Source organism: Pinus tabuliformis, chromosome 4_2 (assembly GCF_031772625.1).
Source record: "Pinus tabuliformis cultivar Carrire ecotype Pingquan chromosome 4_2, CPIR1, whole genome shotgun sequence".
NCBI lineage: Eukaryota > Viridiplantae > Streptophyta > Pinopsida > Pinales > Pinaceae > Pinus > Pinus tabuliformis.
Window position 1 is genome coordinate 705378301 of NC_142304.1, and position 72089 is coordinate 705450389.

Genomic DNA, 72089 nt, shown 5'->3' on the forward strand with positions numbered 1-72089 from the left:
TTTTTTTTCCTAATTTTGTAATCCAAGATCAAAATATGGCTCTCATAAGCGAGATGACAGTGACTAAGTTGGAGGGATTCATCAAAACTTTTCAAAAATATAAAATCCTTGGTTGTATTGGATGGTATGTGGAATTGTATGGAAGCTTCTTTAACTCGATTTCGAATGTTTTATTGTAGGTTGTTGAGGAGTCGAGATCAATTTGAAAGGTTAGTAAGACAATTAATTAAAAAGTTTGAGTTATGATTCAAAAGAAATATGTCCTTGAATATTTTGATGATGTTGGACCTATATCTTATTGTAATGCAATGTATAAGATCGTTTTTATGGCACTACTAATACTCAAGCTGGTGCTTTCTATTGGGTCCCTATAATACTAGTGATTACCCCATTACTATTGTAGTTATACCCCTTATTTATATTGTTGTGCCCCTATTGCCCCCATGTTGTTATTTCTGTGCCCCATAGAATCCCTCTATTGTTATTTTTGTGGCTTTATATTATTATTGTTAGGTCGGCTGGATTATATTGTGACTCCTTAGACTCCTATATATAGAAAGGAGGTTTTGTCATTTGTATCATCGAAGAATTGTTCATTTAAGTAATGTAAAGGAGGTTGCCCCTCAAAGAGGCTGAATTCTAAGACGTGGATCTTTCTTTTCTATCTTTTTGTGAGCTGGTTTCATAACATTTGGTATCAGAGCTTTGGATTCTAGGGTTTCGCTGGTCCAAACAGGTCATCGTGGCATTTTAGCTATAACTTTGTTCTGTGACGTTTCAGAAGTCGCAGAAAAAACCCATTTGAGAATAAATCGCGCTGAACCTTGGGTCCAAATTTTAGAGCTTTTCGTGCGATATTTGCAGAGATATGATCTGATGAAGCCGGTCTTTTTGCAGACTCCTGAATTACATTCAAAACAGGTGACTTGGGGAAAATCGTCATAACTTTCTCTCTGGGGATCGGATTGAAATTTCGTAAGAATGTACAGAAAGAGGACAAACTGTAGTTTCTTGTATGTGTGTTTTAGATTCAAAGGTTGAAATAGTGACTCGTGGCACGTCGTACAAGTTCGCTCTACTGAATTAGTCTAAAAGCAAGTCACTGTGCGAGATTTCACATAACTCTTCCTTGGAGAATCCAATTTGGGTCAGACTTGTGGCATTGGGAAGAGGACATAGAAGGCTACTACAGGTCGCAATTTCAGAATTGGATGATCTGAAATTACAGAGATACATCAGATTCAATATCAGGCTTATATAAAGTGAAAAAAGGTGTGTAGTTTTTTTTAAATTTTTGTGTAAGCTTGGTTTAACGGAATTCAAAGGGCATAGTAAAGCATTATTATCGGTAACTGATGCCCCGAGGAAAGAAAATGTAAACACCTAGTAAGGAACCTGAAAGCTCTAGCATGACTCATGAAGAAGAGGAAGAAATGCTACATGATATATCAAAATTACAAGAACAAGTGCAACAAATGTCACGCTCACAAAAGCTAACAGAAGCTAAGATAAGTGGCGTGGAATCTAAGATAAATGGCGTGGAATCTAAGATAAATGGCGTGGAATCTAAGATAAATGGCATGGAATCTAAGATAAAGGGCATGGAAGCTAAGATGGATGATTCGAAGACAGATTTGAAGAGAGACATGGCAGATTTGAAGACGGATTTGAAGACTGGCAGATTTGAAGACAGATTTGACAAATTTCCTACAAGAAATACTTACTAATGGTGAAAAGGTTGTAAAGGAAACTAATGATGTGAACAAAAGTAATGTTAATCATGATTCCATAGACGGTAATGTTGGATCGAAGACCCACCATATTCCAAAAATCAATATGAGGAAGTTTGATGGCAAGGATCCCGCCACATGGATATTACAGATGGAGCAGTTCTTCGATCTCAATAATGTGCAAAACACACAAAAGGTACGTATGGCAACTGTATATTTGGAACCAAATCAATTTGTATGGTATCAATGGCTTTTCTCTCGTAAAAAAATTATCACTTGGGAAATTTTTATGAAAGAATTGATAGCACATTATGAAGATACAAAAAGCAACACTTTTTTTAGCCAATTGATAAGTCTCAAACAAAAGGGTTCAGTAATGGAGCACATTGAGGAGTTCCAAAAATTGAACATAAGGGTAAAAGATATTTCAGAGGAGCATAGGATTGATGTGTTCATAGGGTCTTTAAAGGATAATATCCAACATGATGTTCGCCTTTGGGAACCTGATTCATTAGAAAAGGCATTCAGGTTAGCAAGAAAAATGGAAAGCAAAATTATGGCAACCAGGAAGCTTACCACTCACAACTATAAAGATGGAAGTGTTGTTGCCCCTAGTCTTCCACAACCTATAAGGTTGACACCACAACAATTGGAAGAAAAAAGAGCAAAAGGGCTTTGTTACAGTTGTGATAGCAAATACACTAAAGGTCATAAGTGTGTTGAGAAGAAATTATTCTACATAGATTGTGAAGAGGAAGAAGAAAAGGAGCAAGAAAGGTCAAAAGAAGAAGATATACTCCAGGAACAAAGCCTAGATGAAGAACAAATAAATCCGACCATATCTTGTAATGCATTGGCGGGAATTACCACTCCTCAAACCATCAAGATAGAAGGACAAATCAAGAAGAAAAAGGTAATAGTGTTGATTGATTCAGGAAGCACCCACAATTTTATTCATTGTAGGGTAGCAAAAGAATTGAATTGCTTCCTATATCCAGCACCAGAGTGTCAAGTGATGATTGCAAATGGAGGAACAATAAATTTCTCTGGAAGGTGCCATAATATCAAGCTATCCATGGGAGAATATGTATTGACTAGCCCAATGCTTTCCATTCCAATGGGAGGTGCTGATGTTGTACTAGGAGTCCAATGGCTACAATCCTTGGGTACAATAGCTTTTAATTTTCAAGAACTTTTCATCAAATTTTCTACGGAAGGAAAGGAAGTTGAATTAAGGGGTATTGTAGGGAAACCAGGAAAGATAATCAGCTCTAATGGTATGACAAAGCTTCTTAAAAAGGAGCAAAGAGGTGTAATTGCACAATTATGTTCACTAGATGTTTCCACATCAGAATCATCTATTTCTCCAGATCTCCAAAAAGTCCTGGACAATCATTCCAAGGTATTTGAGACTCCCAAAGGTCTCCCACCTATGCGTGATCATGATCATGCTATTCATCTGATTCCAGGAAGTGTTCCTCCAAACATCAGGCCGTACAGATATCCCTATGTCCAAAAAAGTGAAATTGAACGTATGGTTGCAGAAATGCTAGAGGCTGGTATAATTCAACCAAGTCAAAGTTCTTTCTCTGCTCCAGTAGTATTGGTGCACAAGAAGGATGGATCATGGCGCATGTGTCCGGATTATAGGGAGCTCAACAAGCTCACTATTAAAGATAAGTTCCCCATTCCTGTCATTGATGAATTACTCGATGAATTGCATGGATCAATTTACTTCACCAAGTTGGATCTTCATTTGGGATATCATCAAATCAGAATGAAGATTGAAGACATTCCGAAAACGGAATTTAGAACTCATGAGGGTCATTATGAATTTTTGGTCATGCCTTTTGGCCTTACCAATGCACCTTCAACATTTCAAGGTTTGATGAATTCAATTTTCAAACCATTCCTTAGAAAATTTGTGTTAGTATTTTTTGATGATATACTAATCTACAGCAAGTCTTGGAAGGATCATGTTGAACATGTTGACAGGGTGCTACAACTATTGGAGGAGAAACAATTATATGCAAAAAGATCCAAATGTTTCTTTGGAGTCCAGGAGGTGGAATATTTGGGTCATATTGTATCTCATGAAGGAGTTAAGGTAGACCCTAGCAAAATTAAAGCCATTAAGGAATGGAAAATCCCCACATCCTAAAGCATCTGCGAGGATTTCTTGGGTTGACAGGGTATTATCGCAAGTTTGTTAAGAATTATGGGAGAATAGCAGCACCTCTAACAACATTATTGAAGAAAGATGCATTTTCATGGACTCCGGAAGCAACAAAGGCCTTTGAACATCTTAAAGAGGCAATGTGCCAAGCACCGGTCTTAGCTACACCGGACTTCACAAAAACCTTTATTGTGGAATGTGATGCTTCAGGAAATGGAATTGGTGCTGTTCTAATGCAAGATGAAAGACCCATTGCTTTTGAAAGTCGTCCAATCAAGGGAAAGTTTTTAAGCAAAGCTATTTATGAGAAGGAAATGTTGGCAATACTCCATGCACTTAAGAAATGGCGACCCTACCTAATGGGAAGACACTTCAAGGTAAAAACGGATCATGATAGCCTTAAATACTTTTTAGAACAAAGATTATCCTCTGAAGAGCAACAAAAGTGGGTCACAAAGATGTTGGGTTATGACTTTGAAATCATCTACAAAAAAGGGAAGCAAAATGTGGTGGCAGATGCACTCTCAAGAAAGGATGAGGATGTGGAAGCATTGTTGTGCGCCATTTCTATTATCCAACCAAATTGGATAAACGAAGCAAGGGAGGAATGGAAGAATGATGAAGAAGTGTGGGCACTTATTCAAAAGCTACAACAAGATTCCAGTACGTCTGATACATTTAGCTGGCAAAATGATTCATTATGGTACAAAGATCGCTTATACCTCTATAAGAATTCCCAACTAAAACAAAAGATTCTTATGGAATTGCACACTTCTCCCTTAGGAGGGCACTCGGGATTTTTAAAAACTTACCACAGGGTTAAGAAGGAATTTTTTTGGGATGGCCTTAAATCAGATATTCAAAAGTTTGTGGCGGAATGTTTGGTTTTCCAACAAAATAAATTTGAAACAATTAAGACACTGGGTCTATTACAACCTTTATCCATTCCAAGCCAATGTTGGGAGGAGGTTTCAATGGATTTTATCACAGGTTTACCCAAGTCTGAGGGAAAGAGTGTCATCATGGTGGTAGTTGACAGACTTACCAAGTATGCACATTTTTGTGCATTATCACATCCATTTAAAACCAGTACAGTTTCTACTGCATTTATGGAAACAATTCAAAAGCTACATGGAAACCCAAAGATTATTGTAAGTGACAGAGATCCCATTTTCACTGGAAATTTTTGGACATAATTATTTTCTTGTCTTGGTACTCAGTTAGCTCATAGCTCATCTTATCATCCTCAATCTGATGGAAAAACTGAGATAGTAAACAAATGTTTGGAAGGATATCTTCGTTGCTTTGTATCTGATAAACAGACACAATGGGTCAAATGGTTGCCTTTGGCTGAATGGTGGTATACACTTCCTTCCATACAACAACAAAAATGACTCCATTTATGGCACTTTATGGGTATCAATAACCATCCATCACATCATATTTAAGAGAAAATTCTAAGGTTCAGGCAGTGGAACATCACATCGAACATCAACAACAAGTCCTCCAACTCTTAAAGGATAATCTGGTGTTGGCACAAAATAGAATGAAACAACAGGCAGATCAACATCGCAGTGAAAGAAGTTTTGATGTGGGTGATTGGGTATTCCTACGGCTACAACCATATAAGCAAATGTCCCTAAAGCAAGCTAAGAAGGATAATAAATTATCACCAAAGTATTATGGTCCGTACAAGGTGTTGCAAAAGATTGGTACTATGGCATACAAATTGGAGCTTCCTGCAGCTTCTCGATTGCACCCAGCTTTCCATGTTTCATGTTTAAAGAAGGTTATAGGCGACAAGCTCCCAGTGCAAACAATATTGCCAGAACTTGATTAGGAAGGAAAAATTATATTGGAACTGGAAGTGGTCACAGAAACAAGAACTCGACAGCTACGAAATCGATCAATTTCAGAGTATCTTATCAAGTGGAAGAACTTATCCGCTGAAGATTCCACATGGGAGGATGAGAATTTTATGCAGAAGTATCCAGAACTACTCAAGTGTTGAGGACAACACTTTTTTGAAGGAGAGGGGCATGTTGGGTCCCTATAATACTAGTGATTACCCCATTACTATTGTAGTTATACCCCTTATTTATATTTTTGTGCCCCTATTACCCCCATGTTGTTATTTCTGTGCCCCATAGAATCCCTCTATTGTTATTTTTGTGGCTTTATATTATTATTGTTAGGTCGGCTGGATTATATTGTGACTCCTTAGACTCCTATATATAGAAAGGAGGTTTTGTCATTTGTATCATCGAAGAATTGTTCATTTATGTAATGTAAAGGAGGTTGCCCCCTCGAAGAGGCTGAATTCTAAGGCATGGATCTTTCTTTTCTATCTTTTTGTGAGCTGGTTTCATAACACTTTCACCTATCATTTTAGGTGAGTAGTTTAATTTTCTTAAGAAAAAATCATAAGGCTATAGGTGTTTCTCCATAAGGCCTTCACACCACCAAGGTAAGGAATATAACCTCTTTTGTTATTAAACTAGACTTATCTAAGGCATATGATAAAATTGACTAGTCTTATCGTAGGTTGATGACGCTTCATGTTGGATTCCCTTCTAATTTTGCTAATTAGGTAGAAGGATGTTTCTTATCTATCTCCTTCTCCATCCTTACTAATGACTTTGACAATACTTTTGGATTGAGGGAGGGGTGTACCATATCACCTATTATTTTCCCTCTAATTATTGAGGGATTAAGTAGATGTATCATTCATGAATATAATAGCCATAGAGGTCTCAAAGGTCTAAGAATAGGAAATAATGTTTTTTCTAACTCATTTTCTTTTATGGAGAACGTCCTTGTATATGGTGATGATTTTTAGATGGATGTAATGACAATTTACTATATTTTGGTCTTGTACTACGAGGCTATAAGGATGGAGGTCAATGAAAAATGTTATCTTTAATGTTCCATAAAGTGTTGTAGGGTCATCTAAATGATATAAAACTTATGCTACCCTTCCAAGTGGTGGATTTTCAGTCATAGTTTAAATATTTGGGATTTTATATGAAACCAAATGAGTATTGATACAAGATTTGGTTACGATTATTGCACAAAATTGAGAAAATGATAACTTATTAGTACACAAGATGGTTTTATATTAGTGGTAGACTTACTATTGTAAGGCCATTTTAGAGGTGATCCATGTATGTTGGAAATCCTTAGCACACAATCCTAATGGGATCTTGCACAAAAGTAGAAGGAATAAATTTAGGTTTCATTGGTTTGGAAATATGAGAAAGGGAAGATGGACTTTGTTAGTTGGGAGAAACTTGCTAAGCAAAATATTGTGGAGGTTGGCATTTAAAGAGATTGTTTCATTTTATAAGGTCTTATTAGCTTAGAAATTATGTCAAGTATCAAGATTACATAAGGATGTTTTGATGTATAAATAGATCCACCAATTATTGATGTTAGAGTGGATAAGATTGCCAAGTATTTTTTTTAATGCATCCATTGTTTGGATTTTAGAAAGCTTTGGTCTAGTCTTTCCCACTGATTCGGAACTAGTTAGCATAGAACGGTGGAATGGAAGGCACATTTAACTAGGTGTTGATGATTGAATTATAGGTGTCGTTTAATTTATACTAATAGATGGCCTAAAAACTTCTCTTTGTAACTCCAATATTATATTTTTGGCTCATGCTAGCTTTATGGGTGAAAACTCTTTTTGGGATGGAGGATGGAAAAAGGTTGGAGAGTTGGGTTTGGTGGCTTTAGAAGTTGAGGAGTGGGATGGTTTTGTGCATGGAATGCTAGTAGTATATCTAATAGGGAGGAGGACTTCCTATTATGGAAAAAAATCTTATAGGTCAATTATATTTTCCAAGGCTTGATTATGAGGCTATGTTTTCAGATGTTCAACCTCACCCTATACAATGGTGGTGGTTAAAGGTGTGGAATATCAAGGCTCCATTAAACTTAGTAGTTTTCTATGAATAGTTCTGTAACACACACCCTTTACCACCTTAAACCAAAGGATGTGGTTACTATATTGACCCAAACTCCAAAGTCTTGTTATGGAGATGGGATCTAAAAATTTAGAACTTCTTCAAATCTTCAAAAGCGTAACATAAACAATGGAATTATGTTCATTTCTTCAATACCTTTCTAGTGATATAAATTTTGTTTCAAATGGGCTCTGGGATAAAAAGTTGCGGCTTCCCAAATTTTCATTAACAAACCCTGTTGACTCATCTTGGTCAACTTAACTCGATGACTGAATTTGTTGACTCACCCTGGTCTACTTCACTTGACGGATAAACCAATAACTCATCCTGGTCGACTTCACTTGACGATCGAACCACTAACTCATCCTAGTCGACTTCACTTGAAAATCGACTATGTTGAATCATCCTTGTTGACTTCACTTGACGACTGACCCACCAACTCATCCTAGTTAACTTTGCTCGATGACCAACTTTGGTGACTCATCATGTTCAAATTCACTCGACAAATGACCTACATACTACTCTTATCCTGCCATGTGGCACCCATGTGGTCCTCACATGGTGCTCACATGGCGACCCTGCCAATGGGATCCTCTCAGCACCTTGCCACCTTGGCTTATGCCATGTCACCGGGCCAAGGGCCTAATGTAAGAATCCATTTTTCCCTGTATTTTCAAACAAATATTCTCAATTGGAACAACCTGTCCTAGAATACTCTATTCTGGTAACAGAAAGTGCATTTTTATAATAGGAAGTGAACTGTGGTCATATGAAAACCACAAGAGAAACAAAACTTTTGTAGCCACCAATTTAATTAGTTTTATTGTTTAAACCCTCCCTTCTTGGTCCTCTATTGTTCGACTTCTACAAAGAATGCATTGTTTCAACTTTGATTACCAATTGATGTAACTCATGGGTTTTCCTAAATAACATCCTCACATCACCACCTATTTAATTAAGGAATTTTTATAGGGCCAATATTTTTTGGTGTTTTCTTATAGTCATTGCATCATGTCTACCTTTTAACTCATTCTATGGTACTTTGAATAAACAAAAGTTTGGATTAAATATCACATAGATGATGAATCCTTTCAACACTTGTCCTCCTTTAATCAAAATAGTTATCAAATACCACCTCTAAGTTCAGTTCACATTCCATTCGTGACGTGACTTCACACAGGATGATATGGGTTGATGCCATCCGATTTTAATCTTCCAAAAGTCAATGACAACTCATATTCACAACTTGTCTTCCTACATATAAATCCCCATTATTTTCAGAAACCAATTTTCCTCATAAACCCATTACAAAAACTACATACACACACTCCCATACTACATTCATGTATCCATTCAATAATTTACACAAATGCACAATAGTTTGAGATTTAAAATGCGCCATAAATTCTCCTTTGAATTCTCTAGTCAAGTTTGAGTAACATCTTTGTCTTACACAACGACCATTTCCCTTTTATACGTGTGTTTCTAACTCTCTTTTGAATCCTATTATGGAACCTCGTATTACTCTATGGATACATAGCCTCTTCCTCTGTATATCATGGTTATGGAGATTAACGTAGAAAAATGTAGGTTTCTCCTTTATAAACCCTTATTTTCTCAAATACTCTTCTATGACAAATTTTGAGTATCATTTAATTTAGTTATACATATAGAACCCTTTAAGTTATTCTTAAATTCATACAAAAACATGAGTTTCCATATTTGCACAAAGACAAGGCAATGACATGAAAAATTCCCATTTCATTCAACTAACAACTATACATACATTCTTACTGTGAATTTTCTTGGTTCAATCCATGGCCTGATTTTCCATTTATTTTGGCCAACCTCCTTTGTGCCTGTAGGCTTATGATGCTTATATAAAAAACATATAAATGATAACCTAACTAATTCAATTTACATCCTATTCCAAGATTCTTCTCCTACGATCTCTTATACTTTAACCTAAAAAGGCATATTAGATACTCAAATAATTCTTTAAAATCTAACTTAATAATTTAAATAATTACAAAATTAGGTACCTATTCCCTCAGTAAATGTCAAACGCATAGGTTTATCAACAAGATGGAAACTTGAGAGCAATGCTCTTGCAACAGACTCCCAACGTAGAAAAAATCATGACCTTCTATTCATGTGCAATTAATTCTTGAATCCTCTAGGATCCCACATTTTGTTCTATAGTTTCACATTCATCCTTGCATGTTGTTGTCCTACAACTGATGTTGCCTTCAATTCTCCAGGCTTACAAATCCTATGTTTCTCTTGTCCACTTGCCTTGTTGATGAAAATATCTTTAGTTAGTTGTACCTTATTGTTTACTATACTTTTCCTCTTGTTGTACCTTTTCTTGGAAATCTTGGTCATTAATATCCACAACTCATCAATTTCTTCATCTAACTTGGTCCTTTCCCATTGAAACTTGCTATTATTCTTTGACAAAAATTTGTTGTCGCTGTTTTTCTTTGACTACTATATTTCCTCTTCTTTCATGCCACTATTATATGGAATTCCAACATGCTTCTCTATGCTCGCAAACTCTTTGCAGTCCTCATTATTTATATCTTTTATCACCCAGTTCTCTAAAATTCTCATTTCTTCCTTTAAATTTTTGAATATTCATTTTGAATGTTGTATTTGAGCCTTAAATTCATTTCTAGGAAATATTTTAGATTCTATTTCTCTTATTATTGCTTCATGTTGATACTCTCTATAACCTTATAATCAATCTGAAAAATAAAATTTACCTATGTTTATTTAGATGTTGTAACCATCCTTTCATTTCCAAGTATTTGTGCACATGCCTAATCTTTGGTTGCAATATCTTCTCTTGGCTCAATTTCTCTCAACGACTTTTACAGTAGCTTTAACTCCTCATCATGCTCCTTGAGCATTCCATTTGAATGCTTCTCCTCATTTTTGTTCTCCCTTTGGTTATCTTTATGAGCCAATTTTGTCTTGTACACTATATTAACAGGTGCTTGCAACTGCATACCAACAACTTTATTTATGATTTGTTCATGATTTTCACTCTAATTGTCTTTAATAGAAAATTCCACTTCCTCTCCTTTTATAACAAAACTCTAATTTTGTTCTTCAGTTATGCTTTAGAAAAACATATTTTTGTCATCCTCATCAATTTTTGTGGTAGTCATACATGGCTATCCCTAATCATATCTTGTATAACCTACATGTATACACAAGTCATTAGTTGTAAAAGCATAAGACCCTAAGGTCTCCTTTTTTGTCTTTGACATCATATCTTCATGATGATCTGATTCTTCCAAGTAATATATGAGATTCTCATGAAGTCTCTTTTCGCCATCACCAAATCTTCTTCCCCAAGTAAGGGTCCTTGTTCTAGTTTGCAAATGCACACATTAATCTCCACTACTTTGAGCTATTCACTCCTCTATTAAATACTTAACCTATGCTTCAGCTTTACCTGCAACTTGTGTCACTTCACCTTTTTCTGAAGCACCCATCCACATATCTGCTCTTCAATATCTTGTTGTAGTATCTCCATAAGCACATTCACTTGTGCCTTCATCTCAAGGATTTCCTTATCAAACTCCTCATAACTCATCCCTTTGTTTCTTATCCCTGAATCTTTGATATGAATATTAATAGTCATTTCATTCCTCTCTTTGTGCACCTCCTCTTGCTCACTATGAGTTGTAGTCAAGCCCATGTAACAAGCTTCCTCCATTTACCTATTACCTAGTACCTCACCAAACTTCTTTCCCTGAACTTGGTATTTTGGTACTCCCATGGTCCTCTCATCTAGAACCTCTTTCTTATGAGCACTTCTTGCTCTCCTGGCTACTGCACTAACTTAACTCTTTTCTCTTAAAAATTCCCCTTGTCCTCTTGTATTCCTCCTCAAGGTTCTTTTCCACAATCAAGAACACTGCTTATTCTTGGTTACAACTCTCCTAGTTGTCGTTAGTGCCATAGTATCTTCCACTGATGTTGCTATCCAATCCTTCCTATTTGTTTCAACCTGAAAACGTAATTCTGATAACTAGATTTAGCATAAAATCATCAATACCTTCTAAGATCTTTTCATGAGTTTGTCTTCTAACAATCCTCTACACAATGTATATGTCTTTTCTTCATTCACTCATATGCACATATTCTCCCATCTAAATAGAAATTCAACGTGATCTAATATTTTCTCAAGTAAGATATTGTATATGCAGCCTTTGTTTGCAAATCTTCTCTGAGAGCATAATTACTCTCTCATTTCTTTATGGTACACTCTCTGATCTCCTCCAAGAGAAAATAACCTTTCTCTGCATCATAAATAACATTAATGTTATTTCTCTTACTTCCCTTCAGAGCTTATTCCTGGAGTCACCAATCCTCTATTTCAATACAAATTGCAAATTAAAAAAATTTACCTCATTAGATTCTCCAAACTGGATTTTTTGCAACCAATGTTTCTCTTTATTCAAAATATACTATGCATCTCCACTTCTCCAAAATCAACTCTCACTTTAGCATAAGTTAATTTCTGGTACAAAACTTTACTTCAATGGTTTCTTGGGAATTGATTCCTCAACTTCCAACATAGATCTTCAAAAAAATCCTTTCATGCTCCAACAACTCTTGTTAATGCCACAATTACAAGACTAGGAGTTTTACTTTACTCTCTCGGTACTAAATGTATCTTCACCACTCTCGCACACTCCTCTCATTCCAATTTCAAAAGAGAATTCTAGTTCTGATACCACTTAATGCAGGAATCCCCTTTTCCATGCATTTTCAAGAAAATGTCAACTTCTCAACTAGAACAACCTGTCCTAGCATGCTCTGTTCTGGTAACAAAATTTGTACTTATGTAATAGGAAGTGAACTGTGGCCATAGGAAAACCACAAGAGGACCAAAAATTCTATAGCCACCATTTTTTTTTGTAAGGGTTTAAATCCTCCCTTCTTGATCCTTTGTTGTTCCCCTCTTGCAAAGAATTTACTATTTCAACTCTGATTACCAGCTCATAAAACTCGTGAATTTTCCTTAATAACATCCTCAAATCACAACTATTTAATTAAGGAAGTTTCATAGGTCAATATTTTTTAAGTGTGTTCTTGTAGTCGTTGCACTGTGTCTACCTTTTAACTCATTCTCTGGTACTATAAATCAACAGAAACTTGGATGAAATAATACATGGCGATGAAGCCTTTCAACACTTAGCCTCCTTTAATCAAAACAGTTATTAAATACCACCTCTAAGTTTGGGTTCACATTCCATTCATGAGGTGACTTCACACAGGACAATATGGGTTCATCCCATTATATTTTAATCTTCCAAAATTCCTCATAAACTCATTATAGGACTACATACACACACTCTTGTACTACATTCATGTAACCATTCAATGGAGTAATTTACACACTGTTGGCATTATGGTTCAGGTGTTGTCCTTGATGGCAACCCATTCAGGTGGTAGATCGCTGTTCTTCATGTCAGCAGCAAAGATTGATGATCAGCTCTTAATTTATTGAAAAATTTAAGAAGGACGCAGGTACACCTTTCAGAAAGTGCGTACCCACAGGTAATCCATGCATAGACCGCGTCTAGGGACGCAGTCCAGCCGTTCAGAAGGTGCGTCCACCTAGTGCACACTTTTTAAGGCAGAGAAAAGCACACGTGGGGGTTTCTTGTGATTTACTCCTGGTATCTAGCCAACGGTATTGTGTTTTTAAGGTGTCGGCTCGTGGTATTGTTCCTTGATTTGAGGAGGAGCTTGCCTATATAAAGCAAAGAAGATCATTTGGTTTATGTATGTCTTTGGTTGAATATCTTATTGGGTGAGATCTAGTCTAAATCTAAAGAAGGCGAATCTACAGAAGGACTAAGATCTCTTTGGCGCATGATCAGATCTGTAGATCTGTGTGTTTGGGTTTCTCTTAAAGTCTTGAAATCATTCATACCCGAAGGCACGCAGGTACAATGAAGGGAAAGTGCGCCGGGACGCAGCGCAGCAGAGAGAGACCTGCGTGGGGACACAGGGCAGACGTGGCTCAGGTGCGTCCGGGATGCAGTTCAGTAACGGGAGATCTGCGTGGGGACGCAGGACAGACTAGGTTCAGGTGCGTCCCTGAGGTAAAAAGACGTGGCGTGATAATATCTCTGGGTGCGTCCTTTGAGCAACTGGATGCGGCACGATAGTGTTTTTGGGTGCGTCCCTACAGCAAAAGGACGCAGAGCAGTTGAAGGAACAGTGCGTGGGCACGCAGTGCAGTAGAAGGATCTCTGCGGGTGGTCGCAGGAAAGCAGAAGGTGAACTGCGTCTATACGCAGGTCACAGAAGGGAAAACTGCGTCTCTGTTCTGTTGATTGTATTTCTCTGTTGATAAGGTGTTCTGGGTTAATTATGTTATTGCTGATCTGATAACTGTAGTAGACAGTAACTGTTATGTACTTGATGATCATTTGATGCTTTATGAAAAGAAGTAGAGAGTTGTAGCTCTCTGTAGGTTGCAGCCTGCGTACTGGTAAAGGACTGAACCAGTACTAAATCAATGTAAAAGGAGTTTCTAATTTGAAAGAATATAGAGACATATTGCAGCAGGTGGTTTTCACCCACATTGGGTTTCCACCTTACATCTTATGTTCTTTGGTGTGACTATCTGTTTTCTTTGTTCATGATCATTATTTTATGGTACTGATATGAAAGAATAATTCAAAGATCAAATAAAGAAGATTTGTTAAATTGCTAGATAACACTGATTCACCCCCCCCTCTCAGTATTATTTCCAACAATTGGTATCAGAGCAGGTCCTTCAGAGAAGCTTGATCGCTTGAAGGTAGATCGTTCATCATGACCAACTATGAGAGAGAAGCATCAATCAGGCCACCGGTTTTTTATGGGACAAACTTCAACTATTGGAAGGTAAGAGTTACTGCATATCTTCAATCTCTTGGTACAGAAGTTTGGGACATTGTAGAAACAGGCTACGCTTTTCCTTGAGCTACTCCTACAGATCCAGCTGAGAAGAAGAAATATGAAACAAATGCAAAAGCAGTCAGTACTCTATTAGGAAGTATATCCCAAACGGAATTCATGAAGGTAATGCACTTCAAATCAGCAAAAGAGATATGGGACAAAATGGTCACGAGCTATGAAGGAGATGAACAGGTAAAGCGAGCTAAAATTCAAACTCTCAGGATTCAGTATGAGACTCTCAAGATGTATAATGATGAAAGTGTGGCTAATTATTTTCTTCAGGTAGATGAGATTGTTAATTGTATGAAAAAATTGGGTGAAGAAATAAAAGAGGCTATAGTAGTTGAAAAGATTCTAAGATCATTATCCCCCAAGTTTGAATCTAAAGTATCTGCAATAGAAGAAAAGGAAAATCTCCGAATTCTCACTATGTCTCAGCTACATGGAATTCTAACTGCTTATGAAATGAGAAAGGGAGGTCCATCAGACAGAAGGGAAGCTGCTTTCAAGGCATCAGGCAAAGAAGATTACTATGAAGCAAGCCATGTTCCAGAAGAAGAGGAAGAAGAATCAAATTTTGTCAGAAATCTTCAAAGGGGTTCTGGAAGGTTCATAGGTAAGCTACCTTTCAAATGCTTTGCTTGTGGAAGAGTAGGTCATTATGCTGCAAAATGTCCCTATAGGGATAAAGGTAAGGAACCTGCTAGATGGAACAAGAAACAAAGTACAAATAAGAAAAGCTACTACACCCATGAAGACAGTGATGGTTTATCAAACAGTGATGAAGATGAACAAGGTAATAAATATAAGTTGTTAATGGCATTTGAAGATGATGATTATGAGGATGCTGTAGATGTGAATAACCACTATGATGAAATTACTAGACTCAAGAGATGTATAGAAGAAAAGAATGTGATCATTGATACTCTACAATTTCAAATTGATGAAAAGGAAAAACATCTTGAAAAACTAGAAGGTGAACTTGTTGGTCTCAGAAAATAAATTGAGAAAACAAAAGCTATTAATCTTAAGTTTGTCAAAGGATCTGAAACTTTGGATGAGATTATCAATGTGCAGCGGTCTCCTCTAAACAAGACAGGTTTGGGTTATAATGGAGAAACCTCTCAAGCATCCACCTCAAAAAGTTATCTTGATGCGGCAAGAAGAAATGAGCAGAAGAACAATGAAGATAATCAGGTGAAGCAGGGACGAAATACAAACAGAGACTATCAAGAGAAATCCATCTTAAGGGTGAACAAAAGCTACAACCAGCCACAGGTAAAATCTTCTCAGTTTGGTTCAAGAATAGATGAAAATAGAAATTACAATCAGCTGGCAGGTAGATTCAATAACCGCAGAAGCTTCTTCAATGGACAATGCTTTTCTTGCCATAATTTTGGTCACAAAGCAGCTCAATGTGTTGCATATAAAACAATCATGAATAGGGAAGCTCAAAAACAAAGAAGCATGACAGGGATTACAAAAAGGACCTATAACAACTTTTCGGCTCTTGAAAATGAAGTTGAATGTTCCATTTGCAATAATTTTGGTCATGAAGACTCTGAATGCAGGAGCAGGTTTCAGGAGAGAAAGGAACAAGAGCGGAAAAAGGAACAAGCCTTAAGCACCAAAACATGGAGAATAAAGGAACCTCAAACAGAAAGATGTGGGATAGCATTCTATGCAGAGGGACAGGAAAATCTATGGTACATTGACAGTGGATGTTCGAAGCATATGACAGGTGATAAAGAAAAACTTGAGTCTTATTCTACTTTAGAAAAGGGAAAGAAAGTCTCTTTTGGAAATGATACTCCTGCAACTATAAAAGGAAAAGGTATTGCTCCTTTAAAAGAAAATGTCGAGGCTGGAAATGTTTTGTATGTTGATGGATTGAAGCATAATCTACTAAGTGTCAGCCAGATGTGTGATCAAAGAACCGAGGTTATATTCAGATCAAATGGATGTCTTGTTCGTGATCTTGATACAGGTAAAACAGTGCTCAAAGGCAAAAGAACTCCAAATAATCTGTACATATTTGAAGAAGGACAACAACAATGCTATCTAAGTAAGGATGAAGAGCACTGGTTATGGCATCGAAGGTTGGGACATCTAAGCTTCTCACAAATAAGGAAAGCATGCAAATATCAGGCAGTTCGTGATCTTCCAGATATCAAAATTCCTGACAACACCATATGAAAATCATGTCAGTTTGGAAAACAAACCAGAACTAACTTTCCAGAGAAAGAGGGATCAGCTAGCATGCCTCTTGAGCTAGTACATACAGATACATGCGGTCCTTTCAGAAAAAGGACACCTCGAGGAGAAGAATACTTGATATTATTCATTGACGATTTCTCCAGGTTTGTTTGGTTAGGACTTATGAAGCACAAAGATGAAGCATTCGAAAAATTCAAATCCTTCAAAGCTTTGGTTGAAAATGAATCAGGTCACAAAATTAAGTGCCTCAGATCCGACAGAGGTGGGGAATTTACTTCAAATGAATTTTTCGATTTCTGTGAAGAACATGGGATAAGAAGAGAATTCTCTACAGTAAGAACTCCCCAGCAAAATGGAGTTGTGGAAAGAATGAACAGAACAATCCAACAAATGGCTCGTGCTATGCTTGATGAATCAGGAACTCCCGCAACTTTCTGGGGTGAAGCTGCACATGCTGTGGTTATTATTCTCAACAAAACAAATGTCCGGGTAAACAACACTCAAACTCCTCATGAGCTCTGGAGTGGTAAAAATCCTTCGGTAAAGCACTTCAAAATCTTTGGGAGCAAATGCTATATCAAGAATACTGATGAGCAGCTTGGCAAACTTGAACCTAGAGCAGATGAAGGCATTCTTCTTGGTTACTCTCCACATAGCAAAGCATACAAGTGCTACAATAAAAGACTTGGCAGAATTGTTGACAGTATTGATGTGGTGGTTGATGAGAAGGGATACATTCCTAGGCAAGTACATCAGGAAGATATCGAAGAAGATGAAGGCTACCCTCAAAGACAGAATGATGAAGAAGAAGAACCTCAAGAAGAACCAGAGGAGCAAACAAGAATAGAAGAAAAGACTCCATCCAGATATGTTCAGAAAAACCATCCAGAATCTCAGATTATGGGACAGAAAGAAGCAGGTGTACAAACTCGAAGAACAGTTGCAGAAGCCTCAAGCTATTTGGCATTACTCTCCTCGATTGAACCACAAAATGTGAAGGAAGCATGCAAAGATGAATGTTGGGTGAAAGCAATGGATGAAGAACTTGAGCAGATCGAAAAGAACAACACTTGGGAGCTGGTTCCTAGACCAAAAGATAAGAATGTTATCGGGACAAAATGGGTCTTCAAAAACAAATTGAATGAAAATGGAGAAGTAATTAGAAACAAAGCCAGACTTGTTTGTAAAGGGTACGCACAGCAAGAAGGAATAGACTTTGAAGAAACTTTTGCTCCTGTTGCAAGACTTGAGGCCATCCGAATGTTCCTTGCTCTCTCAAGTTTTCAAAACTTCAAAGTATTTCAAATGGACGTGAAATCAGCCTTTCTGAATGGAGACTTGGAAGAAGAAGTGTACATTGAACAGCCAGATGGGTTTATTCTTGGAAATGATCCAAGCCTCATATGCAGATTGAAAAAGGCCCTCAATGGTCTCAAACAAGCTCCAAGGGCTTGGTACTACCGCTTGGACAAATATCTTCATCAACAAGGGTTCTCAAAAGGTTCAGCAGATAGCAATCTTTATATAAAAGTTGAAAATGAAAAATTGCTAATTCTTGTTGTGTATGTAGATGACATTATTTTTGGCAGCAATGAAGAAGCTATGAGTCAAAGCTTTGCCTCGGTCATGCAGAAAGAATTTGAAATGTCTTTACTAGGAGAACTGACATATTTCCTTGGTTTGCAAATTCAACAAAAGGAAGAAGGAATCTTTTTATCTCAAACTAAGTATCTCAAACAGATTTTGAAGAAATATGGCATGGAAGATGCAAAACCAGTATGTACACCCATGGTCACAGGATGTAGCCTCAGTGCAAATGATGAATCTGCAGCAGTACATCAACCAACCTACAGATCTATGATTGGAAGTTTACTTTATTTGACAGGTACCCGACCAGATATCATGCATGCAGTTGGAATAGTTGGAAGATTTCAAGCAAATCCGAAAGAGACTCATCTTCAGGCAGTGAAGAGAATTTTCAAATATCTTCAAGGGACTCAAAATTATGGCTTATGGTATCCTAGAGATACAGATCTTACACTTCATGCTTATACAGATGCATATTGGGCCGGAAGCGTGGATGACAGGAAAAGCACAAGTGGTGGTGTGTTCTTTATGGGTTCCAGACTGGTATCTTGGTTCAGCAAGAAACAAAGTTCAATTGCCTTGTCTACAGCTGAAGCGGAATATGTTGCTGTTGCATCTTGTTGCACCCAACTCCTTTGGAAGATGCAGACATTGCAGGATTTTCAAATCACTTGTACACCACCAATCCCTATCTTATGTGACAACACAAGTGCAATCAGCATCTCAAAGAATCCTGTTATGCATTCAAAAACCAAGCACATACCAATCAAGTACCATTTTCTCCGGGAACAAGTACTTGAACAGAAGGTCAAATTGGAGTATGTTCCTTCTAAGGAACAAGTTGCTGATATTTTCACCAAACCATTGCCCAGGGACACTTTTGAATACCTCAGGCAAAAGCTGGGGGTTGTTGATGCATCATATTATTATTGAACCTCTTCTTATTGGTAATACAGGCTCAAGGGGAGCACATAATGCATTGTTGGCATTATGGAGGATGGTCAGAAGGAGATCTTGGAAATTGCTGCAATATGTCTCTATCTCTTTCATGGTAGATTATGGTTCGTCGCTGCAGATCTGGTTCATATTCAGGAGGAGCATGATCTTAGGGGGAGCATACCCTTTGCCCTTGATGTCAAAGGGGGAGAATGAAGCTGAAGATTATGAGGTTTCCATCAAGTCCAAAGGGGGAGATTGTTGGCATTATGGTTCAGGTGTTGTCCTTGATGGCAACCCATTTAGCTGGTAGATCGCTGTTCTTCATGTAAGCAGCAAAGATTGATGATCAGCTCTTAATTTATTGAAAAATTTAAGAAGGACGCAGGTACACATTTCAGAAAGTGCGTACCCGCAGGTAATCCATGCATAGACCGCGTCTAGGGACGCAGTCCAGCCGTTCAGAAGGTGCGTCCACCCAGTGCACACTTTTTAAGGCAGAGAAAAGCACACGTGGGGGTTTCTTGTGATTTACTCCTGGTATCTAGCCAACGGTATTGTGTTTTTAAGGTGTCGGCTCGTGGTATTGTTCCTTGATTTGAGGAGGAGCTTGCCTATATAAAGCAAAGGAGATCATTTGGTTTATGTATGTCTTTGGTTGAATATCTTATTGGGTGAGATCTAGTCTAAATCTAAAGAAGGCGAATCTACATAAGGACTAAGATCTCTTTGGCGCATGATCAGATCTGTAGATCTGTGTGTTTGGGTTTCTCTTAAAGTCTTGAAATCATTCATACCCGAAGGCACGCAGGTACAGTGAAGGGAAAGTGCGCCGGGACGCAGCGCAACAGAGAGAGACCTGCGTGGGGACGCAGGGCAGACGTGGCTCAGGTGCGTCCGGGACGCAGTTCAGTAATGGGAGATCTGCGTGGGGACACAGGACAGACTAGGTTCAGGTGCGTCCCTGAGGTAAAAAGACGCGGCGCGATAGTATCTCTGGGTGCGTCCTTTGAGCAACTGGACGCGGCGCGATAGTGTTTTTGGGTGCATCCCTGCAGCAAAAGGACGCAGAGCAGTTGAAGGAATAGTGCGTGGGTAGGCAATGCAGCAGAAGGATCTCTGCGGGTGGTCGCAGGAAAGCAGAAGGTGAATTGCGTCTATACGCAGGCCACAGAAGGGAAAACTGCGTCTCTGTTCTGTTGATTGTATTTCTCTGTTGATAAGGTGTTCTGGGTTAATTCTGTTATTGCTGATCTGATAACTGTAGTAGATAGTAACTGTTATGTACTTGATGATCATTTGATGCTTTATGAAAAGAAGTAGAGAGTTGTAGCTCTCTGCAGGTTGCAGCCTGCGTACTGGTAAAGGACTGCACCAGTACTAAATCATTGTAAAAGGAGTTTCTAATTTGAAAGAAGATAGAGACATATTGCAGCAGGTGGTTTTCACCCACATTGGGTTTCCACCTTACATCTTGTGTTCTTTGGTGTGACTATCTGTTTTCTTTGTTCATGCTCATTATTTTATGGTACTGATATGAAAGAATATTTCAAAGATCAAATAAAGAAGATTTGTTAAATTGCTAGATAATACTGATTCACCCCCCCCTCTCAGTATTATTTCCAACACACACATGCATAATAGTCTGAGATTTAAAACGAGGTATAAATCCTCCTCTAAATTCTCTAGTCAAGTTCGAGTACTATCTTTGTCTTACACAATGACCATTTCCCTTTTATACGTGCGTTGATAACTCTCTTTTGAATCCCATTATGCAATATAGTCTTACTGTGTGGATACAAAGCCTTTTCCTTTGCATATCCCACTTATGGAGATCAACATACAAAAATGTGGGTTTCTTCTCTATAATCCCTGATTTTATCAAGTACTATTGCATAAATTTTTTTGAGTTTCTTTTAATTCAACCATACACACAGGATCCTAAAACTTATGTCAGTCCTAAATTCATACAAAAACTTGAGTTTCCATATTTTCACAGAGACAATGCAATGACATGAAAATTTTCCATTTCATTCAATTAACAACTACACATACATTCTTACTCATAATTTTCTAGTTTCACTCCATTGCCTGATTTTTCCTTTTTTTTTGGCTAACCTCCTCTGTGCCTGTAGGATTATAATGCCTATATCAAAAACTTAGAAATGATAACCTCACTAACTCAATTTACATCCTATTCCTAGATTCTTCTCCTATAATCTCTCATGTTTTAACTTAACAAGGTAGATTAGATACTCAACTAATTCTTTGAAAGCTTACTGAATAAATTAAATAATTACAAAATTAGGAACCTATTTTCTCGGTAAATGTCAAACCCTAGGTCTATCAAAAAAATAGAAATTTGAGAGAGATGCTCCTACATTAGACTCCCAATGTAGTAAAATTCATGAACTCTGGGTCATGTGCAATTAATGTTTGAATCCTCCAAGATCCCACATCGTGTTCTGTAGTTGTCCATGCATCCTCGCATATTGTTGTCCTAAAACTGATGTTACCTTGAATTCTCCAAGCTTCCAAATACTATGTTACTCTTGTCCACTTACCTTATTGATGTAAAGCACTTTAGTCAGTTGTAATTTGTACTTTGTTATCCTTTTCTTCGAAATCTTCTTCATTAACATCCACAACTTATCAATTTCTTCATCTCACTTGGTCCTTGCCTATTGAAACTTGCTACTATTCTATGTCTGAAATTTGTTGTAGTTGTTGTTCATTGAATACTACATTTCCTCTTCTTTCATGCCACTATTATATGGAATAACAACCTATTTCTCTATGTTCGTAAACTCTATGCAGTCCTCATCACTTATATCTTTTATCAACCAGTTCTCTAAAAATATCATTTCTTCCTTGAAATTTATGAATATTAATTTCAAATGTTGTATTTGAACCTTAAATTAATTTCTTTGAAATAGTTTAGATTTTATTTCTCTTATTACAACTTCATGTTCATCCACACGCTCTATAACCTTATAATGATGAGAAAATTAAAATTTACCTTTTATTCTTTAGATGTTGTAAGCATCCCTTCATTGCTAGGTGCTTTTGCACATGCTTCATATCTCGCTGCAATCTCTTCTCTTGGCTCAAGTTCCCTCAACAACCTTTTTAGTTGCTTTAATTCCTCATCATGCTCCTTGAGCATTCCATCTTAATTCTTCTTTTCATTTATGTTCTCCCTTTGGCTATCTCCATGAGCTGATTTTGTCATGTTCACTATAGTAACATGTCCTTGCAACTACATACCAACAACTTTATTTATGATTTTTTCATGACCTTCACTTTGATTTTCTTTGATAGACAATTCTTCTTCCTCTCCTATGGTAACAAAAATCTGATTTTGTTCTTCAGTTATGCTTTGGTAAATAATATTTATGTCATCCTCATCAATCTTGGTGACAGTTGTAGATGGGTGTGCCTCTTCATCTCTTGTATAACCTGCACGCATACACAAGTCATTGGTTGTAAAAACATAAGACCCTTTGGAATCCTTTGTTGTCTTTGACATCAGATCTTCATGATGATCTGATTCTTCCAAAAAATCTATCAGACTCTCATGGAGCCTCTTTTTGACATCACCATCATCTTCTTCCCCAAGCAAGGGTCCTTGCTCTGGTTCATAAATGCACACATTCATCTCAACTACGTTGAGCTCTTCACTCCTTTGTTGAATACTCAACCTATGCTTCAACTATACCTACAACTTGTGCCACTTCACATTTTTTCCATAACACCCGTTTTCATCTTTGGTCTTTAACATCTTGTTGTAGTAGCTCCATAAGCACATTCACCCGTGACTTCTTCTCAATGATTTCCTTTCAAGCTCCTCATAACTCATCCCTCTATGGATTATCCATGAACCTTTGCTATGACTATCAATATTCATTTCCTTCCTCTCTTTGTGAGCCTCCTCTTGTTCATTGTGATTTGTAGTCAATCCCATGTAACAAGCCTCATCCATTGACCTGTTACCCAGTACCTCGCCAAGCTTCTTTCCCTGAACTTGGTCTTTTGGTACTCCCATGGTCCTCTCACTTAGAACCTCTTTCTTCTGAGCACTTCTTACTCTCCCGACTATTACACTAACTTAAATCACTTCTCTAAGAACATCCCCTTTTCCTGTTGTCTTCTTCTTCAAGGTTATTTACCACAATCAAGAACACTACTCATTCTTAGTTACAACTCTCCTAACTGTCATTAATGTCACACTATCTTCAACTATAGTTGCTATCCAATTATTCTTATTGGTTTCAACTTGTAAACACAATTCTCATAACCAAAGTTAGCACAAAAGCATAAATACTTTTTAATATGTTTTCATGACCTTGTCTTCTAACAGTCCTCTACACAATGTCTCTATATTTTCTTCATGCACTCCTCTGTACAAATTCTCCCATCTAAATAACATTTCAACCTACCCTAATATTTTCTAAAGTAAGCGACTATCTCTACAAATTTTTTTTGGAAATCTTCTCCAAGAGCATAACTACTCTCTAATTTCTTTATGGTACACTCTATGATCTCCTCCAAGAGGAAATAACCTTGCTCTCTAGCTTAAATAACATCAATGTTCTTTCTCTTACTTCCTATCAGAGCTTATTCCTAGAGTCACCAATCCTCTATTTTAATACAGATTAAAAATTAAAAATAATTTACCTCATCAGATTCTCTAAACCTGATTTCTTGCTAGCTCAGTTTCTCTTTATTCAAACTCAACTATGCGTCTCCATTTCTCCAAAATCAACTCTCACATCATTTGATTACAAGAACTCCAGTTCTATGTCCATTAACATAAATCCATAGGATTTCTCAAATCCCCTCCTCAATTCTCTCACTTGGTTTTCAATTATCACTTGACTGCCTTGTCAAGTTAGCCTGAATGCTTCAAATTCTCCTACAACTCAAGAATTCATTCACACAACAATCTATCAATTGTAAAACAACTCAAATTTACAAAAATCCAATTCTCAATGCTTGCACCTCTAAGCGCTCCGATGAATACAAACAATTTAAATGCGTCACATTCACTCATCAAAGGTTTAAACAAATTCTTTTGATCATGAAATGGGCACAATTCATTAGCTTACTATCTGGGTTCTATATTCATCATCTCCCAGAAGTATACAATTACTCCTTCAAATAAACTTTCAGATCAATCACCAAAATACGGTCTTTAACCCATATAGGATTATATATTTATCACATTACAGTTCAATTATAAAAACAATATTCAATTCTCCAAGAGTCGAATTCTCTAGAGCCTTGAAAAAATACCTAGAACTCAATTTACATGAATAGATTGAGTGAATAACTACTTACTTTCGACACTCTTCCAAATTGGTGTTTTACTTTCTTACGAATTTCATTTTGTAGGCAATATGACTTCATGCCACAATCACCAGTCAATGAAACACCACAATCTTATCACTATGGAAATACCTCTCTATCATTGGTTCAATTTGAAAGACGATGCCTCCAAGACTTCAACATATGTTAATTTCTCGTACACAAATCTACTTCAATGGTTTCTAAGGAATCAATTCCTCAACTTCCAATGTAGATCTTTGAAAAGAAACCTTTCACACTCTAGTAACTCTTGCCAATGCCACAGTTCCAAGACAAGGAATTTTACTTTACTCACTCAGTACTGAATGTGTATTCAACATTTTGGTGCACTCCTATGATTCCAATTTCCAAACAACATTCTAGTGCTTATACCACTTAATACATGAATCCCCTTTTCCCTGCATTTTCAAACAAATCTCAACTTATCAATTGGAACAACCTATCCTAGCATGATTTGTTTTGGTAATAGAAAGTGTACTTATGTAATAGGAAGTGAACTATGGTCACAAGAAAACCACAAGATAGCCATAAATTATGTTGCCACCAATTTAATTGGTTTTATGGTTTAAACCCTCCCTTCTTGATCCTTTGTTGTTTTCCTCTACAAATAATGTGTTTTTTCAACTTTGATAACCATTTGATGTAACTCGTGAGTTTGCTTGAATAACATCCTCACATCACCACCTCTTTAATTAAGGAAGTTTTACAAGTAAATATTTTTCAATGTGTTCTTGAAATCATTACATTGGTCTACCTTTTAAATCGTTCTCTATTACTCCGAATCAATAGAAACTTAGACAAAATAACACATATATGGTGAATCCTTTTAGCACTTAGCCTCCTTTAATCAAAACGGTTATTAAATACCACCTCTAAGTTTAGGTTCACATTCCATTCACGAGGTGACTTCATATAGGAGGATATGGGTTCGCGCCATTAGATTTTAATATTCCAAAAGTTAATGACAACTCATATTCACATCTTTCTTGCCTACATATAAATTACCATTATTCTCAGAAACCGAAATTCCTCATAAACCCATTACAAGGACTACATACACACACTCTCATAATTCATTCATGTATTCATTCAATGGAGTAATTTGCACACATGCATAACAGTCCAAGATTTAAAACGTGCTAGAAACCCTTTTCTGAATTCTCTAGTTAGTTGAGTTTGAGTACTATCTCTATCTTACACAACGATCATTTCCCTTTTATAAGTGGGTTTCTAACTATCTTTTGAATCCCAATATGGAATCTAGTCTTACTATGTGGATATATAGCCTCTTCCTCTATATATCATGATTATGGATATCAACATACAAAAATGTGGGTTTCTCCTTTATAAACCCTGATTTCTGAAGTACTCTTGCATGACAAATTTCGAGTATCAATTAATTCATCTATACATACAAGAGCCTAAAACTTATTTCACTCCTAAATTCACGCAAAAACTTGCATTTCCATATTTTCACAGAGACAATGCAATGATATGAAAAATTCCCATTTCATTCAATTAACAACTGTACATACATTCTTACTCATAATTTTTTGGGTTTGCTCCATGGCCTGATTTTTCCTTTATTTTGTCCAACCTTGTTTCTGGGAAAATTAGTGTCTTGTTGAACGACTAACCCTTTAGGTTTGGTAGCTAACCTAGAAACAACAGTTTAAAGCAATTCAATATCTTTCCTATGAATGACAGATAAGAAAGAGATTATGAAAGACCAACTTGTAACTCTCGCTTGATCTCCCTATCCTTTGGTTGATCCTGTAACCCCTCCTCGTACTTAACACACTTGGAGAGTACCTGCACAGTTACAGAAACAAAGACCTGTCAAAGCATAATTATCCATCACAACGTAAACATCATAGAATCAGAAATATGATAACAAATGAATGCATTTACAGTTAACACAATCAATTGGGAAAAATCTTGAAGAACTTTATTGATATCAAGGAGAATGACAATCCATAAGAAGTCTGATCCAACTCCATCCTCCTAGATTCAAGCCTTCTTCACCTCATGAATCAACAAGAACACACCAACAATATCACAATGCTCTCACCTCAATACTGAAACTAGCAGCACTTCCTTACAACTCATAATAATTCAACCTTCTAATCTCTTGGATGGGAGATCCTTTTATAGATGATTGCAAGAGGGTGGGTCATCATTTGGGATGATGAATGCCATTCCATTTTTTGAAATTAGTTCCACAAGAGAGGGGAATTGGAGATGGTTTCCTAGTTCCCTTAGTCATCCTTGGGTGAATTTAGAGAGGCAAGTGGCACAGGAGAAGTTTCTAGAAGATTCCATGAGTAACCAACTAACAAACTATCCCAGAAATATGTCCAACCTCGCCCATCGCACTTACTAAAGGGCCAAACTGCGATGCATCTTATTTAGACAGTGTAGCAGGTGAGATGCATCTCACCTTAACACAAGGCCTTCAGATATGGTTTAGTTTTAGGCACTTTCTGGATGATTTCTGAGATGAAACTTTTGGGGAATGAGGCATTCAAATGACTAAGTTTATTTAGGGCATAAAACAACTCTTTTAGGGGTTGATGAGCCCTAATATCATCGACATATGAGTTTGGGGTTGATGTGCCCAAATATGTCTATAACAGTTTCCCCCTAAAGCATGAGGTCGTAAATGTTCATGTCGGTGAAATGATTTATCACGAGGATCAAAAGTTTCAAACTAGAAGGTGACTTGCATAAATTATGATACAATACATCATGATAATATGATTTTCATGAACTAGCTGAGGGAGGCATTCCCATGCTCAGCTTTATAAATTTTCATTTCATGTACATAGATCAAATAGTTGTCTGCAGATACAGACTTGTGGTTCTATAGATATAGAGTCGTAATCCATGATTAGGATGACCATATGTGTAGAGCCTTTGTACATTTGATGTTTTTGTATCCCTAAATATATTGCAGCTCAGATGGATGAAACTAGATTCGGGGTCTTCAAAGTCGTTCAATCTTCGCTCGATGTACAACTCAAACCATGTGAAGAGATGTTCTGAGGTCGAACATGGAAAGACATCACCTGATTACTAGCAAATGATGTGAGCTGTTAACAGACACAAGAGGGATCACCAATAATGATAATGATCATCAATGTACTACATTACATTTCACGTGGTGTGAATACATGATCCGATGTCGAACACCACGCAAAATATTTCGGTCGAAAGCCATTGATGTCAACCTGTCGCCGGAAGAGAGAAACTTGCCATTGATGTAAACAAGCTTCAAAGCACTGGAAAGGTGTTTCTAAGTCAACTTCTTGGATAATGAGTTGATGTCGACAAGAAGCGACTTGTCATAGGAGGGTCTTGATGTATCCCACATATACGACACGAAACGAAGCAAATGATTTCTGGAGGTGAAAATGAACTGATGACACAAAGTTTAGGAATGGCGGTCATTAGAAATGAAGGTTGGAGGTATTGCAGTGTATGAGACATTAACTGTATGACTTCTCAAATGGATGACTTCTCTTGAACATGTTGGCAACACTGAGATGAATTGGTAGCGTTAACCCAAAAAGATGGATGGTATGAAAGACCAATGGTATGATGACCGGTGAACGAAATAACCCAACCCAACTAAATCATGGAGATGAAGTGAAAGTGTCATGTTCAAGAGCGACTCGCTACCATAAGTTTTCAAGACTTTCCCCCTTTTTCCCGAGTCATTGTTGACCAATACCTCTTTATTTTTTATCAAGCTTGAGGAGGATAACATATGCTTGTTCTATAATTCGCCCTTCAGGCAAACCTGTCATTGTTTGATGTTTTAACGAGTCTATTGATAGTGAAACTCGGTCTTGTCTAGATGGACAAGTTTTTCGCTATTATTTTAACGAGCTTAACGACAAAGATAACTCGGTCCTTTTCATGTTTAGAGAGTTTGAAAAGAGACGAAAAGAAAACTCCAAAAGTTCTTTTTCATAAAAGAATCCCCTAGGTCCGAAAAAGGATAAAATAATACAAGAGGGATGTCGTTTCCAATACTTTAACGAGCTAGAAAAGACAAGTGCTCTACAATATTTTCTTGATTAAAGAGTCTGAAAAGAGTTTAAAGAGGACTCCATTTTGAGGAACGAGTGGTGTCTAGGGTAGTAACTGGTTTCGGTGATGTTGGAACTTCTCAAAACATGTTGATTTATGTGAAGAGGCTAGCTAATAAGACCACTCATTGCCACTATTCCTCAAAAAAGGTAAAACAACCAAGTGAAAGCATATGATCGGCCAAAGGGATGGTTGTGATGGGATGAAAAAAACCAAGGCTCATCTGACAAAAGAGGCTGATAGAATGGAAATCACGACGATTAAAAATGGAAATGGGTTCATTTTTAGACAAGCTTGAACCATAGGGAACTATGCTTGGATTCAGAGTCATGTTTACACAAGCTTGAAATGAAAAATTATGCTTGAATTGGTTTACATGCCCCCAGCATGATGAAAATGAGAGTCTCTGGTAACCAGATGGAAGTTGCTGTGGTGAAGCAGGACGGTTATCCAACACCTTTTGGCTTCGTCCAGATAGGGAAAAAGGTGAATGGGGTGATTCCCTTCACATAACCTACAGGGAAAATTAACTTTACCACTAGGTGCATGCCCCCCAAGCTTCATTACATTCACTTAAGCAGACTACTCGTGGCTATCAAGTGGATGGAATGAAGGTTCTTTTACGAGATTAGGTGAGAGACTCGACCGGGAATTTACGAGATCTAATCAAAGACTCGACTTGGAACTTTGCTCTAGGGGTCCTTGTTTCATTTTTTTAATGAGCTTGATACAAGACAAGGAACCCTGCTCATACCCTTTTGTTTCATTTTTTAACGAGGTTGACACAAGATAAGGAACTATCCCCATATCCTTAGTTTCATTTTTTAACAAGGTTGACACAAGACAAAGAACTATCCTTGGAGTCCTTATTTCATTTTTTAACGAGGTTGACACAAGACAACGAACTATCCTCGGACTCTTTGATCACAACTCATAAGAGGTCATGAAAGAGAGATCTAGTTCCAATGCCCTCGGTACATGATGTACAACATCACTGAATTGATCATCAGTTGATGTAGGTATGGAACAGGTTGCCACATAATTAACTCGTGGCGGGGATGATACCATTGGTACAAAAGGACCATTTAGGGAAGATGGTTGACTAGGAGCTATATTTGGATTGGGAAATGAAAGCTGGTCAACGGTGACAATTCTACCTTCATGCGAAAAACACATCACTTGAAAGAGTGTGGAAACAATAGCTCCCATGCCATAAACATAGTCACGCCCAAGAAGTGAATTGTAATCTAAAGGGCCTAGGACTACCATCACATTCAGATAAATGGTTTTCCATCCCAAAGTAATACGTAACTAAGGGAGGATCCTTAATGGTCGACTGGTTCCTCTGTTAAAGCCCAATAAATTCTGTGTAACAGGAACAAGCGATGGCGAACAAAGTGCTTTCCGAGCGGTTGAGGAAAGGATACTCACTGATGCACCTTCGTCTATAATTGTGCCAGATACAATCATTTTACAAACTTGTACTATGATCTAGAAAGTCACATAGTAAGGAAGGTGGAATCTTGCCAATCGATTCCAATCAAAGGAAGTGACTAGACTACTTGGAGGGGGTACCATAGAAACGGGAGGATTAACCCCTTGAGTTACTGGAGGATTTTCCTCCTGTCTTGATGGAATAGGTAGATTTCCCCCAAGCTCATTTGAATCTGAAGAAACAAAAAGAACCTGAGTGGTATGGTGTTCCCTCTCTTCGGAAAAGGTACGATTTACTGAAGGTGAAATCGAGTCAACTATTACCTCGACCTGTTGATTTTGGTTGGGTATAGACTCATAGGATTCATTTTCAGAGAGAGTGGGTTCGACCGACGGTTGATTTTGGTTAGTCGGTTCATCAACTAGTGAAGGATTTAGGGAGAGTTTCCTATAACCAAATGGAAGTCGCTGCGGTGAAGTAGGACGGTTGTCCAATACTTTCTTGGCTTCATCCAGATAGGGAAAAAGGTGAATGGGGTGATTCCCTTCACATAACCTACATTGAAATTTAACTTTTCCCTTCTGTCCATGAACTTTACTATCACTAGTTGATGGTATGTCACCAACATGATATCTAGTGGTTGATGGCACAGGATGAAGTGAATGGGAAGACCATTCTTCTAAGATCTGAGGAATATCAGGACAATTTTGAAGAAGATGGTCTCCTGCACAAAGTTTGCATGGATATCGAACTTTGTGAGGCTTAATGAATGGTTTTTCATCATATTTTGCATTCAAAGCAATGATTGCTTGGTTGCCCCTTTGTTGAATTTGCTGCTTCTTCTTCTTCTTCCCTTTCTTCTTCTTCTTAGCCACTTGGTTACTAGTACCAAAACTTTCGCTACGCGAACAGGAAGAAGGGGAGGAAGAAACAAACGAGGAAGAAGGCAAAGGGTCAACTTTAGGATCAACTGGAGGTTTATTTTTTCCAGTTGGAGGTGTACTCGATTGCGGAGAAATCATGACATTTTGAACCAAGGAGGTTGAAAACAACCATACTGGCAAGCCAATGGTAAATTCTGGAAGGGACAATGTAGCCATATAAGGAGCACCAATATTTTCGAAAGAAGGAAAAGGACTAGGATTCCCATCAAAATGAATTCCTTGATTAGTGGACTCCGGCTTTGCCACCATGTGTTTCAACCTAAGATAAACTAAGGAATAGGGATGTTATTCGTGGTCAATTAATTTTAACGAAACTTTAGACGTAAATTTTCTTTTTTAGTTTTAAAGAGTCGAGAAAAAGCTAAAGATGACTCTAGTCGCCTTTGATTTTTAATGAGCCTGAAAGGACAAGTGCTCAGATGGGCCTTTTTTTTTAAGGAGTCGAAAAGGAACAAAAGTGACTACTTTGGAGAACCTAGACAAAAAGGTTTACCAGATCAATCGCAAAACTGTAATATACACCTTGGTGATAAATTAAAGAGAAATTAACAAGGAATTTATGTACAATAGTCAATCTTCCCAAATGTCGTGTTCAGTGCATTGCGATCGATAAGGTGGCAGACTCGGTTTCCTATGGATAAAGGATTTAAGCCTATTGTGGTCTCCCAATATATACGTGATGGTACAGGGAGCACAAGTCCGTGCTAGCACTTATCGTATCAAAGAGGAGGAATCACCCAACCTTCAGTGAAAATGATAGCCACTAGGTTTAAAAATGTCGGAACATGTCTCTAGCCTAGACCTCTAGATGTGTTGCGTTAAGTTCCAATGCATTGTTAGATTAATTGAGGTTAATTTTAAGTTGATCTTGCTTAAAGATTTGCCTTTGATGGTTCACCACGTGATGTATGATTTGCAATTCCTACAATGCAACTATCATGATAAACAAACTTTTGATTTAGTTTGAACGATGAAAACCTTAGCTACTAAAGGATAGAGCAATCAAATCTTTGAAAAAGAGCAAAGAGCACATCTAATGCAATTTCCCTAGTTATTCCTATCAAGCATTCACAAAAAAAAATACTAAAATTCAAATTCATGTATTTGTTTAAGCTCTCCTTAATGTGAATGATACAAGAAGGAAAACTAAATGCAGCAATGACTCAAACTATTTCACACAAAATGACAATTTTCGACAATTTTTCTTCAAAGAGAGAAAGGAAGACTCAAAACGACACTTTCAAGTTTGAAGAAATATATTTTTGACACTTTGAACGGAAAAAAATCAAATCAAATGCACCAAAAATAGTTTAATCGATTAGCAAATGAAGGAGGAATTTATGACACTTCACTTTTTCGATGAAAACTGAAGATTTTACGACACTTTTTCTATCGAAACGACAAATCGATTAACACTACTTTTCAACAATGGATTGTAAATGAAAAACAAATACACAAAAACATTCACTAATCCTAATCTAAATAGAGGCTGATCTGAGTGATGTAAGTTGGCTTCAGTGATGAGACATTGTTCATATTCAGCAAGCAACCAAACAAGAATGAAAACTAGTCAAAAACCTCAACTCCTAGATGGGAAAATTGAGTTTCAGTCATCCATCGCACTTACTAGAGGGAAAAATGCGATGCATAGCAATTTTCCCATTCAGGAACTGAGATGCATCTCACTTTACAGTTCAAGACAGTGCAATGGTCCATGGAGCGATTTCTGAAAGTGTTTTGGCTCAAATTTGCAGTAGTTTTCAATGGATCAAGCTTGGTTTTGATGAACAATGATAAGAAAAGTATGACGGAATGTCCTAAGAGGTTACTGAGATACCAAAAGGGCATCTAGATGTTTTTGCAAGTCAAATTTTTAATTCATAAACTAAACCAGAGATTGACTGAAGCAACATTTATCTACTATGCAATTGCATAACAAGAGCGGTTCGAAAGCTTCCTGGCTAGCTTTAGACTATGTCTATAGTTTATATAATTCAACATAGAACAACAAATGGCAACAAAAAATCATTTGGAGTCCCCAGTGGAGTCACCAATTTGTTTATGGGAAAATTAGTGTATTGTCTAACGACTAACCATCTAGGTTTGGTAGCTAACCTAGAAACAACAGTTTAAAGCAATTCAATATCTTTCCTATGAATGACAGATAAGAAAGAGATTATGAAAGACCAACTTGTAACTTTTTCTTGAATCCTTGCTTGATCTCCCTCTCCTTTGGTTGATCCCGTAACTCCTCCCCGTACTTAACACGCTTGGAGAGTACTTGCACAGTTACAGAAATAAAGACCTGTCAAAGCATAATGATCCATCACAACATAAACATCATAGAATCAGAAATATGATTAAAAAATGAATGCATTTATAGTTAAGACAATAAATTGGGAAAAATATTGAAGAACTTTATTGATATCAAGGAGAACTACAACCCATAAAAAGTTTGATCCAACGCCATCCTCCCAGCTTCAAGCCTTCTTCGCCTCATGAATCCGCAAGAACACACCAACAATATCACAATGCTCTTACCTCAATATTGAAACTAGCAACACTTCCTTACAACTCATAATAATTCAACCTTCTAATCTCTTGGATGGGGGATCCTTTTATAGATGATTGCAAGAGGGTGAGTCATCATTGGGGATGATGAATGCCATTCCATTTGTTGAAATTATTTCCACAAGAGAGGGGAATTAGAGATGGTTTCCTAGTTCCCTTAGTCATCCTTGGGCGAATTCAGAGAGGCAAGTGGCATAGGAAAAGTTTCTAGAAGATTCCATGAGTAACCAACTAACAAATTGTCCCAGAAATATGTCCAACCTCGCCCATCACACTTACTAAAGGGCCAAACTGCGATGCATCTTATTTTGACAGTGTAGCAGGTGAGATGCATCTCACCCTAACACAAGGCCTTCAGATATGGTTTAGTTTTAGGCACTTTCTGGATGATTTCTGAGATGAAACTTTTGGGGAATGAGGCATTCAGATGACTAAGTTTCTTTAGGGTATAAAACAACTCTTTTAGGGGTTGATGAGCCCTAATATCATCAACATATGAGTTTGGGGTTGATGTGCCCAAATATTTCTATAATAGTTGCCCCCTAAAGCATGAGGTTGTAAATGATCATGTCAGGTGAAATGCTTTATCAAGTGGATCAGAAGTTTCGAACTAGAAGGTGACCTGCATAAATTACAATACAATACATCATGATAATATGATTTTTCATGAACTAGCTGAGGGAGGCATTCCCATGCTCAACTTTATAAATTTTCATTTCATGTACATAGATCAAATAGTCGTATGGAGATACAGACTTGTGATTCTATAGAAATAGAGTCGTAATCCATGATTAGGATGACCATATTTGTAGAGCCTTTGTACATTTGATGTTTTCGTATCCCTGAATTATCGCAGATCGTATGGATGAAACTAGATTCGGGGTCTTCAAACTCATTCAATCTTCACTCGATGTACAAGTCAAACCATGTGAAGAGATGTTCTGAGGTCGAACATGGAAAGACATCGCCTGATTACTAGCTAATGATGTGAGCTGTTAACAGACACAAGAGGGATCACCGATAATGATAATGATCCTCAAGGTACTACATTACATTTCATGTGGTGTGAATGCATGATCCAATGTCGAACACCACGCAAAATATTTCAGTCGAAGGCCATTGCTGTCAACCTGTTGTCGGAAGAGAGAAACTTGCCATTGATGTAAACACGCTTCAAAGCACTGGAAGGGTGTTTCTAAGTCAACTTCTTGGATAATGAGCTGATGTCGACAAGAAGCGACTTGTCGTAGGAGGGCCTTGATGTATCCCACATCTACGACACGAAACGAAGCAAATGATTTCTGGAGGGGAAAATGAACTGACGACACAAAGTTTAGGAATGGCGGTAAAAAAAAATGAAGGTTGGAGGTATTGCAGTGTATGAGACATTAACTAGATGACTTCTCAAATGGATGACTTCTCTTAACATGTCGGCAACACTAATATGAATTGGTAGCATTAACCCCGAAATATGGATGGTATGAAAGACCAATGGTATGATGACCAGTGAATGGAATAACCCAACCCAACTCAATCATGGAGATGAAGTGAAAGTGTCATGTTCAAGAGCGACTCGCTACCATAAGTTTTCAAGATTTTTCCCCTTTTTCCCCAGTCATTGCTGACCAGTACCTCTTTATTTTTTATCAAGCTTGAGGAGGATAACATATGCTTGTTCTATAATTTACCCTTCAAGCAAACCTGTTGCTGTTTGATGTTTTAACGAGTCTAGCGATAATGAAACTCGATCTTGTCTAGATGGACAAGTTTGTCGCTATTATTTTAACGAGTTTAACGACAAAGATAACTCGGTCCTTTTCATGTTTAGAGAGTTTGAAAAGAGACGAAAAGAAAACTCCAAAAGTTATTTTTTGTAAAATAATCCCTTAGGTCCGAAAAAGGATAAAATAATACAAGAGGGATGTCATTTCCAATACTTTAACGAGCTGGAAAAGGAAAGTGCTCGACAATCTTTTCTTTATTAAAGAGTCTGAAAAGAGTTTAAAGAGGACTCCATTTTGAGGAATGAGTGGTGTCTAGGGTAGTAACTGGTTCCGGTGATGTTGGAACTTCTCAAAACATGTTGATTTATGTGAAGAGGCTAGCTAATAAGACCACTCATTGTCATTGTTCCTCAAGAAAGGTAAAACAACCAAGTGAAAGCATATGATCGGCCAAAGGGATGGTGGCGATGGGATGAAGAAAACCAAGGCTCATCTGACAAAAGAGGCTGATAGAATGGAAATCACGACGATTAAAAATGGAAATGGGTTCATTTTTAGACAAGCTTGAACCATAGGGAACCATGCTTGGATTCAATGTCATGTTTACACAAGCTTGAAACAAAAAATAATGCTTGAATTGGTTTACATGCCCCCAGCATGATGAAAATGAGAGTCTCCGATAACCAGATAGAAGTTGTTGCGGTGAAGCAGGACGGTTATCCAACACCTTTTGGCTTCGTCCAGATTGGGACAAAGGTGAATGGGGTGATCCCCTTCACATAACCTACAGGGAAACTTAACTTTACCACTAGGTGCATGCCCCCCAAGCTTCATTACATTCACTTAAGTAGACTACTCATGGCTATCAAGTGGATGGAATGAAGGCTCTTTTACGAGATCAGGTGAGAGACTTGACTGGGATTTTACGAGATCTAATCAAAGACTCGACTTGGAACTTTGCTCCAGGGGTCCTTGTTTCATTTTTTTTTAATGAGCTTGATACAAGACAAGGAACTCTACTCATACCCTTTTGTTTCATTTTTTAACGAGGTTGACACAAGATAAGGAACTATCCCCATATCCTTAGTTTCATTTTTTAACGAGGTTGACACAAGACAAAGAACTATCCTTGGAGTCCTTGCTTCATTTTTTAACAAGGTTGACACAAGACAATGAACCATCCTTGGACTCTTTGCTCACAACTCATAAGAGGTCATGAAAGAGAGATCTTGTTCTAATGCCCTTAGTACATGATGTACAACATCATTGAATTGATCATCAGTTGATGTAGGTATGGAACAGGTTGCCACATAATTAACTCGTGGTGGGGATGATACCATTGGTACAAAAGGACCATTTAGGGAATATGGTTAACTAGGAGCTATATTTGGATCAGGAAATGAAAGCTGGTCAACGGTGACAATTCTACCTTCATGCTGGAAACACATCACTCGAAAGAGTGTGGAAACAATAGCTCCCATGCCATAAACATAGTCGCGCCCAAGAAGTGAATTGTAATCTAAAGGGCCTAGGACTACCATCACGTTCATATAAACGGTTTTCCCTCCCAAAGTAATAGGTAACTGAGGGAGGATCCTTAATGGTCGACTGGTTCCACTGTTAAAGCCCAAAAAATTCTGTGTAATAGGCACAAGCGGTGGTGAACCAAGTGCTTGCCAAGCAGTTGAGGAAAGGATACTCATTGATGCACCTTTTTCTATAATAGTGCCAGATACAATCATTTTACAAACTTGTACTGTGATCTGGAAAGGCACATAGTAAGGAAGGTGGAATCCTGCCAGTCGATTCCAATCAAAGGAAGTGACTAGAATACTTGGAGGGGGTACTGTAGAAACGGGAGGATTAACCCCTTGAATTACTGGAGGATTTTCCTCCTGTCTTGATGGAATAGGCAAATTTCCCCCAAGCTCATTTGAATTTGAAGAAACAAAAAGAACCTGAGTGGTATGGTGTTCCCTCTCTTCGAAAAAGGTACAGGTGAAATCGAGTCAACTGTTACCTCGACCTGTTGATTTTGGTCGGGTATAGACTCATAGGATTCACTTTCAGAGAGAGTGGGTTCGACCGACGGTTGATTTTGGTTAGTCGGTTCATCAACTAGTGAAGGATTTAGGGAGAGTTTCCTATAAACATATGGAAGTCACTGCGGTGAAGTAGGACGGTTATCCAACACTTTCTTGGCTTCATCCAGATAGGGAAAAGGTGAATGGGGTGATTCCCTTCACATAACCTACATGGAAACTTAACTTTTCCCTTCTGTCGATGAACTTTACTATCACTAGTTGATGGTATGTCACCAACATGATCTCTAGTGGTTGATGACACGAAATGATGTGAACGAGAAGACCATTCTACTAAGATCTGAGGAATATCAGTACAATTTTGAAGAAGATGGTCTCCTGCACAAAGTTTGCATGGATATCGAACTTTGTGAGGCTTAATGAATGGTTTTTCATCAGCTTTTGCATTCAAAGCAATGATTGCTTGGTTGCCCCTTTGTTGAATTTGCTTCTTCCTCTTCTTCTTCCCTTTCTTCTTCTTCTTAGCCACTTGGTTACTAGTACCAAAAATTTCACTAGGCGAAGAGGAAGAAGGGGAGGAAGAAACAAATGAGGAAGAAGGCAAAGGGTCAACTTTAGGATCAACTGGAGGTTGATTTTGTCCAGTTGGAGGTGTACTCGATTGCGGAGAAATCATGACATTTTGAACCAAGGAGGTTGAAAAAAACCATACTGGCAAGCCAATGGTAAATTCTGGAAGGGACAATGTAGCCATATAAGGAGCACCGATATTTTTGAAAGAAGGAAAAGGACTAGGATTCCCATCAAAAGGAATTCCTTGAATGGTGGACTCCGGCTTTGCTGCCATATGTTTCAACCTAAGATAAACTAAGGAATAGGGATTTTATTCGTGGTCAATTAATTTTAACGACACTTTAGACGCAACTTTTCTTTTTCAGTTTTAAAGATTCGAGAAAAAGCTAAAGATGAATCTAGTCGCCTTTGATTTTTAATGAGCCTGAAAGGACAAGTGCTCAGATGGACCTTTTTTTTTAAGGAGCTGAAAAGGAACAAAAGTGACTACTCTGGAGAATCTAGACAAAAAGGTTTACCAGACCAATTGCAAAACTGCAATATACACCTTGGTGATAAATTAAAGAGAAATTACCAAGGACTTTATGTACAATAGTCAATCTTCCCAAATGCTGTGTTCAGTGCATTGCGATCGATAAGGTGACAGACTCAGTTTCCTATGGGTAAAGGATTTAAGCCTATTGTGGTCTCCCAATATATATGCGATGGTACAGGGAGCACAAGTTCGTGCTAGCACTTATCATATCAAAGAGGAGGAAGCACCCAACCTTCAGTGAAAACGACAGCCACTAGGTTTAAAAATGTCGGAACACGTCTCTAGCTTAGACCTCTAGATGTGTTGTGTTAAGTTCCAAAGCATTGTTAGATTAATTGAGGTTCATTTTAAGTTGATCTTACTTAAAGATTTGCCTTTGATGGTTCACCACGTGATGTATGATTTGCAATTCCTACAATGCAACTATCATGATAAACAAAATTTTGATTTAGTTTGAACGATGAAAACCTTAGCTACTAAAGGATAGAGCAATCAGATCTTTGACAAAGAGAAAAGAGCACATCTAATGCAATTTCCCTAGCTATTCCTATCAAGGATTCACAAACCAAAATATTAAAATGCAAATGCATGTATTTGTTTCAACTCTCCTTAATGTGAATGATACAAGAAGGAAAACTAAATGCAGCAATGACTCAAACTATTTCACACAAAATGACAATTTTCGACAATTTTTCTTCAAAGAGAGAAAGGAAGACTCAAAACAACACTTTCAAGTTTGAAGAAATATCTTTTCAACACTTTGAATAGAAACACATCAAATGAAATGCACCAAAAATAGTTTAATTGATTGTCAAATGAAGGAGGAATTTACGACACTTCACTTTTTCGATGAAAACTTAAAAATTTTACGAGACTTTTTCTATCGAAACGACAAATCGATTAACACTATTTTTCGACAGTGGATTGTAAATGAAAAAAAATACACAAAAACATTCACTAATCCTAATCTAAATAGAGTCTGATCTGGGTGATGTAAGTTGGCTTCGGTGATGAGACATTGTTCATATTCAGCAAGCAACCAAACAGGAATGAAAACTAGTCAAAAACCTCAACTCCTAGATGGGAAAATTGAGTTTCAGTCATCCATCGCACTTACTAGAGGAAAAAAATGCGATGCATAACACTTTTCCCATTGAAGAACTGAGATGCATCTCACTTTACAGTTCAAGACAGTGCAATGGTCCAAGGAGGGATTTCTGAAATTGTTTTTGGCTCAAATTTGTAGTAGTTTTCAATGGATCAAGCTTGGTTTTGATGAACAATGATAACCAAAGTATGATGGAATGTCCTAAGAGGTTACTGAGCTACCAAAAGGGCATCTAGATGTGTTTTCAAGTCAAATGTTTAATTCATAAACTAAACCAGAGATTGATTGAAGCAACATTTATCTACTACGCAATTGCATAACAAGAGCGATTCGAAAGCTTCCTGGCTAGCTTCAGACTCTGTCTATAGTTTATATAATTCAACATAGAACAACAAATAGCAACAAACAATAATTTTGAGTCCCCAGTGGAGTCACCAATTTGTTTCTAGGAAAATTAGTGTCTTGTCGAACGACTAACCCTCTAGGTTTGGTAGCTAACCTAGAAACAACAGTTTAAAGCAATTCAATATCTTTCCTATGAATGACAAATAAGAAAGAGATTATGAAAGACCAACCTCTAACTTTTGCTTGAATCCTCGCTTGATCTCCCTCTCCTTTGGTTGATGCCGTAACTCCTCCCCGTACTTAACATGCTTGGAGAGTACCTACACAGTTACAGAAACAAAGACCTGTCAAAGCATAATGATCCATCATAGCATAAACATCATAGAATCAGAAATATGATAAAAAAATGAATGCATTTACAGTTAAGATAATAAATTGGGAAAAATATTGAAGAACTTTATTGATATCAAGGAGAATTACAACCCATAAAAAGTCTGATCCAGCGCCATCCTCCCAGATTCAGGCCTTCTTCGCCTCATGAATCAACAATAACACACCAACAATATCACAATGCTCTCACCTCAATACTGAAACTAGCAGCACTTCCTTACAACTCAGAATAATTCAGCCTTCTGATCTCTTGGATGGGAAATCCTTTTATAGATGATTGCAAGAGGGTGAGTAATCATTAGGGATGATGAATGCCATTCCATTTGTTGAAATTATTTCCACAAGAGAGGGGAATTAGAGATGGTTTCCTAGTTCCCTTAGTCATCCTTGGGCAAATTTAGAGAGGCAAGTGGCACAAGAGAAGTTTCTAGAATATTCCATGAGTTAACAACTAACAAATTGTCCCGGAAATATGTCAAACCTCGCCCATCGCACTTGCTAAAGGGCCAAACTGCGATGCATATTATTTAGATAGTGTAGCAGGTGAGATGCATCTCACCTTAACACAAGGCCTTTAGATATGGTTTAGTTTTAGGCACTTTCTGGATGATTTCTGAGATGAAACTTTTGGGGAATGAGGCATTCAGATGACTAAGTTTCTTTAGGGTATAAAACAACTCTTTTAGGGGTTGATGAGCCCTAATATCATTGACATATGAGTTTGGGTTTGATGTGCCCAAATATGTCTATAACAAACCTCCTCTGTGCCCATAGGCTTACAATTCTTATATAATAAGCTTAGAAATTATAACCTAACTAATTCAATTTACATCTTATGCCAAGATTCTTCTCCTACAATCTCTCATCGTTTGACTTAACAAGGTATATTCGGTACTTAACTAAACCTTTAAAAGCTTACTCAATAATTTAAATAATTATAAAACTGGGAACATATTCCCTTGTTAAATGTCAAACCCTTGGGTCTATCAACAAGCTGGAAACTTGAAAGTGATTTTTCTAGTATCAAGGCCCCACGTTGAAAGAGAGAGTTGGGCTTAGCCCTCTCTGTGAGGAAGTACCTTGCACACACTGCCACAACTCCGACCTCCCGGCCTTGATTGGGACCTGACCCATAGTCGGGTCCTTCGGTATTCAACCCTTCGAGATGCATACCAATCATGTTCTTGACCTTCCAGCTGACTCGTCGATCCCCTACCTATGGCCCTTGACAACGAGTCTCAACCTAATTCACATCCATTACACTTTGAAAATTTTGAAATTTGTTTTGAGTTTTTCGCATATACCTTCATCACATGTGACTTATCTATGCACAAAATTCTTCGAGTTTGCCATGGCGACAAGGGCCATAACTAACGTGGCATGGAAAATTGACTAAACCCATCAATGCGCTCATGTGGGATTTACTTCTATATTTTGTCGGGACGATTGGAAGACTCAACCATCACATACCCAACAAAAACATACAGAGAGTGTGTATTTGAGTGCACTTCTCGGCATTACAGGGAAATCAATCTAGCATCCCACTTACCACACACACACACACAAACACACACATACACACATTTTATTTTTAATTCCCACAACTCACACATATATAACATATGAAGGAATTAACAATAGTTCATGCCAGTAAGCCATGTGCATAAAATTTGAATAAGATATACATATTGATTCACTTATATCTTGTACTCAGGCCATATACTTATCTATAAACATAGAACCAATCGAAAAGAACCAGTCAACTACAACCAGTAGACCAGGACGAATCAATTACAGCTAGTTGACATAGCACCAAATGACTAAAACTAGTCAACATAACACCAATTGACTACAACCAGTTGACATAGCATGCCTAGACAAGGTCAGTTGAATATGATCCAAACCAACTGACTTATCTCGACTAGACAAGAACTATTGAAATGAATCAAACTAGTAAACTTACCACGATTTGATAGGATCAATCCAATCAAATCGACTCATTATGAACACAACAATAAGCCTATTCTTGTAAAGGTATTCAAAGCATTTGAAATACATTTTTCATGCTAGATTCATAGCCGTAGCCATTAATCTAGTCAATTAACAACCCCGTGTCAACCTATAATAATAACACATAAAACATAAGTAAATAGGGATACATCAACCCCCTAGAAATGAGCCATCCCTCATCCATAGCACAAAAATTTAGCATGGTACAAGAATTCAAATTCCTCATCACATCACAAGCATTAAACCAACACATTAAACACATGCATAACAGTTAAAGTGCAAGAACTTGAGTAAACACATATATTATATTATAAGTTGGGCGATGTTAGAAATGTGTTGTCATTAATGGAAAAGGTTAAGAAGATGAAGGCAAAAGCATAAATGATTGCAAGATTCATAATGAAGATCAACTCAAAGTATGTTTTGGGAACCCACTTAGATGGATAGAGCTCTGAAAGATATTTCCAAATGTCTATAGAAGTATGAAAAACTCTCCTGGATTAGAGGTTATTGCTAGTCAAAGTAAGGTATCTTCAAAAGTCAAAGTTGCAAAGTTAAAATTGGAAAAATGGTTAAATTGGTGCAAAATTAGTAGTTTGGAGAACCCCTTTCTCTCTCTATACTGGATGATGTGTGGCGCCATTTTCTTGGCTCATGATGATGTCAACATAGGAGACACATGGCATTCATGTTTAGTGTTTTCAGGTGTTCAAGTGGGCTAAATATGAGTGACACCTGTCACTGTTCAAATGGAACCATGTGGTGTTGGTGACATGAGCATGATGTCACCCTAAAAGGACTTCTCTAGAAGGTTTTAGAAGGTGCACAGTATATGAAATCCAAGATGATTCAGATCCAAAAATATGTGGCAATTTATAATGACAAATCACCTTGGTTGGTCATTGATTGGCTCCCAAATATGGTGGTGGTTCCCACTGGGACACATCATCCTTGACTAGTGATCCCAGAAGGACTTGAGTTTGTACAACAGAGGGTGCTCTAGGTTGACAGAGATCTGGAAAACTGTGGAAGTTATATATGGAGCCTAGAACCAATAATAATGTGCCCGAGACATGTCACTTTGGAAGTGCCTCCGAGAAAGAAAATTAAAAGGCTCAAAGGAGAGAGATTTAGGATGACTTGGCTCCAGGATAGCCTGGAGTATAGGTGGCACAAGTGGCAATGTTGTATACCAAAAACAAATGTGCATGGGAAACGTCACCTTGGAATAATTTTCAAAGATGCACAGGGATAAGATTTCAAGAGCTAAGGTGGGCGTCGAGACTTGGTTATGTGCATAGGTGTGATTGAGGGCACGAATAATTATAACAGAAAATAAGCCCTTAAGGCTTAAGGTGCAATGGGCCTGCAAAGTTATATATGTGGCAATGTTTTTTTATAAAGCACTTGGGGCTATGTTAAAGAGTTAAAAGCATGAAAGGGTTGACAACTTTGAAACTTTTGGTTAAGCACTTTGGGCACATGGTTGGATGAGTCGACAATATAAAGGAGATTTGGGCCTATTTTGAAGAGTTAGTGCATAGATAGTTTGACAACTAATTTTGACATTTATTCCATATAAACAACTCAACACTAAAATTAATATAAAGAAGCATGAACAAGTTGGAAGGTAAGATAGCAGAAAATACTGTTAGGAGGCAGATTTAGGAGATAAGGATAAACTTGGTGATGCTCCAAAATTAGAAAATCACTGCTAAATTCTGAAAATTTGTAGAATAGCAAAATTGGGTAGTTAAGCTCAATTTTTTCTTGCAGAAACATGTAACGAGAGTTAGAAGACTTGGAGTGAATTTTAAAAAGACATGTTTGAAGTAGGAAAATGACATAAATAAAGATTCAAGCAAGCACAAAAGTACAATATGACTAAAGTTTAATAACTAAAATTATCAGTCCAAATTTCTTTATAAGCAAAATCAATTTTGTAAGATTAAAACAATGGTTGGTGTGTGTGTTGGATTGATAATGCTAGTGTCTTTGGTAGTTTATTAAGTGATCAGAGATTGTTGAAGGAGATTTTGTGGTGAGAGTTTGAAGAGATAAACTTATTTGTTTGTAAAAGGATATGGTCTTCATGATTTGAGTATGAAAAACGTATGAAAGATGAATCATTAAGGTAAAGAAATTGGTAGCTTGCATATCAGGGGTTGTAGCTCCTTCCACTAATGGTTGGTAAATATTTATGGTTGGAGCTCCTTTCAGTTGTAGTTGATAAATTAGGGAGTAGAAACTTCCTTCTGGTCGTAGACAGAGAATATTGTAACAATAAGTAGAAACTTTCCTTTGAGAAGTGAATTGAAGAAAAGTTTGAAGAATTTTTGTGTTCTCTTTGTGTTACTTATCCTATTTCTTTCCATGCTGATATTAATTAATTGTTGAAAAGTTTATTGGTGTCCTAGTATCTTTGCAAGTGAAAAAAATTTATTAAAATTCCTATAATATTGATTCACCCCCCCTCATAGTATTGTCATGGTTTCTAACAATTGATATCAGAGAAAACTAGGTTTCTTCAGATTAATTTAATAGTTCGAAGAAATATCAAGGACAATGGAAAACTATGAAGGATGATTCACCAATAGGGCACCTATGTTCAATGGAACAAACTATGTGTTTTGGAAAGTAGGGATGAATATCTACATTCAATCTCTTGGAGCTAATGTATGTGATGCAATGGAAGAAGAATATCAAAAGCCTCCAACTGTGATTATTAAAGATCGGGATATGGTGTTTACATGTAATGTTAAAGATATGAATGCACTACTTGCTGACCTACCTAAATCAAAACTAGTTAAGGTCATGGAATGCACTATTGTAAAATCTATTTGGGATAAGATGAGCAACTACTATGAATGCGACAACAAGGTAATGCGAGCTAATCTTCAAGGTTTTATAATGCAATTTGATTCTTTGAAGATGCATGATGATGAAGACATCTCTGAATATTTCCTAAGAGTTGATGAGGTTGTGAACACTATGAGAGGTCTTGATGAGAAACTAGAAGATCATGTAGTGGTTCAAAAGGTGCTAAGATCTCTTCCTGATAGATTTAATCCTAAAGTTTCATCTATTTAGGAGATGAAAAATCTAAACTCTCCCACTCTAGATCAATTACTTGGCACTCTCACGACCTATGAGATGAGAATTTCTAATGGAAAACCTACAACAAAGGAGTCAATATTCAAAGTAGACAAGAATCCCGAGGAAAAAATGATGATACATGTTGTGAGTTAGATGAAGAGGAATCCAAGCTCACGAGGAAGCTCAAGAGAGGCCTAGGAAAGTACAAAGGTAAGTTACCTTTAAAGTGATTTAACTATGGAAAAGTTGGTCACTATGCTTCCAAGTGTCTTGAAAATAAGAAGAAGGAATATGATCCTAGAGGGAAGTTTAGGAAAATTCTAAAGGAAAGAAAGAAGGCTAATAAGAGGAGTCTCTATACCAAGATGCCAACTCCTCTAAAAGTGAAGGCAACCAGTCTTATGATGAGGACAAAGATGATGAAAGTCCAAAGGAATTTATGCTCATAGGCACAAACAATCTAGAAATATAAGCTAATAATTATGATGAAGAGGAGGCCAAAGTTGACTTAGAAGGAGAGTTGGTCAATGCTCTTGAAGAAATTAACTCCATGATAATAAATATGGAGAAAATGGTTTAAAAGAAAAACAATTTACACAAATTAAATTTATTATAAAAATCACCAAAACTAATAACTTGATAGTTATTAAATATATTGGTTTTAAAAAAAAGAAAAAAAAGTATTTATAAATAAATTTTCTTATAAAAATTATTAAATGTATTATATTATTTTCTGTTTTTTTCCCCAAAGAAATAGGTATGAGAGTTTTATTAAAAAAGAGAGTTGAGATCCGACCCATAACCATTACATTTCTTCCGAATTACCAATATTCCTTGCGGGATTGAGATTGAGTATAATGCAATCCCTCAAATGGTTGGTCCATGATACAAAAATTTCAGTCTCATTCCAACTAATTTTTTTCCAAAAGACTCCTAAGATCTAGATACATTTACATTCCATTTTTCAGTACTTTTGATTTAATTTTGACTGGTTTTTGGTTTTCCTTGGAAAAATAATTTTTCCCTTCTTCCCCACTTGAATCTAACTTGCATTTTATGTTGTGTCCTATGTATCACCCTTTGATGAGTGAGCGTTTTTGTATTTCGTTTTTTCATTATTTTCCTAATACTCCCAAGAAGTTTATTTTCCAATTCTTTCCCTAAAGGATTTAGAGGGGGATCTAGCTTTCACTAGGGTATACTGTGCTCCCACTATCGCTGAATCTAGAGGATCCTCACACACATATTTGTTTCGTCTGGTAAATATTCTTTGTTAATAACTTCTTCCTATTTTTCCTTTGCATCTTCCTTACCCTAAATCTCTTCTTCTCTATATACCACATAATGTTCGCTCTGAGCTCCTTCCCGTTATTTGGGCTTTTGGTTATTTTTCTAGACTATGTGATTCTGCAAATGCTTTGGGATGTTTTTGATTACATGACTTGTTTCATAACATGCTCGACATCGAAATGAAATATTTTCATAATCCAACTTCTAAACTCACATACAGTCTAGAGCTTTTAGATTAATCTCAGTAGGAAAACCCTTAATGAAATCCATCTCAACACATATTCGAGGATAAGAGGTTTTATAAAAATTAGTAGATTTTGGGTTGCAACAATAAAACTTCCCTAATGCATTACCAATAGAAGAAAATGTTAAGAGGTTCCAAAAATGCAGGGGAAGGTTTGAGAGCCTTACCCAAATAGGAGTTGTGGAGATTGATGTTGTAACCAGATCAAAGGTGGGAGACTAGGGCTGCTTGAAAAGGCTAACACTGCCCCAAAACCAGGGCTTGAATTCACAAATATTCTGCTTATCCTCAATATTATAAAAAGCCACAACAACAAAAACCCCGAGCTAAAGGGTAAGTATTCAGATAATCAGTCAAGAGGCGTTTTCACGTATCAGAAATCCACTTGTGGAGATCGGTCAAACATGACTAAAATCCATTAAATCTACAGACCAAACCATGGTGCGAAAGAAAAAGAAAAAAGAAAAAAAAGAAAAAGCACTCTAGACATCCTCTTTCAAAGGAACATTAACGGTCGAAGCTTCTTAGACAACCAGAAGAACAAATCTGATTTTCAACATAACAATATATGATACCAAACCTTAAATTATCATTCATTCAACATATTTTTCTCTAAATCACTAAAATTCACCATTGATCATAAAGCTACAAAAATCTTACTAGTCACTCCACATCTTAACTCAAATTTATATATTAAATCATTAAATTTTTTATTTTAAATATATTTTATATTAAAAAAATAAAACAAACGTTTTATTACTTTCTATTTAAATTAATTTTATTTTTTTATTTAAAAAAACGAATACCATCTTTGTATATATATTTTTTACATTTCATTAAAATTTAAACTACATAAATTTAAAATTCCCAAAAGCATTTCCATGTGAACTAAAAACACCGTATTTAAATTAAATAATAATAATAATAACATTCACAATTAAATTAAAATAAAAAATTATAAAAAATTTCTTTTTAATAAAATTATGTTGAAAACAAACCCGTAAACATAATGGCCTTCCCATTATTCTGTCAATATTGATGTACAATGAATAAGGGTGAATCCACTACTAATTTCAATTGATTAGTCCTTCACTACACTTTCCCTAAAGTCTTGCTACTCATATTTTTTAAAGATATGGACCGCTGTAATCATTTACCTGAGTTGGAATTCCAATCAATCACTATGACCTCAACTTCCTTTTTTATTTCTATTGTTATCTCACATCAACATAAGGTTACCATTTTTATTTCTAATGTTCTCTATCAACATAAATTTTTTAAAGAAGATATTGTGATGAGGAGGTGGGTCAAACCAAGTGACTTTGAAGAAGTGGATTTAACAATATTTCTCCAATCTCCATGGTTACTTTTGGTAATTTTCTTATTTTCCATTGTTATATTTGTTTATATATATATGAATATCACTATTTTAATTATTTTTTAAGTTTTTTAATTTTACTTATTTTCAAATGAAACTTTTTTTCCCATCTCATTCTAATACCATATGTGGGTGAATTTCATGGTCCATGGGTCCAATTAAAAAGCAATGTTTGATGACATTGAGCGTTAAATAATCCTTATAGAGATGTTCCATGTGACATTATTCAAAATTAACAACATTACCCTTTAGGATAAGACTGCATGTTAAAGGTTAAGATGATTATGTAAAGTTTTCCTATGAGATTTGTAATCCACATCACCCTAAATAAATGCTCTCATTATGCAAACGTCTCACTCATTTACAAATAGATACAAGTTAAGGTATATACTCTTAGTAACAATACATCTACTTTATTTATAATGTTACTTAAGATATCAATGTTGAGTATATATATATATTTCTACAAAGATCTCTTCAATGCATTTACTTATTAAGACAATGTTGGCCCCTGAGACACCAATGAGAAAATATCCAATTTGCCATAGAAGGACTAAGATTCATAGTGTGTAAATGGTAGGTTTCCATGTCTCATTGATCTTAATATTGTATTCCCAATTCAAATTGTTATTGCACTTCTTAATTTATGCCACCCTTACAATTAATTTCTTTGTATATTGGTTAACTTTTGTATTCACCTAGGACTTTTCATACATATATTATGATTGGTGAGAGTATGTTTAATATATGCAAAGTACTTTTTTATTCTTTTTTGTGTCATGCATATGGGTTCTCCATTATATGTAATTCCACAAGAGCATGAAATGGAGTGTTGGAATCACGATTGCCGTTAGACTAAAACCCACAGGCATTAGTCTTCGTTACAATCGCTAGAGTTAGCATCCACGAGAGGCGGTTAGTCCATGTCATGAAGCACACAGGGAGTGCTGAACCCAATGTCCAACAATCTTCCCCCTCATCACGATATGGGTGAGTTTTAAACTCGAGACATGTCGCTCTGATACCACTTGTTGGAATCATGATTGTCGTTAGACCAAAACTCATAGGCATTAGTCTCTGTTACAACCACCAGAGTTAGGATCCACAAGAGGCGGTCAGTCCATGTCACGAAACACATGGGGAGCATTGAACCCGATGTCCAACATGGAGTAGAATCCTTTATCTTTGTTTGGAGCAACAAAATTTTTCGTAAAGTCCAAAAGTTTGTCAATAGTTTAGCAGGGCAAAAACAACCCTAAAATACTCGCTTTTAAGAATCTCTACTATTTTGTTAGTAACACCTTGAATGTAATAAAGCAATCTCTATTGTTTTAATTTCGTTTCTTTTTTTAGTCAACGAATTTTATTTTGATTTTTGGTTGTTTCAATTATCTTTAGTTCATCCACAATGGTTGTGCCAACATGTAATCTCTCACATTTAAAATTTATTATTATTATTATTTTAAATTAGTGATTTTATTCTATATAGTACATTAAAATAACATATTATATATTTCTTTCAACATTCTTAGAGTTGATTAGCAAAATATGTTTCTTAAAACATGAAATTGTCTCCTCTATATCGAAACCATTAATTTAAATTTATATATCTATAATCCTCTTGTATATCATTTCGTCACATAAAAGAGTTCAAGTTAAAGAGCCTAAATCAATTCAACGTAGAAACAATCCTCTTATATAATACTTCAAAAGCATTTTTGTGCATAATATGGATCAATAATTCATTAATAGAGCATGGAAATTTACATTCATTTGGAAAGTAACTTGTTAATAAAGGATAGATGCACACATTCAAATATAATACCAACATCTTATTCTATACTCATCCATGAACCACACTTTGTTTGAACAATTTCCTTTAATAAATTATTAGCTATTTGGAGAGATGAAAATTGATAGATCTGAAAGTAGAAATTATAGCATCAATCTTTGCCATCAAAGAGTACAACATAACATCTCTCACCTCACATTCCTGATTAATTCATTTAATTACAAGTAATGAGTCACTAATACTTCTAATATGGTTGCACCTTTTTTACTAGTAATAGTTAGAACCAATTTAATGGTTGATTAATTTAGCATAGTTGTTTGATCCATGCCCCATGCCCCATTCCTTCTTTTATTTTTTTATAAATGTGATTCCTTTAAATAAATTATTGTCCCCAACACCATAAGGTGTAACATCTCCTTGAGAATCCCCATAAAAATATGTGCAGTTATCTACCCAACTGTCTTTGAATATTCTTTAATTAATTAAAACTTTTCATTGTCTTGATACATTGTGATGCACTCTAGAGTGTAGGAATATGTTTATCTTGAAAGAGGATAGCATCCCTAGTAATCCATATACCCCATATTATTATCACGGGTAAAGCATTATAAGTGTTGACATTGTATTTCCACACCGTGTCTTTAGATCCTCCTTAATAATTTGACCCCTCCAAGCATTCCTAATCCCAATTATTTGCTCTACTTCCTTCCAAGCTCGCTGAGAATAAGAATAAGACAAGATCATGTGATAAGTTGTTTATTCATCACAACAACAGAGAGGGAACCTTCTAGAGCCTTTAGTATTCCTTTTCTATAACACATCTCAAGTTAATGGCTTACTATTGAGTAAAAACCACATAATTATTAATATCTTTGATGGATATTTGAACTTCTACACCTTCTTCCACTACTAGATATGTATCCCCATATCACCTTCCTAACTTAAAACATAATAACCCATTTTGGATTATACTTATCAAATGAGTTTAATGACCAAATCAAACCTAATTTTCTTTGATTTGAATAAATATGAGCCTTGGTGTTGAGAGATAAGAATCCCATATCTATGCCTCTTGAGCCTAAAAAGCCAAGCTTCCAATATTATTTCCATTCTTTCTTCCAAATAGTGATATTTCTTAGCCTACAATATCCTTGAGGTAGAATAAACCATTGTTCCTCAACATTTGGACCATATGATCTGGAAGTCTAAAACAAGCACCACATTCCATCTATGGGTCTTCACCAACTCGAATCTTTCTGCCACTCACAAGATCCAAAAGTATTCAATTTCCTACCAGGCGAGAGTTTAAGACAACTTTCCAAATTATAGATACAATTTGAATATTCTTCCGAGGCCTTTGAATAAAATCTTATAATATTTTTTTTCTTCCATAATTTCTTCATATAGGTAAAGTTACAACCATAACATAACAGAAACAAAAAACATTCATTCCAATCTATGAGAAAACAAGAAATATTTATTGACTATTTTCTAATGTTAAAAATGTTACCCAAAAAGCAAAGTTTGATGAAGATCTAATTACCAAATTCTCTTTTTTCAAACTTTTCGTAAAGGACCCACATTCACAAAGCAAATGAATGGGTGAAAAAGAAATATTCGAAGAGAATTCAAATGCATTGAATGATATAAATCTACAAAACAAATTATGATCATAAACAATATTATAACAACACTGAATTGGAATAAAAATGAATATGTTTATTATTAAAATAATTTACAACAATACAAGGCTTAGAAGAAACCTAGTTCGTGTTGAAGTTGATTCTTGAAACTATCTTTCGGATCGAGAGAGGGGATTATAGAGAATAAGATTAGGAAAGAAATTGCTAAGCATACTTGCTTTTCTCCTCTATCTAAGGATTCATTAAATACTCTTGAAAATTAGTTTGGGTCATTGGGGATGGGATACAAGGGGTGAAATATTGTTATAACCTATAAACCTTACCAAAAAATGAGCAATAATGTAAATATTTTTTTTTGTGTGTGTGCAAAATCAAGGCATACGCTAATTGCACGAAGACTAGTGTAAATACGAGTTTTTCTTTAATAAAAGTCATGTATGTATGCATTATGCTAGAATAAAGGGTGCCTATATAAACTTAGATTTTGTTTCTCAAAGAGTTCAGGGAAACAATATTTATGAAAAGGAAAGGGAATGATAAATTTAGGCCAAAAAATGCATATTACAATGAGTGTAGCAATAGATGCTATAATAATTTGGAATCCCTTATTTTGATTGAGCCTCCAAACACTTTTAATTACTAAGGATGTTGAGAAAATAAAGATGTTTTTAGACCCCAATCTTCCAAAGGCTTTGGAACTGGTATCATTTTCTAACTCAACAATGGGATCCCCCTTTTATCATTATACCTTGACCAAATAGAATTGAAATGAATCCTTATAATTGTTGGGTGCAGGAATTGCACTTAAGCAAACTCCTCAACACTTAATTGTCAACCCGGGGGATTCGTAAACTTAGAGACGAAGCACAGACAATGCCAGAAATGGTATGAATTTTCCTGATAGAAATTCCTACTTTCTCAAAGAAAAGCTTGCAGAATCGAAAGAGTAAAAGATAACTGAATCATCAAAGTAATCTAGTGCTGGAACAAGAAAAATGCATTTGCAAAGGAATCAAAATAAAAGGGAAATCACTCCAACTAACTATTGATTAACTACTGAGCATATGTTTTCCTTTAGCAGAGACACTAAGCAGTCTCATCAGATGGGCCCTTAAAACCTGCTTATAAAGATTTCCTTCTTGCACTAATCTATCTTGCACTGGTGCAGGCAGTCTGCTTGCACTAGTACAAGAACAGAAGTTTATGCAGAGGGTATAAATGGTGTCTGTACTAAAAGTGTTTTCCTTCGTGCAAGGGTTTGAACTTTCTCAAGTTTAGAGCACTCAGATCCCGTGGCAAGAAACTAGTTCTTGCACCAAACCAGAGTTTCTTACACTTAGTTCAATTATTGAAATAAGAGCTTAACTACTGCAAGTGTTGTGAAATAAAATTGCACACATAAAAATGATTGTTTCTGATTTTTAGCAGAGTGCAAAAATAAAGAAACAATCCTTATAATTTATCCTATCATAAAATATTAATGAAAGCAAGAGAACTGTTGGAAGTAAACTAGAAAGGCTTGCTAAAATGAATAGCACACAAACATGCACTGGTGTAGGTAATTTGTCCTGCTTGGACTAGGCGGGGAAAACTAATCCAAATAAAACGTGCAAAAAGTGAATAACACACCAACGTGCACTGGTGCAGGTAATTTCTCCTGCTCGAACCAGGCGGGAAAACCAATCCAAACAAAACGTGCAAAAAGTGAATAGCACACCAACGTGCACTAGTGCAGGTAATTTCTTCTGCTCAGACCAGGCGGGAAAAACCAATCCAAAATTAGATGCAGGTAAATGAAATTTAACTACTTCACGCTGCAGATCTGCTTTCACTCAAACAGGAATTCAGATGTTGTACATTAAATCACACTTAGTAGTATAAACATAAATTACAAGAACAAGAAATAGGGTAAACATGTTGGGTTGGCTGGGCCCTAGCCAACCAACGTGTTTCCCTTTCAAATAGAAACGTTGCTCAGTACTTTAATCAATTCAGATCAGACTCATTTGTTTAAAGGAACAAATAAGATTTGAAAAGCATGAGGTGGAGCTCCTTCTTATTAATTCATAAAGGCAATTACATCATGAAATACATATTCCAACCCATATTTGGGTGATACTAGCAAAACAAAGTTACAACAACACTGTTGTAGCATTGCTCCTCCACCGTCCTCCTTTTATAATCTTTCATAATTAAAACAAGTTGTTCCTTTGCAAGGAATATGGGGATTAAATCCCAACCAATTCTAATTACATAGTATAATAGTACAACCATTCCCCTATTAAAAGAACAAAGATTTAATATGAATTTTCCATTTTTGGGATTTTTCTAGAATTCTGGAAAATTTGGTAATTTTAACAAACTGCCTCCAGAGCGCCCTTCATATCTCCTCAACCATTACGTATTTTGGAAAATGGCCCATGTCTTACTCAATTTCCTATATTGGGAAAAAAACCCATGCTTCATAATTTTGAGATTCGCAATGATTGGCGTGGAAATCGAGGAGTAAATCAGCTGTCGGGAAACTGCTAACTATGTTTTCTAGAATTCTGGAAAAAGCAATCTTTTTTATAAAAGTGCTTCAAAGACATGTTCCTAACTTTTGGAATATTTTAAATATCAAGAAACAGTTTCAGTTATGAGTAATTGGTTATATTTGTGAAAAACCCATTTGCTCGGATTTCCATAATTCACCTCCAGTTGCATAAAATCCAAAGTCAAACATGGCCATTTAGAAATTATGTGGATTTTGAGCAGACTTGTTAATTTGCAATGTTGGTGCAAGAATTTGTTCTGGTACTAGTGCAATAATGTGTAGTGCAAGAACTTCATCTCTATCAGAATAGGAATATAACCAACTTTATAAACCTGCAAACACACAAACTATTACTAAATATGCCTTTAATGTTTAAATCTCATTAACACAAAGGAATAGCAAATACTTATTATCTCCGAGAATGCACAAAACTATGACAATGACTATTCAAGCTAAACAAAAGCATGAGTGATTTCGAATAAAAGGTGATATAAAAGGAGGTAAAACAGAGGCCCAACATCCCCCCATGTTGACCTTCTTGCATGTCCTCATGTAAGGAAATCAATTGTTTCGTCATTGCTCCCTTGCAAAAAGCAAGATTAAAAACATTTATGGGCATTTGTAATGATGTTTCCTGTGATCACATTTCCTGCACTAGATAAAGCTTGTTTTAAGAACAGAGTGTTTGATGGACTCTTTGATTATTTATACTAATTTCAAGAAAATCTATCACAAGGACTACAATAAAAATACCAAATTGCAAGGATGGTGCATGCTTTCACTGATCTTCTTACACCACCTAAACTGCGTTGCTTTGCTGGCACTTTTCTGCTTGCACTACTATATATTACAACGCGATTGCATTGTTGCAAGCATAAAATATGCTAAAAAAAACAGGGAATTTTGGAAGAGTATGGCACATACATGTTACCTTTTCCCAAATGAATTCCTTATTTTGTTTCTACCCAAAGTCTTATAATGAAAATCAAATTTTGTTGAAAAGGTGCAATCTCAAAATAACTACCACAAGTTCATGCACCTCCTATAGCAATCTTGTACCTAGATCATGCAGCGCATATTTAGAGGCAACCACCATCAACACACATTGTTGCGAACCAACATCTTGTGAGCAATCATCATTGAGTAATTCATCACTCTAAATACCATGAAAGTCAAAATAAGTTATGATATTAATTAGCAACCTCTTTATTGAGCACTCTAAATTCCGTTGTCATCCGGATTCAAATTAAATTTCCTCTTAATATAGCACAAAGAATAACCTTTACTAAGGGTACCACGTCCTTAAAGATTCTTGATTTTTGAAAGATATAACTCAAAGCATCACGTTCAAATCGTCTTTAAAACCATTTTCCAAGAAAAAAAAGGATAAGTTTAGGGGAAGAGAAAGATATCCAAGCAAATCATAGTATGCAATTAACTTTAATACCACAGACATAGCCCTGCTGCCTGTAGGTGTCCATAACCTTGGCAGGGGTTTCTTTTGACCCATCGAAATGTCTGTGTCCCACTTACTAGGCATGGATTCAGAATTATCTTATTTTAATTTTAGATGAATGCCACTATTATGGCTTGGTAACCAGCTAATGGTAGTGCCACTCACAAGAAGTAACATGGATGAACAGATCGGCTTGTGATGAGACCTCCTGTCTTCCAACTTTTTAGTTGAAAGCCATTATTCTAGCTTGGTGACCAGAAGCAGTAATGTCATGAATGATAGGTCTCATGATCGTGGTAGGTCGGCTCATCACTAGACCTCCTATCCTCCCCTAAATCTTTTGTATGCTCTGATTATGATTAACCTAAAACGTTACTTAATAAGTGGGGAGACAGATCTACTCCTTAAGATGGCGTGAAAAGTTTTTAATGACTAATCATTACTGACTAGTTCCTCTGCCCTAAAGACTCATTAAAGATATCCCAGATAATGACTAACAGACTCCTTGAATTAAGAATGCTAGTGTTCTCATGAATAGCTTATTATGATCTTAACAAGAGTGGTCCTCCATAGGAGGTTTCCAATAGTATCTTCTAAGGGAAACTGAAATTATATATATTAGATGACAACTTCTTAGAGTGATTAGTGATGGTTACTTTTGAAAAATAATGAGGTATTAGAGTGAATCATACTTAACAAGATGTGTCACACATGTGTGTGTTAACAACCAATGCGGATCAAAAGTAGTTTTAGTGACTACCCTTTAAAAATAAAAAACCTTAATAGCATTTTATTCACCTACCCTACTTTACCTAAGAGGCAGAAGAATTCCTTTTATGTATAGGAGTACTCCCAATGAAGCCATGTGCGGATCAGGTGAAAATATATATTCATGCTCAAATTTATCATACAAACTTGAAAGTGTACATGAGCATGAAGAACCAACCAATGTACTTGATATGACAACAAGAGTTTTAAAAGAGAAGAATACTCCCTCGCTTGAGTCATTGTTCGGAACCAATGTTTGATATGATCATGGTATTCTTGGTCCATTTCTTGATTTGGCCCATGCTACTCATCCTCTTCTTCCATGTCATGTTGATTGTTCTCCGTAGGGTGAGTAGTCTCTTGATTACATTCTGGATCTGCTGATAGACATGTCAAGAACTCCTCGATCTCAGGTTCCAGTGGATGTTCTCCATTGATTATAGTGCATGATTCATTTGTCTCCTTAGATGACTGGTCAGGGAAATCAAAAGAGACTTCCAAATCCTCTTGTGGTGGTGGAGAAATGGACAAGTTCTTGAATATTGTCAAGAAGTTCTCTTCCTAAGAGGTAGAGGTCAAGATCACAACAACTGCTAGGGCTTGTGAGAGGTCCTTCATATTTATCATCTTCAAGTCCATCTGGTTGATTGATAGTCCCTGTCTCCACACACATATTAGTAACGGGGGTTCTTACAACACCCCAAAAATGATATAATGTTAAAGATTAGGATCTGAAGATAATTGATTTTAAAAGTTATTGGCTGAAATAACCACACTTGCATAAAAAATACAAAAAGATAAAGGCAGACTTACCTGTATTGCATCAACAGAAAATTCTTACCAAATCAAATCGCCTCCCTGGCAACGATACCAAAATGTTGGGTGCAGGAATTGCACTTAAGCAAACTCCTCAACACTTAATTGTCAACCCGGGGGATTCGTAAACTTAGAGACAAAGCACAGGCAATGCCAGAGATGGTATGAATTTTCCTGATAGAAATTCCTACTTTCTTAAAGAAAATCTTGCAGAATCGAAGGAGTAAAAGATAAATGAATCATCAAAGTAATCTAGTGTTGGAATAAGAAAAATGCATTTGCAAAGGAATCAAAATAAAAAGGAAATCATTCCAACTAACTATTGATTAACTACTGAGTGTATGTTTTCCTTTAGCAGAGACACTAAGCAGTCTCATTAGATGGGACCTTAAAACCTGCTTATAAAGATTTCCTTCTTGCACTAATCTATCTTGCACTCGTGCAGCAGTCTGCTTGCACTAGTGCAAGAACAAAAGTTTATGCAGAGGGTATGAATGGTGTCTGTACTAAAAGTGTTTTCTTTCATGCAAGGGCTTGAACTTTCTCAAGTTTAGAGCACTAAGATCCCATGGAAAAAATCTAGTTCTTGCACCAAATAAGAGTTTCTTACACTTAGTTCAATTCTTGAAATAAGAGCTTAACTACTGCAAGTGTTGTGAAATAAAATTGCACACATAAAAATGACTATTTCTGATTTTTAACAAAGTGCAGAAATAAAGAAACAACCCTTATAATTTATCCTATCATAAAATATTAATGAAAGAAAGAGAACTGTTGGAAGTAAACTATAAAGGCTTGGTGATATGAATAGCACACCAACGTGCACTGGTGTAGGTAATTTCTCCTGCTTGGACCAGGCGGGGAAAACCAATCCAAACAAAATGTGTAGAAAGTGAATATCACACCAACGTGTGCTGGTGCAGGTAATTTCTCCTACTCGGACCAGGTGGGAAAACCAATCCAAACAAAACATGCAGAAAGTGAATAGCACACCAACGTGCACTGGTGCCGGTAATTTCTCCTGCTCGAACTAGGCGGGAAAAACCAATCCAAAATCAGATGCAGGGAAAGGAAATTTAACTACTTCACGCTGCAGATCTGCTTTCACTCAAACAGGAATTCAGATATTGTACATTAAATCACACTTAGCAGTATAAACAGAAATTACAAGAACAAGAAATAGGGTAAATGTGTTGGGTTGGCTGGGCCCTAGCCAACCAATGCATTTCCCTTTCAAATAGAAACGATGTTCAGTACTTTAATCAATTCAGATCAAACTCATTTGTTTAAAGGAACAAATAAGATTTGAGAAACATGAGGTGGAGCTCCTTATTATTCATTCATAAAGGCAATTACATCATGAAATATAGAGTCCAGCATAGATTTTGGCGATACCAGCAAAACGAAGTTACAACAACACTGTTGTAGCGTTGCTCCTCCACCGTCCTCCTTTTATAATCTTTCATAATTAAAACAAGTTGTTCCTTTGCAAGGAATATGGGGATGAATCCAAACCAATTCTAATTACATAGTATAACAATACAAGCATTCCCCTATTAAAAGAATAAAGGTTTAATACGAATTTTCCAATTCTGGGGTTTTTCTAGAATTTTGGAAAATTTGGTAATTTTAACAAACTTCCTCCAGAGCGCCCTTCGTATCTCCTCAACCATTACGTATTTTGGAAAACGGCCAGTTTCTTACTCAATTTCCTATACTGGGAAAAAAACCCATGTTTCAGAAGTTTGAGATTTGCAATGATTGGCGTGGAAATCGAGGAGTAAATCAGTTGTTGGGAAACTACTGACTGTTTTCTAGAATTCTGGAAAAAACAATTTTTTTTTTTTAAGTGCTTCAAGGACTTGTTCCTAACTTTTGGAATACTTTGAATCTCAGGAAACGGTTTCAATTATGAGTAGCTGGTTATATTTGTGAAAACCCCATTTGCTCGGATTTCCATAATTCACCTCCATTTGCATAAAATCCGAGGTCAAACATGGCCATTTAGAAATTATGCGGATTTTGAGCAGACTTATTAATTTGCAATGCTGGTGCAGGAATGTGTTCTGGTACTAGTGCAAGAATGTGTGGTGCAGGAACTTCGCCTCTATCAGAATAGGCATATAACCAACTTTATAAACCTGCAAACACACAAACTATTATTAAATATGCCTTTAATGTTTAAATCTCATTAAAACAAAGGAATAACAAATACTTACTTATTATCTCTGAGAATGCACAAAACTATGATAATGACTATTCAAGTTAAACAAAAGCATGAGTGATTTTGAATAAAAGGTGATATAAAACAAGGCAAAACAGAGGCCTAACAATAATCCCCTCTAAAATTCCTTTAGGGATCCATGTTAGAGACATTGATACGTATTACATATAAAACCTAATTAGACCAAAATGAGTCTCCCACCTCTAAAAATCCATCAATGACATTGGATATTAATTCTCTTTTTCAAAATTGTAATCAACCATATCCAATATTATTTTTTATAATCATTGGGTTTTATAATGGATCCTAAATAATTCAATTATGATTCCAATTCAAATATTGAGTATGGAAATAACCAAGAAAATTAACTCCTATCTTCTTATGGAGTTCCCAAGAAAGAGATAATAGAATTATTTATATTTATCATCATACTTGTACTTGTATAATATAGGTCCATTATATTTCTCAGCATTTTCACATCCCTTATAGCCCCCCACATAATAACATAATGTCATCAATGAAGAGAAGATAGGATAAATAAAAGGAACTACATATATTAGTTGCCTTGAAAGTACAATATCTTTTAGCATCCAAAAGGGCCTTAATTAAGCCTTCTGCAACGATTAAGCAGAGTAAGAAAGATAGAGGAAAACCCCTTCTCTAGTCTAAATAAGGTTACATTAAGGCCCCTGTCAGATGGGAAACTTCTGTTGAATTTGACTCTTGGTGAGCCAATTGCCTTTGTGAAAAAATCATTCAACTTTCACAACTCGGTAGAATTCGATGTGTTGCTAGCGAGTATCCTTTGTCTTGGTGTTGATGATTTGATCCACTGTAGCATTTTCAATGCAATTAGGATTGAGCTCCATTGGGGCCAATTGCACAACTACCTATGAGGTGTCAAATAGAGGTGGATAATATGGTGAAAGTAGCTCCACATTAAACATTGGGTGTAAGCCAAGGAATGGGGGAATATGCAATTCAAAAGCATTGTCACCCACCACCTTTTTGATGATGTAAAACCCATATTAGAGTTGTATAAGCTTCCTATTGTGGCCTATGGGGTGCCCTTTCTATAAGTGTAACCACACCTCATCACCAACTTGAATATTATGTGGAACCTTATGTTGGTCATGTTGCTACTTGTACTTGGCACTGGATTTGTACATGATATCATGGACATTCTGTTGGAGGTGTTGGATTCTCACAACAAATTTGGTTGCTCTATCTGGCTTGCTCTAAGCATGGGAGGAACTGATTGGTGTAGATGAAATAGGAATAACTAGATCAATTGGGGCTAATGGTTGGAACCCCAAGCACACTTGAAAAGGACTACGTCCAATAGATTTGTGGAGGGGATTTTTATAGCCATGTTGAACATATGGAAGGTTTTCATCCCATGTGCGTGGTTGCTTGGAGTTGTACATGCATAAAATATTCACAATCATCTTGTTGACCATTTTTTTTTCCATTTGATTTGGGATCAAAGGCAGTCGATTTGGTTAACTTGGTATGCATGAGACACCATAGGTTAGACCAAAAGGTGTTGAGAAACCTGCGGTCCCTATATAAAATAATGGTCTGAGGTAGCCCAAAATTAACCCAAACATGCTCAAAGAAGAGTTTAGTAGTGGATTCAATTGCGATAATCTTCTTGCACGGTGCCCGAATGACCATATTAGATAACCAATGGACTAGCACAAACACAAAATAATTAAAGTGCTTGGTGGATAGCAAAAATGACATCTAATCCTTGGCGATTAACTCCTAGGGCTTATCCAGGGTAGGTAGAGGAGTGCACAACCACTACTTTTTGATGGTTGGTTTAGCAATGTGTGATCTAATATATTATTATACATCTTGTCAAAGATTTAGCCAATAGAAATAATATTAAGTACTACTACTATCTTCTCCACACCAAAGTTCTTTGCCACCTAACTTTAATTTCCCTCCTAGATTAACTTGGCATGTTCGCTTAAAGGAACAAAATGGTGGCCCAGGTAGCATCTCAATGCATCATGGAGGTGGAATCCTGGAACTTGCTTATCTGCCATCAAAATCTAGTATGTGGTAGCTAATTTCAAGTCACTATTTATACCTATGGCCACCCAGAGGTCGTGTGCCCACAAGAGTTAAGAATTGTGGTTAGCACCACAATTGGGGGCTGACAAAAGAAGTCTATGACATGATTGGTGCTACCCTTCTTATATTTGATGTTTAAATGGAATTGTTGCAGCTATGTGGACCATTTCTGATGGCATTCATTATGTAACTTCCCCTGTGTTTATATAAATTGTAGAGGCATGTGATCAATGTGGATGATCATCTCCTTCCCTAGAATATAATGCTTCCATTATCGGTAGACCTACATGATGGATTGCATCTCCTTCTTATATATGGGGTGTCTATGGATAGTATTAGAATGTTTTACTATGATAGGCTACTAGATCTCCTTGCTGAGTGGGGACTACACCAATAACATAGTCAGATTCATTTATCTCAATATCAAATGGTTGTTGTAGGTGCACAAGGGTGAGGATTGGTGCATAGTAGAGGCAGTGTTTCATATCCTTGAATGCCTTTTGTTGTGACTTATACCATTTTTTTTTATTTTTCTCCTCCCTTGGTCACTTGACTTAAGGGCTAAGTGATATAAGAGAACCCCAACATGAATCTTCAGTAGAAGTTAGCAAGGCCCAAGAAGGCACGAAGCTTTGTTAGTCGTTGGGGCTGAATAATTCTGAATGAATTGGATCTTGGTTGGATCCACATGTATACCTTTCTCATCAATAATTTAGCCTAGGTATTGGACCTTATTCATGTCGAAGGATCATTTTTCCAAGTTAGCACATAGTTGTGATGCCATAGAGTGTGAAGGACCTATTGAATATGTTGTAAGTGTTCTACCCAACTCTTGTTTAAGAAGAGAATACCATCCAGATATACAACCATAAAATAATTGGTGAAAGGATACAAAATATCATCCTTCAACCTCATGAATGTTGTTGGGGTATTCGTCAAACCAAAGGGCATGACCAAGTATTCTAAAAGACCCTCCTTGGACTTGAAATTTGTCTTTGACACATTAGTTGGTTATATTGGGACTTGGTGGTAGCCAGAATTCAAATCAATCTTATTGAATTACTTCCCCCCTTGAGTTGATCAAGAAGGTTGTCAATATGGGGAATCAGGTATCGATTCATGAATGTCATTTTTTGTCAGGGCTTGATAATCAATATAGAGTTGCTAGGTCCCATATTTCTTCTACACAAGTAAAATTTGGCTTCCATAAGGTGAGGACCATTGTCTGATGTGCTCTTTTTGGAGCAACTTTTGGATATAGTGCTTGATTTGCTCATTTTCCATAAGAGAGCGGTAGTAGATTTTCCCATTGTGTATAGGTGTGCTAGGGGTTAGATCAATTAAATGCTTGCCCTGATAGTGGAGAGGTACTTGAGTGGGTCAGGAGAATATGTCTTTGTACTCTTCCATGACCTTGTCCACTTTCTTTTGTCATGTCGAGGCACCCTGTGTGGAGGTCATGTATGTGGACATAACCTTCTCCTTACTTTGAGAGTGAATTAGGAAGAAGACAAATTTCTTTGTCAAGGAGATGACCTTACTACATTTATTAGTAGAGATAATTTAATAAATGATAGTAGGTGGAGCTACCTCTAGTATATTGTATAGTTGTCTACCCAAAGTAATAATAACACTATGAGCTCTAGAACCATATACAACATGATGCTTCCACAAGTAAGGTTGGCCTACAAGAACATCAAAAACTTAAGGGGAGACATATCACACAATACCTTATCCTTGAAGGGTTTGATGCTATAGGGAAAGCAACACTGTTGGCTAACGCAAAAATCTCAACCTTGGCAGAGCCACCCGATGGTGTATGGATGTAGGTGTGGTCTTATCAACAGGTCCAACCGTTTGATAACCCCTATCGAGATGAGATTATTTTGACTTTTGCTATCAATAATGAAATGCAATGGAGCACCCTTCACCCAATTTGTGAGTGAAAGAGGTGCTCACCTTCCTTCAGATCTTCAAGTTCATTTTTTTGGAACTTGGTGGTAACAACGATGGAACTAGGTTTTGCATCAATGATTTGCCTCCCCTTGTCTAAGTTTGATTAGAGTTGGAACCCACATATGACTCTAAGGCTTTCATCTTGGCCACTAATGAGTACCTTTTGCGACATTCATCGATGTTATGAGAGGGGATCTTATGGAACTCACATCACTTTCCTGTGTCTTTCTTCATCTTCCCATTACCATTATTTGTTTGCGACTTAGATGGGTTGTCCTGGGGTGGTCCAACTTGGAACTGTTCTTTGTTCTATGATTTTGGGATTCCCTTGCCAAACTTATGCTATGAGGGATTCACAGATCCAAAGTATCACTTCTATTTAAACTTTTGCTTGATTTTGTTAACATATCAATATGCTATACTAAGTGAGGAGATGTATAAGAAAACCATTTCTGTTTGGTTGTATATGTGAGAACAACCACAATACTTGAGCACTAGATGTCACTCAGAGTCTTTGATACCTAGCTTGGTGCACAAGCTATGGAAGATATTTGTGAACTCTTGCACAGTTTGGTTCCTTTCTTGCCGCAATGTGGTCCATCTCATGTGTTGGTCTTTGTATGTTATAACATGGAAATATTGTTCCTTAATAGTATCCCTAAAAGAGTCCCAAGTGGGTGCACTTGTATATAGTGTGGATTCCTCTGTGACCCTTTGATCATGGTAAGTCTCCCACTAATCCTTGATGTGGGGGGAATCCTTAAGGAGTGCAAAGGTAATAATTTCTCTATTAGAAAAATTGTGGATCGAAAAATACCCTTCTAGTATATTTAACCATTTTTATATTTCATCCGCATCTATTTGGTCTTCAAATATAGGAATATCAAAATTAACTTGTACCTTAAAGGTGGCAGTGCCTCCAAAATGGCCACTTGATGAAGATGCATAACCTATTGGTATATGTCGAAGGATCTAGGAAATATTATCCATCATCTCATTCCTTTGTCACACAAGGACTTCCTTAAGAAATTGTTGAATAGGATCTCCTGCTCCCTCTTCTTTCTTTTCTTTCGCCATGGGAGGTCCTCAGGGTCAGCAAGGATAGTCTTGCAAGGGCTCAAGTAGTTTGAGTCCCAACTCCTTATACCTTAACCTCATTGGGGACATGGATAGAAAACTAGATAAAGAGTGGACTACTCTGATACCACAGATCCAAATTTATGAAGGAAATGAAATCAAATACATATTTATAACCAAAACACAGAGATATAGTGAAACTTGACTTCTATTAATAAATGGGAATTGTTGAAACTATAAAAAATTAGAATGAAAACAAAATAACTCGAATGGTGGTAGCTTATCTATAAGAAGAGCTGTGATGGATATGTGCCTTCCCTAGAGTGAGTTACAATGAGGCCAAAAGGCCCTTTTTAACATCATAAGCAAATAGGAAACCATAAACATCCAAAAACATAATACTAAGAGATGAAAAACCAAAAATCTTAAGGGCCCCATTGGGGTTAGTTGGTACATCAACTTCTCAGGGTCATAATTTTTGCATAAAATATTTGTTTGGCATGCTCTGTAGCCAATTGGAAATGTCTAGCAGAGAATTACAAAAATATCAATACTTAATGCAATGTGATCTTTAAGTATTTTGTGGCACTTCATTCTCCTTCATTATATATCCTCCCTAGGTACATTAACTTCATTCTTAACTCCTCACTTCTCACTTCTCACTTCTCACTTCATTCTTGACTTCTCACTTGATATTTGTGGCTATTCGAATGGCTATAGGTTACACTCCTCTATTGTTATTGAGTTGTATCGTTGTCCTTTTGTTGTTTAATCATATTGTTTTCCTTTGGTTATTGAATCATATTATTGTCCTTTTGATGTTGAATTTCATTGTTGTAATTTTATTTTTGTTGTTGTTTTTTATTCTTAACATTTCCTTTGGTTGAATTTTTGTTTGGTCCTTTAACTGATTCAACACTGTTGATTGGTTCTTTATTTTAAAGTTTATTTGTGCTTGATTCTCCTTCATAGCCCAAGTCAGTTTTGATGAGAGGAGATCTCTGAACACTCAAAATATCATCTCACTTGTTAGATACTTTAGTAAACCTTAGATTAAGGTTGAGTTGTGTTTGAGTCTTTTCCAATCCATTTCTAAGAGAGATTACCTATTCCTCTGGCTTTTCATATTCCTTGATAATTTCTTTCAACTATTGCAATAAAGTGTTTTTAATTTTCTTTTTTCTTCCAAATTAACTTTTAAAGAGAGAAGTGAAGAGTCTTAAGAGTTATCCTTTTCTTTTTCAAATTTTACCAACATCTCTTTCTACTTCTTACTTTTTTTCTTAGTCCTCCGAATTTCTTCTAAGGCACTAATCAATTCACCTTCCAGATCTATTTAAACTCTTCTTCATCCAATTCAACGTGTCCTTCATATAGAGTTTCTAAGGCCATGAGCATGAAGTCATTTATTATTTCTTTCACTTTTTCTTCATCAAAGGATTGTTCATCTTCATCTTCTGAGGAATTGTTGTCTTCTTGGGTATAGAAAATCGTCTTCTTGAACCTTTTTTCCTTCATTACATTCCTATATTTATCCTTCTCTTCATGATCATTCTTTTCTTCCTTATGTGGTCATTTATATGCATAATAACCTACTTTTTCACAATCAAAGCATTTGAAAGGTAACTTACCTTTGTACATTCTAGATCCTATCTTCAATCTTCTGACAAACTTTACCTCTTCTTCATTAGATCCATAACTCAAGTCTTCTTTATCTCCTTTGCTCTTCTTATCATCTTTGAATGCTACCTCATTTAAATTAGATCTACCTTTTGAGGTTCTCATTTCATAACATGTCAATGTTCCATGAAAATGATCCAATTTTAATGTGTTAAGATATTGCATCTCCTCAATGGGTGATACTTCGACATTGAATCTGGTAGGAAGAGATCTCAAAACTTTTTGAGCTAAAAAGGAATCACACACTAGGTCATTAAGTCCTCTTATGGTGTTCACAAAGGGAAAATTTGGCGATGTCCTCGTCCTCATTCATATTTAAAGGTTCAAATTGCATTTTGTAGATGTGGGAAAAAAGTGAATTTAAGCTTATCATCTCTGTCAATCAATATGTCTAGATTTTTATAGCTATTTTGCATTGTATCCCATACAACTACACCAAGAGAAATTATCTAAGTTTTCACTCTTACCTTCCAAAATGCATAATTCATTCCCGTGAACATAGAATCCTTGTCGATGAATTTCCGTTTTGGTTAACCATTGTCTCAGATCTACCTTCTAGTTGTTAGAATGTTGGTGAAGGAACCTTCTCTGATGCTAATTGTTGGAAACCAAGAAGATAATGAGAAGGGGGGTGAATCAATATCTTATAATTTTTAACAATTACTTACTCAATCAATCATATGCAACAATATAGAAAATCACCAATCACATAAAGTTTTAACAAAAGAATTTTATGTGGAAATCCCTATAGGAGAAAACCATAAATTATTTTTTATTATGATGTAAATGCAAGAACAAACTATATTACAACAAATTATGTAGGCAACAAGGCCAACTTCTGAATTTGGGTTGTACTTTTGTGAGAATTACTTGCAAAAAATTCACAACTACACTTTTTTGGCCAAACTATTTAAATTGTTCGACCGAACTATTTTTTTTTTTGGCTGAACATTTGAATTTAACTTTCAGCCGAAAAAGTGGTCATTGAAATTAATAACAAAGTGCGACAAATTTTTGGCCACAGAGGGAAAAATACGATGACTTAGTAGCATGATCGAGAAACAACCCTTATTATAAAAAAGTATTGAATGACCTATATATAGAATATGAAAGTGCTTACAAATTAGTTGTTTATTGATTTGAATGTGGGTATAAAATTTTTAAATGTGGCAATTTTTGCAACAAAATCACACATGGCATGATGGAAAATATCCATTGATAGGTTAAAATTCGATATAGTCGAAACTTGATAAACATGGAAACATTCCATAGAGATACATGTATAAACCTTGCAAAGGGTGAAGGATTTACCTCTTTGGGGATAAGTCTCAAGAAATAGGATTTTATACTCCCCCGCATTTTTGTTATTCCTAAATTTAATGATGTGCCAACACTTTTGATAGAAATTAGTTGAGAACCTGCATTTTCCAAATTCCTTTTCTTGGCCGAAGGAGCACAATATATTCCATATTTCAAGTTTTGTGGTAGGTTGAAGAATATGGTCATTATCTATTTTGTAACCAACACCATAATTTTCTCCAACATTACTTTGGTTGTCTCATCATGTCTTACTCCTAGCTCATTATATAGATTGCTAAAATTGTTGTGCAAGTTCAAAGTTTTTGTCATTGATTTTAAATCTAGTAAATGATTTCAAGTTCATGGGGGAGGTTCAAAAGAACATCAAAAGTACTTGTTCGGATAATTTTCTCAAATACCTTTCCAATGGTATATGAAACTTGGCCTAACTCCAAAGGGATGAGGAGAAATTTGAGTTTGAAAGTCAACATGGTTCTAAAGGCTTATGGTTCCTATGGGCCCCATCTTATCAGATAGGTGAATCCACAATGGAAGGCAGAAAATCTCAGGAGGAATAGTCTAATAGGTGATGAGAAGTGGAGTAGTAAGTTGTTGGTCCTAGCCCCTAATAAAAGGGATTTTTCCTAAGCACCCAAGCACTTATTAGACATCCTAATACATTCAATGTGCAAACAAGAGCAACGAGCGACGAGTGGTAAGTAGTAGGTGGTAAGAATGTCAGTCATAGCCCCTAGTCACATGGTTCTTGGCTTAGGAACCAACGTGCTTATTGAACCACCAAGACCAAACAATGTACACAAAAAAGAATGGGCAACAAGCAACAAGTAGTAACACTTGGCACATTTTACGAGGTGCTAGGTGGAAAAGACAAGTGGTAGGCTAGTGACATGGCCTAGAGATATTATGACACATGGAATGGATGTGTATAGGATGATACATGGAACTCTATGGTCATTACATATGGCAGGTGGATTTTTTTTATGAGGCAAGGTGGACCTTTTTTAAGTGACATAGCGAAAACATGACATGACATGTGGTGGAGAGATGATGTGGAAGCTTGAGGAGATGACAGGTGGAAAGGAACTAACATAGAAAATGATGTGGCAATGACTTGGAAAGTGAGGTGGCAGAGTCTTGGGATTCATGCTAGGGAGTGGTTTTGTGAGGCCCCAGAGTATTAATTGATTTAGCAAAATTTACATTGGTTTGGAGTTTAGAGGAAAATGAGAAACTTCTTGTCCATCAAGTAACTAATCATAGCCCCCTCCCTCTCATTAAATCTTGAAAAGTAAGGGGGGCCCTAGGATGAATTTCCAGTGGTTAGATTAAATTGGAGTACAAGGATCACAGGGTGTGTTATATATAACTTTAGATAGTTTAACCTCTATATACGACAAATCACACCCCCCTCCTTTATTAAATATTAGAAATATAAGGGGGCCTTACGATAAATTATAGGCCATCAATAATGATTGAGTAACTAAGGTAGGGTGGAAATGGTTGTAAAGGTGTATCCTATTTAATAAATGGGAAGTCTGTAATGATCTACAACATCAAGTGCCTTAGGTCTTAAGCATATGGTTCTAGCATGTCTCATGTGAAAAGGAGCTAACAAATAGGGGCTATAAAATTTTGTGTTTGTATAATTCGCGCAGTTGGATATTTGGTGTGCGGGCACAAAAATTATGAAAAAATATCACGTTGGATGTCAAATTTAGAAATGAAATCTGAATGAGTTAATTTTTTTTTAGCAATGTCCAACAAAAGGAAAAAAAAGATGGGAATGGTGTATTCCCCATGCAAAATTTAGAGAAGTAGTCATTTTTAACATGAGTTGAACACATAACTTGAACAAGATGAAGAGAGTTCCCATACATAACTATGATTTGCTACTACTACTAACTGATTGAAGAGAAAGATAACACAAAGATGAGAGATATATGAGTAGTAGTATGAACATGAGTACATCAAATACAAATCTAAAGTATAATTGTTGGTTAAAGTCTAAATTTGAAGATCAGTTGAGAATAGAAGTGGCTGTGAGTTTTAATGACTTGTAGATCTAAAGATTTATAAGTTGAATTGTAGAGAAGAAATAGAAGGAGAGTAGATTTGGTTCAAGACTTCTAGGGGGCTCAAGTATGGGTGTCCCCTTTCCCCTATTTTTTACATATTAATGGCTAAATCACTGAGTAGGAAATTAAATTTGAGTGAAGGATTGAATATCTCCTTGAGATTAGATTAATGAGAGGCATACAAAGCATCAAACATTCATAGTTTGTTAATGATGCTCTACTTACCGGTGGGGCATCAGTCACGATTACCTAAATATCTAAGCTTGTTTTAGAGGAATTTATCATAGCATTAGGAGGATTGATAAACAAAGAGAAGAGAAAGATATATGCGTGGAATATTAGTAGGTTGGTTTAGGGACAACTATTTAGAAATTTTATATTTCTTATCATGGAATCATGGAGGGAATTTAAACATATTGGTATGTTTATAAGTTTGAAGCCTTCCCCCATGTGCCTTGGACCCCACTTATTTCAAATTCCAAGGTTGAATTTCAAGGTGGGGTGTGCATTGGCTCAATTAGACAAGATGTGTCAAATTAATAAAATTAGTCATATCTTCCCTCCCATAATTTATATTCTTAGCTCTTCTCAAACTAATGGGAGTGCATATGATGATGGCCCAAGAAATTAGGAAATTTCCTTGGTAGGGAGGAAAAATAGTTCCTTCTTGTTGAGTGGAAAATAGTTCAAACTCCAAAAAAATAAAGGGGGGTTGGGCATTAGATATCCAACTCTTATGAATATGGCTTTGGGAGTTGAAGTCCTTTGAAGGATGATATCAAATCAAGACAAGTGGTAGGAATAGGCAGTATACGTAAATAGATTATTGGAGGAGGAAAGTTATGTTTGGATCATCCCTCTTGCACTAGGGGAGGCTCACTAATCTGTAGGATCCTTACTTTATCCATTCCATTAATCAAGTGGAATATAATCTAGATCCCTGGGAATGGAAGGATGATCAACTAATTAGAGTGTATAATTATGGGGTGTCATATTGTAAGGGGGAATACTAATTTATTTTCCTTTCGTGAATGGTTGGTCATTTTGGGAAAATTCTCATTAGTGTATATGTTTTGTTGGATTGAAGGAGGGCACTAGAAGAATTGTGTCTTTGGAGAGGCCCATTAGAAAATTTTCAGCCATTGGGAAGGAATATGGAAACAAAACTCACATTATGTGCATTTATCCATCAAACAGAGTATTCAATCAAAAAGGTTATATCACCCTCATTTTCTTAAATGGTAAACCCCCCCACCCCCAAAATAAAAAAATAAAATTATAAAGGGAGGATTTGGGAAAATATTTGGCATTTAGATGAATTACCAAAGGTTAATATTTTTTCTCGAGACCCACTCACAACAAATTTTTTAACGATATAGACTCTTCAAAAGAGAGGGATCCATTGACCCTCCCATTGTCCATTATTTCAAGGTAGTATTAAATTGATTATTCATCTTTTTATTGAGTGCAAGTTTATTAACTCTATGTGGGATTTCATATTAAAAAGCATAGATCCAAAATTGAAATCGCATAATCACCTCTTAATCGCTTTTCAAGTATAGGAAAATACTATTTGGGAATATTTAGGGGGAAACCAATCTTCAAAAGAGTTTGCATAGCTCTACTAAAATGTATCTATTGAAAAATTTGGTTGACCTGAAACAAGATTGTTTTCCATGAAAAAAGAGCTCATGTTGAGGCAATTGCAACTCATGCAATTTCGGTTTTAGTAGTACACATGAATTCCAAAATAGGAAAGTATTCCCATCTCTTAATCACTGGATAGGATGGAAGAGATATGTGGGTCAGGATTTAATTTATATGGTTCAGAACCCTTGGTTTTTCCTAAAAATACAAGTGGAAAATGAGTCTAACTTCAAAAGAGAATAATTAATTGGTTTTTTCTTATACATATTATATAGTTTTCTTTA